This window comes from Budorcas taxicolor, chromosome 10 (assembly GCF_023091745.1).
Source record: "Budorcas taxicolor isolate Tak-1 chromosome 10, Takin1.1, whole genome shotgun sequence".
NCBI lineage: Eukaryota > Metazoa > Chordata > Mammalia > Artiodactyla > Bovidae > Budorcas > Budorcas taxicolor.
In genome coordinates this window covers 84,308,633-84,378,060 of record NC_068919.1, presented here as the reverse complement: position 1 = coordinate 84,378,060, position 69,428 = coordinate 84,308,633, and the positions used below count along the sequence as shown (strand labels likewise).

At 48.8% G+C, this 69,428-nt stretch overlaps 3 protein-coding genes across 3 annotated transcripts in view; 2 read left to right on the top strand and 1 right to left on the bottom strand.

The window, feature by feature from the left end:
- The window catches only part of PGF (placental growth factor), a 13,033-nt gene extending 6,714 nt beyond the window's left edge, over positions 1-6,319 (top strand). The window contains exons 4-7 of the mRNA XM_052646936.1: positions 575-651; positions 2,572-2,601; positions 2,706-2,768; positions 5,600-6,319. Of these exons, the coding sequence (XP_052502896.1) occupies positions 575-651; positions 2,572-2,601; positions 2,706-2,768; positions 5,600-5,627 (198 nt within the window). The 3' untranslated portion in view covers positions 5,628-6,319. The remainder of the gene's footprint in view (positions 1-574; positions 652-2,571; positions 2,602-2,705; positions 2,769-5,599) is intronic.
- Positions 6,320-32,250: 25,931 nt separating this feature from the next.
- Positions 32,251-47,342, top strand: RPS6KL1 (ribosomal protein S6 kinase like 1). The gene is made up of 11 exons (XM_052646730.1): positions 32,251-32,308; positions 33,704-33,988; positions 35,306-35,430; positions 36,368-36,460; positions 42,050-42,097; positions 42,485-42,617; positions 43,545-44,153; positions 44,586-44,675; positions 44,843-44,925; positions 46,324-46,419; positions 46,673-47,342. The coding sequence occupies exons 2-11, from the start codon at positions 33,724-33,726 to the stop codon at positions 46,781-46,783; spliced, it is 1,653 nt and encodes a 550-aa protein (XP_052502690.1). The 5' UTR covers positions 32,251-32,308; positions 33,704-33,723; the 3' UTR covers positions 46,784-47,342.
- A 1,959-nt stretch (positions 47,343-49,301) lies between these two features.
- Positions 49,302-67,913, bottom strand: DLST (dihydrolipoamide S-succinyltransferase). The gene is made up of 15 exons (XM_052646671.1): positions 67,809-67,913; positions 67,173-67,206; positions 64,378-64,426; positions 61,851-61,906; positions 61,643-61,717; positions 61,347-61,402; positions 60,742-60,853; positions 59,093-59,248; positions 58,650-58,726; positions 57,693-57,790; positions 54,308-54,438; positions 52,828-52,901; positions 52,438-52,521; positions 51,878-52,045; positions 49,302-50,888 (listed from the first exon to the last, which is right to left on the bottom strand). Exons 1-15 carry the CDS (start codon positions 67,869-67,871, stop codon positions 50,754-50,756), a joined length of 1,368 nt encoding a protein of 455 aa, XP_052502631.1. The 5' UTR covers positions 67,872-67,913; the 3' UTR covers positions 49,302-50,753.
- Between the last annotated feature and the right edge of the window lie 1,515 nt (positions 67,914-69,428).

Sequence of the window (69,428 nt, the reverse complement as noted above, 5' to 3'; positions counted from 1 at the left end):
CCTGTGCTTTGCTGATGGCCCTGGGAAGAGGGGGGATAGGAGCCTCCTCGGGTCCACAGGCAGGTAGGAGGGCTGTTGCCCCACGCTCCAATCAGAATGAGGGTGTATAGTACAGAAGGAAGGAAGGAAGCACTAGTCGCTCAGTTGTGTCTGACTCTTTGCAATCCCATGGACTATATCACGGGATCCTCTGTCCATGGGATTTACCAGGCATGAATACTGGAGTGGGTTGCCAAGCCCTCATCCAAGGGATCTTGCCTACCCAGGAAATGAACCCAGGTCTCCCACATTGCAGGCAGATTCTTTACCATCTGAGCTACCAGGGAAGCCCAAGAATACTGGAGTGGGTAGTTTATCCCTTCTCCAGGGGATCATCCCTACCCAGGGATTGAACCCAGCTCTCCTGCATTGCAGGCAGATTCTTTACCATCTGAGCCACCAGGGAAGCCCATGTAGGACAGAGGCTGGTGGGAAACAGGGAGTCCGGTCCTCCCCTAAGGGGTGGCTGATCGGAGTATTGGAAACCCGCAGGCCACCCCTGCAGCCCAGTCACCCAACCTTTGTCTCCTCACAGCTCATGAAGTACCACTCTCTGGACCAGCCCTTCTTTGTGGAGATGAGCTTCTCTCAGCACGTCCGCTGCGAGTGCAAGTGGGTCCTTGGGTGCGGCCGGGACAGCCCCCACGCACCTGGCGGCATCAGCCAGGGGTTGCCTATCCGTGCTGCAGTCTGTGCCTCCTCCCTCGCTGATGGAGGCCAGGGAAGTCGGGGACCAGTGGCAGCCCAGGGACCTGGTCCCAGGAGCTGGAGCATAGCTGCTGAGAAGCCACAGGGACAGAGGGAGCCAGGGTCCCTCCCAAACTGGCCAGGCTTGGGCACGCTGTCTCCCTCCTTGAGCTGGGATGGGGATGCCAGGGCTCTGGAAGAGGCACTTGGACCCACGGGAGGGGGCAACGGGATTGAGGAGCTCAAAGACAGACAAACCCTTGTAGGAGGGAAGAGGCAGAGGGAAGGAGGCACGGGCTTTCTTTAAAGTCGAGTCTCCGCCTGGCAGAGCCTCTCCCCAACACATCTTGCTGCTGGTGCCCAGGGCACTTTTAGCATTAGTTACCGGGAGCAGCAGGCCTGGCACTGGCGACTGGTTCCGGGGCACTCCTGATACCTCTGCACCGTGGGATGGAGCCACGGGACCAGAGGTCCTGAGCCATATCTTGGGGCAGGAAGAGGGGGAGAACCACCGTTTATGGTGCGTCTGCTCTGTGCCTCACCCAACATAAGCACCCGACCTGAGTGTATTTTCTGATTTAATCAGCAAACATCTACTGAGCACTTACTGTATGCTAGGTATGGCCTCAGATATTTGTGATACAGCGGTGAGCAAGGCAGACCAGGTCCTTTGTCTCCTAACCACCCATTTTACAGATGAGGAAACCGAGGCTTGCTAAGGTTACATGATTTGCCACAGCTAGTGGGTTGACCCCAGCCTGTTGACCCCTAAACCTGCCCTTTCTCATGCTACCTCTCATGGCCATTAAGACACTCTACAGAAGCCCCAGTACTGCCCTGGGCTTGGTCTTGCCTGGTGTCCAGGGCTCTGGCCACTGCTCTTGGACCTATACCACTGCTAGAAGCCCTCCCTCAATCTGCTTCCTCCCATCCTCCCTTGCCAGGGCTTGGCCATGTAACAGCAGTTCAGTAGCAAATCCTCCTTGGCAGTGCTAGACAGCGACCTTTCACCTTCCCCATCACCTTTGCCCTCATAACCTGTATGTTGGGGCAGACAGATGAGAAGATTAAGGGTCCAAGAGTGTCTTTGACTGATCCCAGATGGCGAAGACAGGACCAGACAGTCCCAGGAGGTGCTGGTACCCTGCCCTGGCTCCCAAGGGAGACAGCCAGCCCAGGGCAGCCTTCCCTGGCCCAAAGCTGTCCCACGCCCCCACCATGGTTCCCAGGGAAGACTGTCGCCGTCCAGAGGGCTGAGCAACAGGGCCACCTTTCTTCTCTCTTTTGGGCCAACAGCCACGGCCCTGGGAGACAGAGCCAGGACAAGTCTGGTGACTGTGGGGCTTTCGATCACCTCTTGTCATCCCACTCCCTGAGTCCCTGAGATTGCTGCAACGTCACACGTCCCCAGGGTAGAGTGGTGGCAGTTGTGCCTTGACAGGTGGCCTTGCCCCTCATTTACTGTCAGCGAGGAGACTCCCAGAGGGCACCCTGGAAGAAAAGGGCACCCTGGCAGGTGCAAGGGAAGGAAATGAACAGAGAAAGGCGGCAGAGAGCAGACTCGGTCCCCAGATTTGATTCCAAGAAGCAGAGGAGAGCAGACAGGTGTGGGGAGGACCTCCAAGAGGGCATTCGCACCTCTCGTAGTGGGGCCGCCAGGGCCTAGAGTGGGAGTGGAAGCCCCCAGGCCTCTGGGCATCTCTCCCTCACTAGCTCCATGCTACCCTCTAGTGGCTTCAGCACCAAATACAGGGCCAGCCCCAGTGATGGCCAGGGGAGTCTGGCCAGGGAGCCCCGACCCACGGCTGTCCTAATTCTCCTCTGTTCCTCTCTCTGTTTTTGCAGACCTCTGCGGGGGAAGATGAAGCCAAAAAGGTAAGCAGCCTGGCAGGGGTACCGGGCTGTTCTCAGGCCTGCCAGCGCCTGCCCTAGCATGGGGGCCCCTGCTGCTCTGTCTTGACGCTTTTGGCTTATTGCAGGAGGAGATCCAGGGTCAGGGGCCCGAGGAAGAGAGAGGAGCAGAAACACAAAGACTGTCACCTGTGAGTGCACGGGGGTGCCCAGGGATGGCAAGGAGGCTGGGCCAGAGGGGAGCCCCACCCTGCCAGCACGGTCAGTGGTCGGGGAGGGACAAAGCCATCAGTATGGGCCAGAACCTAGAGATTCCAGGCCCTAGGAAGCCTCTGATGAGCCAAGACAAGAACCAGGAAGCCGTCCTGGCTTCGTTCTAAGTCTCTGTGTGGCCTTGAGCAAGTCACATCACCTCTCTGAGCCTAGTTTTTCTGTGTGTAGAATGAGGGTCAGCAGGGTCAAACAGGCATTTGGTGAATCTACAAACATTTACCAAGGACTTACTGTGTGCCGGGTACTTTCATGGGCAGACCAATAATATTTCTGCCCTTACAGGGCTTACACTCTAGTGTTAGGAAGTCCAAAAATTTAGGGACTGAGGCTGGTGGGCTACAGTCCATAGAGTGGTAAAGAGTCAGACCCAGCTGAAGCAACTTAGCACACACACAGGCCAGCAGTCCAGTGGTTAAGACTCCACCTTCCAACGCACGGGTCCCTGGTCAGGAAACTAAGGTCCTACGTGCTGCAGGGTGTGGCCAAAAATTTTATTTTTTTTAAGTATGTTTTTTTTTTTTAAGTCCAAAAATTTAGCCAGGACTACCTCCTGGAGGCCCTAGGGAAGGTAGAGCCCCTTGCTGGCTCTCAGGCCAGTATTTCTTTCACTCTCCCAGGGAGCCTTGGGGCCTACTTGCTTTTCTTTCTTTGTCCATGTTACCTGTCCATTTGGCTTCACCTCTGGAGAAGGTGGCTGGGGTCCAGGCCTGAGTGTTGGAAGAGAAGAATTAGCAAAGGGCAACCCTGAATCTATGAGAGTAAACAGTAAAAATAAAGGAGATCACATGCGCAGTAACTCAGCACCGCGGTTCTCCTTCAAGACCAGTCTCCTCCCAGCGACAGGACTGTCTCCACAGTCCTGTCTTTTCCACAGATCTTCTCATGTCATGGGGCTGGAGCTGGCCAAGTTCTACCCTGTGAGCCTGTCCCTGCAGGAGCAGACACGTCCACCCCACTCTGTGAAGCTAGGGATTCTGGGGAGGTTGGTCCCTGCAGGCATGTAGCCCTTATTTCTCCCCTGGTTCCGAGCAGTGACTAGGGGAGGGGCTGGCAGTCCCCACAGGGCTCCCCAACCGGGCAGCTCCAGATGGAAAGTGTCCTGTCCTAGCTGCTGGGGTAGCAGCCTTCAAATGTTTCATTCAGGAATCTCTTGAAAGAACTTCCAAAGCCCACATGCCCCCTTGTTCATTTTTAAGTCAACATTAACCTTTTTCATCAACACTGTAGATAGTTGCAAAGAATGTAATATATTAATATTTTAATATAAAGTCATTATATCACTCTCCAGATGTATCCTGTGGAATAAGCCACCCAAATTTAATACCATCATTCATTTTTTTAAAATTGTTTAACAACATCAAAAAGTATATGAACACTCTCCTTTAATAGCTGCATATTTCCATTGCTTCCTTTTTCCTTGAACATGTCTTTCCATTTTACTTTTCCCACAGAATTTCAGCCTAATGTAATATTTTTTAAATAGTCAAACATCTTTTATGTACCACCTTGTCTTACTTATCTGCCACAACAATGGTATATGAGTTTGAATTATTTTAAATTTTCCTGTGAGCAGAAAACTCGAAATTAAATTTTTTCTTGGAATGAATTATCACAGTAATTGTTAGTAGTACCCATTGGTTAAAACAGCACAAATACATTATATTTTTCTAGATGCTAAGCACAAAAGGACAGTCAGTCTTACTGGGGTTGCATCTCAATGAGATGGTTGCAGCTACTTCTTTTCAATTAGTTGATGAACCCGGCAATGAACGTTATCTCCTGCCAGACTGAGACGGGATTCAGCAGTAATTCCATTCCTGTTCATTTTTTGCAGATGAAAAGATTGAAAAACCGTGTTCACATAAATAAGTAAATGGGGCTGGGTGTTACTCAATCACTTGAACTCCTTCCAAGTTATCAATATTTGCCGAAAACCTGAAAGTGATGTGCTATAAGAATTTACTTCTCTTGACATATTAGCTGACGATTTAGCTAATCTCTTCAATTTTGTTGAAAGCAGATGTGGAAACCACCCAACTTGCAAAAGACTTGGTTACCCAATAGCTCACCATATTTCTTTTCTCAACCACCTACACCAATATCTATCAAATTATTCTTTTATTCAGTGTCCGCCTGAATCCTTTTTACCTTGGGACAAAGTACTGTAACAGGAACTTCCTTCCTTTCTGAGGGAGAAGGGCCTTTGGCAACGAGATGATGGGAAGCAGACCTCTGTCGCAGACAATTTTCAGGCAGAGTGCAGGTAGAGGCTGGGAGCAGATTCCTTTAAAACCACCAATACTCACATAGGACTTGGACAATCTTCACGTGCATCCAGGGGTTCTGGTATCCTTGTTTGAAGATTGCTGCCCCAAAGTAACCAAAGGCATTGGTGCATGGAGCCAGACTGTGTTCAAAGCCGGCTTTGTCACTAACTTGCTGTGTGACCTTGGGCAAGTTTCTTAACCTCTCTGAGCCTCTGTTTCCTCATCTGCCGAAGGATGATAGTAATTGCACCCTTTCTCGTGGAATATCATTAAGGGTAAATGAGAGAGTGCTTGGCGCAGGGCTGAGCACCTGGGTAAGTGCTTGGTGAAGACCATTTCCTAGCTGCTTCTCAGCCTCGTGCAAGCAGAGATCCAGGAGCACTGCAGGCTCTCCGTGCTCCCTGTCCAAACTTCCCCTCCAGAAAGTCCTCCCATCCTCCACCCTGGGCTGATACCCTCTTTCTGTGTTTGGTCTCTGGCAGGTGCGGTGATACTGTTTCCCAGAGGTAACCAGTTCCTCGGAGGAGAGAGACCCCCTACACCCAGCTCGTGTATTTATTACCGTCACATTCTCAGTTACCTCCCTGCTGGCACCTGCCCTCTATTTATTAGCCAATTGTATCCCTGCTGAATGACTCACTCCCTCCACGGGACAGGACCCTCAGGAATTCAGTGCCTTAAACAGAACGTGAGAGAAAGAAGACAGACCCGTGTGGCTTCAGCTTGAGAAGGAGCAAGACTTGCGGCTTTGTGATGATGGGCAGGCCTGGGCCCAGAGGCCCCGGGGGTCTCCAGGAGGCTGGAGAAGGAAGGACTGGAGACCCACCACTTGCCCTCCTGGAACCTTGGGCTCCGTGCAGACCAGCAACCCTTGCTGGAGCAGCTCCTGGTGGAAGTGGGGGGTGGAGGCCACTGCTCTGGCCATGCTGGCCCTGCTGAGAGGGTGGGCAGGCAGCCACTCTGCACCCTGGAGGTCGGATGTTCAGCTCTGGAGAGCAGTGCTTGCCTGGGGGGCCTCTGCCACTCCTCGTCCCCTCAGTCTCGCCTCACCTCTTAACTGCTGCTTGTGCTGGAACATTGTTCTTTGTGGCCAAGGCATCATCATCCCACCCCTCTCAAGGACAAAGGCAAAAAGCGGGCCCCAAGCTGGACATGGAGCGAGCTGCCCTCGCATGGCTGTCTGACCGCCAAGCCAGATTCTCTTGAATAAAGTATTCTAGTCTGCAACTGCTTTCCAGGGAGGCATTCCTGCTAGAGCAGCGGGTGACAGCAGGAAGTGGAAGGGGGACAGAGGAAAGAGGACCATGGGCTCCAAGGCTGCCTGGGGGTGTGGGGTGGGTGGGGGTCCATCCTGCAGTCCCTGGGGTGTCTTCTCCAGAAGCTTTAGGCAAAACCCTGAGGCCCACTCTTCCCATAATGAGGGGTTCCCCAGAATGGAGACTTGGCCCTAAACTTGGGGGTCCAGGCCTCAGCCACCCCTGAACACCCTCAAGTTCAAGAGCACAGTCCTCTTCCCCTGGTACCTGTCAGCTTCCCCAGGGCCACCCTACCCCTAGCCCAATGCCTGGCTCTCAGGTGCCACAGTTCCTGGCTCCAGGGACCTAAACCACCCCACCTCCAGCCCTCTCCGGCTGCTGAATGCAGGGACTGGCAGATGCTGTCTGATTTCTTCCGCCCTGGGCCTCCCATCTTCCTCTGTCTCCTCCTGAATGCCTTGGCAGGAAAGGAGGAAAAAATGCTTTTTTTTCCCCCCCAATCCAAACCACTTATTATCTGACTCCCTTCAGCCTCTGACCCCCAAGGTGTGTCTGTTTTCCGGCTATGTTTAGGGACAGGGTGCTCCCTGTTCTCTCTGGTTGCAGACTGCTCAGATAAAGCCACAGGGCCTGGGCCGGAGCCCTCCTCAGGCTTTGGAGGGAAGCCAGGGACGGTCTGGGTGGGGTAGCGCTGCTGAGGCAGCTGCCCTTGGTGGTCTGTCCACCACTGAGGCCTGGGCCGCCTTGGAGGACATCCCGGTCAGAGTGTGCTTCTGGCCGGCGATCACAGACTGGGTGCGGGCCAGCCCCGCAGGACATGCTTCATGGGAGAAAGGTATTTTCTCTTCTGCCTCTTCCCTCATGGGCTACACCCATTCCGAGGGATAGATAGCTAAGAAGAGCACCCTCCCCTTTAGTCAGTCTCTGATGGGCCCCCAGGGACACTACCCCAGCCCTCGTAGCATGTCCCAGGCTCTCGGCTTCACAAGTCACCCACGTGGAGGTCTGCCTCCCCACCCAGACCAGCTACCCCTGGAGAGAATTAGACCAGAGGAGCAGCCAGAGGCCAGAAGCAAAACTCTGCATCTGTGGCCAGAACCTCACAGCTGGAGCCAGTGGGAAGGGAACTGACGGGTGCATCTGACCACCCTGGCCATCCTTTCAGGTCATTCAGGACGGAGCAGGCCCTTTTCTTCTGCTCTTTATCTCTTTGTGGAGCCCCACCTGTGTACCTAGGCACCAGAGACCCAGTGGGGAATAAAACATCCAGGACCTGCTCTTGTGGATCACGTATTTGAGTGGAGGGATGGACCGTAATCATGGATTTGGGATGTGGGGTGGACTTTATTGCTTTTCACATTGGAGACTGGACCCAGCACTTAGGAGAAAGGGGTCTTAAGCACCGCCACACTTTTTAAAACAAAGAAGCAGCAATTTGGCGCTGGACACGTCTGTCTACAGGATTTATGATTAATAGGAGGTGGCTGAAGTAGTCCTGCTAGGCTCAAATATCACCCAGCACGCCCTTCTACAGCCTCCATAAGCAGAGGGGTGGGGGAGGGTATGGGGTGGTGAGGGGAGGAGAGAAAGGGAGGGGCAGTCGTTGGATACCTGGGTTGCTGGTGTCTACCCTCCTCTCCCTGGAGCGGGATTTGCCATTCAGATTAGCCCGTGTGCTATCTGGCTGGAGGTTGGAGGGCTGGAGAACTGAATAGAGGCAAGGGACAGGGAGAGGGGACACTTCAGGACATCCAGCAGTTATTTCCCACGGGTTGGGGGATGTCGGAAAGGTGAATGGCCGTGAGCTGCCTTGCCCATGGTCTCCCAAGAGGGACACCTGCAGGTGAAGAGGCCCCAGAGGCTATCGGCTGTGGGCATAGAGTTGGGGCGATCACTGAGTGGGGTGTCAGGTGCAGACCTTGAAAAGGAGCATAATAGGGAACAGAATAGCGGGGCAACCTTGCGGTGCACCCACAGGACAGCTGGCATCTCGATGCCTACCATACCAGGTACGTTCACAGCTAGAGAAGAAATGGCCCCTGCTAAGAGGAACTTGTCCCCTGATTTCTCCTTCCTGACCCTGTGAAAAAGAGAAAAGGACTTTGGCCAGGAAAGTGGTGAGGGGTCTAAGAGCAGACCATGCCTCTTCCTGCTCGCTCGAGTTCAATCCAGGCCCTGCCCAGGAGCGAAAGGAGTTAGCCTTCAATTAGATGGACCAGCTTAAATGAGGCCAGGCCTTTAATAAATTAAACTGACAGGAACATTAGAAGATCTGCCCAAGATGCTATTAAGAGACAGGAAAAGGAGAAACAACATAGTTCATCTAGAAGCAACGATGAGAGAAAGAAACTGGTTTGTTTGTATTCCTGCGGCTTGCTCAATAAGCAATTGATACATGTAAACAGAGAAATTAATGAGAAAATGGTATTATTGCCAGCGTATGGGTCTGGCACATTAGAGATGGCCCTTCGTTTGAATCTGAGTAGACCTGGGTCTGCTTTGATTAATAGAGTATGGCAGAAAGGACCCTATAATGGTTCCAAGGCCTTTAAAGAGGACTGGCAGCTTCTGCCTTGGTCTCTTGGAACCCTGAGCTGCCATGTGAGAAGTCCAGCTATGGTGAGGTCACCATGTTGGAAGGAAGCCCAAGCCGTGCGTAGGGAGGAGGCGGGGGGGAGGGGATCAATCAGCCTCCAATTGTTCCAACTCCCGGGCATTACAGTCATCTCAAATGAAGCCTCAGACCCCCTAGAGAACAGACAGATTGGGACTTCCCTGGTGGTTCAGTGGTTGCGAGTCCGCCTTCCAGTGCAGGGGATGTGGCTTTGATCCCTGCTTGAGGAACTGCTGCAGGGCAACTTAGTCTGTGAGCTGCAACTACTGAGCTGGCACGCTCCAGAGTCCCTGCTCCACAAGAGAAGCCTGTGCACTGCAGCAAAGACCCAGCACATCCAAACAAATACATAATGAAATTGTTTCTCACTAAACAAAAATTCAAAAGAGAGAGGAGAGAGAAGCTGTACCCACTGTACCTTAATTGATTTCCTCATTGTTGAATTATGAAATAAAATAATAACAGAGTATTTGGAGGCAGTTGTCATGCAGCAATGGAGGCTTCATGGAAATACAGAGAGGTGATGAGACAATGTTTGGGGAAAGTTTTCTAGACCAGGAGGTCACAGAAGGCCTCTCTGTGGAGGTGATCTTTATGGTGAAGTTATGGTCATGTGATGATTACTCCAAAGCAGGACAAGAGTTCTTTAAACATAAAACACAGCTGAAGCTAAAGCCTGGAAGGAATCCCAGTGTGTCTGGAGCCTGAAGGGCAAGGGAGGAAGGGCCGTGACATATGATGTTAAAGGTAGGCAGATCATGAAGGGCTTTGCAGGGTAAGGAGTTTGAATTTTGTTATAATGTGGATGGAAACCATTGGAGGGGTTCAAGCAAGGAAACAAAGTGATAATCTGCATGTTTTTTAAAAGCTCACTCTGCCTTCCGTGTGGAGAATGGACCCCAGGGGCACGAGACCAGGTACAAATACCACTGAGAAGGCCAGAAGAGAGTTCGATCTTAATTATGCATGTGAGCTGGTTACCCTGATCATTCATTCATTCCTGAACATTTTTTGAGTCTACTAAGACCAGGCATTTTGTAATGGATACATGTGTGAAGGGGCAAAATATATTAGCACATGAAAGTCTTTCCAGTTCAGTTCAGTCGCTCAGTCATGTCTGACTCTTTGTGACCCCATGGGCTGCAGAATACCAGGCCTCCCTTTCCATCACCAACTCCTGGAGTTTACTTAAACTCATGTCCATTGAGTCCGTGATGCCATCCAACCATCTCATCCTCTGTCGTTCCCTTCTCCTCCCGCCTTCAATCTTTCCCAGCATCAGAGTCTTTTCAAACGAGTCCGCTCAGGTGGCCAAAGTATTGGAGTTTCAGCTTCACCATCAGTCCTTCCAATGAATATTCAGGACTGATTTCCTTGCAGTCCAAGGAACTCTCAAGAGTCCTCTCCAACACCACAGTTCAAAAGCATTAATTCTTCAGTGCTCAGCTTTCTTTATAGTCCAACTCTCACATCCATACATGACTACTGGAAAAACCATAGCTTCGACTAGATGGACCTTTGCTGGCCAAGTAATGTCTCTGCTTTTTCACAAGCTGTCTAGGATGGACAGGGAGGCCTCGCGTGCTACAGTCCATGCAGTTGCAAAGAGTCAGACATGACTCAGCAACTGAATTGACTGACTAACTGACTAGGTTGGTCACAGTTTTTCTTCCAAGGAGCAAGTGTCTTTTAATTTCATGGCTGCAGTGACCATCTGCAGTGATTTTGGAGCCCAAGAAGATAAAGTCTCTCACTGTTTCCACTGTTCCCCATCTATTAGCCATGAAGTGATGCGACCAGATGCCATGATCTTAGTTTTCTGAATGATGACTTTTAAGCCAACTTTTTCACTCTCCTCTTTCACTTTCATCAAGAGGCTCTTTAGTCCCTCTTCGCTTTCTGCCATAAGAGTGGTGTCATCTGCATATCTGAGGTTCTTGATATTTCTCCCAGCAATCTTGATTCCAGCATGTGCTTCATCCAGTCCAGCACTTCTCATGTTGTACTCTGCATAGAAGTTAAATAAGCAGGGTGACAATATACAGCCTTGAAGTACTCCTTTCCCAATTTGGAACCAGTCTGTTGTTCCATGTCCAGTTCTAATTGTTGCTTCTTGACCTGCATACAGATTTCTCAGGTGGCAGGTCAGGTGGTCTGGTATTTCAGTCTCTTGAAGAAATTTCCACAGTTTGTTGTGATCCACACAGTCAAAGGCTTTGGCATAGTCAATAAAGCAGAAGTAGATGTTTTTCTGGTATTCTCTTGCTTTTTTGATGATCCAACAGATGTTGACAATTTGATCTCTGGTTCCTCTGGCTTTTCTAAATCCAGCTTAAATATCTGGAAGTTCACAGTTCACGTATTGTTGAAGCCTGACTTGGAGAATTTTAAGCAGTACTTTGCTAGTGTGCGAGATGAGTGCAATTGTGCAGTAGTTTGAGCATTCTTTGGCATTGCCTTTCTTTGGGATTGGAATGAAAACTGACATTTTCCAGTTCTGTGGCCACTGCTGACTTTTCCAAATTTGCTGGTATATTGAGGGCAGCACTTTCACAGCATTATCTTTTAGGATTTGAAACAGCTCAACTGGAATTCCATCACCTCCACTAGCTTTGTTCATAGTGATGCTTCCTAAAGCCCACTTGACTTCGCAATCCAGGATGTCCGGCTCTAGGTGAGTGATCACACCATCGTGATTATCTGGGTCGTGAAGATCTTTTTTGTATAATTCTTCTGTGTATTCTTGTCACCTCTTCTTAATATCTTCTGCTTCTGTTAGGTCCACACCATTTCTGTCCTTTATCGAGCCCATCTTTGCATGAAAATTTCCCTTGGTATCTCTAATTTTCTTGAAGAAATCACTAGTCTTTCCCATTCTTTTGTTTTCCTCTATTTCTTTGCATTGATCACTGAGGAAGACTTTCTTATCTCTCCTTGCTATTCTTTGGAACTTGCATTCAAATGGGTATATCTTTCCTTTTCTCCTTTGCTTTTCACTTCTCTTCTTTTCACAGCTATTTTAAGGCCTCCTCAGACAGCCATTTTTCCCTTTTTGCATTTCTTTTTCTTGGGGATGGTCTTGATCCCTGTCTCCTGTACAATGTCACAAACCTCTGTCCATAGTTACTTCAGACACTCTGTCTGTCAGATCTAGTCTCTTGAATCTATTTCTCACTTCCATTGTATAGCCACAAGGGATTTGATTTAGGTCATACCTGAATGGTCTAGTGGTTTTCCCTACTTTCTTCAATTTAAGTCTGAATTTGGCAATAAGGAGTTCGTGATCTGAGCCACAGTCAGCTCCCAGTCTTGTTTTTGCTGACTGTATAGAGCTTCTCTACCTTTGGCTGCAAAGAATATAATCCATCTGATTTCAGTGTTGGCCATCTGGTGACGTCCATGTGTAGAGTCTTCTCTTGTATTATTGGAAGAGGGTGTTTGCCATGACCTGTGCATTCTCCTGGTAAAACTCTGTTAGCCTTTGTCCTGCTTCATTCCGCATTCCAAGGCCAAATTTGCCCATTACTCCAGGTATTTCTTGACTTCCTACTTTGGCATCCCAGTGCCCTATAATGAAAAGGACATCTTTTTTGGGTGTTAGTTCTAGAAGGTCTTGTAGGTCTTCATAGCACTGTTCAACTTCAGCTTCTTCAGCATTATTGGTCAGGGCATAGACTTGGATTACTGTGATATTGAATGGTTTGCCTTGGAAATGAAGAGAGATCATTCTGCTCTTTTTGAGATTGCATCCAAGTACTGCATTTTGGACTCTTTTGTTGACTCTTTTGGAGAAATGGCTGCTCCATTTCTTCTAAGGGATTCTTGCCCACAGTAGTAGATATAATGATCACCTGAGTTAAATTCACCATTCCAGTCCATTTTAGTTCCTGATTCCTAAAATGTTGATGTTCACTCTTGCCATCTCCTGTTTGACCACTTCCAGTTTGCCTTGATTCGTGGACCTAACATTCCAGGTTCCCATACAATATTGCTCTTTACAGCATCAGACTTTACTTCCATCACCAGTCACATCCACAACTGGTGTTTTTGCTTTGGCTCCGTCTCTTCATTCTTTTGGGAGTTAGTTCTCCACTGATCTCCAGTAGCATATTGGGCACCTACTGACCTGGGGAGTTCATCTTTCAGTGTCCTATCTTTTTGCCTTTTCATACCATTCATGGGGTTCTCAAGGCAAGAATACTGAAGTGGTTTGCCATTCCCTTCTCCAGTGGAGCACGTTTTGTCAGAATTCTCCACCATGACCCATCTGTCTTGGGTGGCCCTATGTGGCATGGCTCATAGTTTCATTGAGTTAGACAAGGCCGTGGTCCATGTGATCAGATTGGTTAGTTTTCTGTGACTGTGGTTTTCAGTCTGTCTGCCCTCTGATGGAGAAGGATAAGAGGCTTATGGAAGCCTCCTGATGGGAGAGACTGACTGAGGGGGAAACTGGGTCTTGTTCTGATGGGCGGGGCCATGCTCAGTAAATTTTTAATCTAATTTTTTGTTGAAGGGCTGGGCTGTGTTCCCTTCCTGTTATTTGAGGGAGGCCAAACTATGGTGGAGGGAATGAAGATAAAGGTGACCTCCTTCAGAAGGTCCCATGCATGCACTGCCGCATTCAGTGCCCTCAACCCTGCAGCAGGCCACCGTCAGCCCACGCCTCCGCCAGAGACTCCTGAACACTCACAGGCAAGTCTGGATCAGTCTCTTGTGGGGTCACAGCTCCTTTCCCCCAGGTCCTGGTGTGCACAAGGTTCTGCTTGTGTCCTCGCAGAGTCTGTTTCCAAGTCCTGTGTAAGTTCTGGCGGCTGTATGGTGGGGTTAATGGTGACCTCCTCCAAGAGGGCTTATGTCATACCCAGGTCTACTGCACCCAGAGCCCCTGCCCCCGCAGCAGTCCACTGCTGACCTGTACCTCCTCAGGAGACATCCAGACACAGTTCTGTCTCAGTCTCTGTAGGGTCTCTGGGTCCTGGTGCGCACAAGGTATGTTTGAGCCCTCTGAGCATCTGTGGCAGGTATGGGGTTTGATTCTAAATGTGATTTCACCCCTCCTACCGTCTTGCTGGGGCTTCTCCTTTGCCCTTGGACATGGGGTATCTCCTCAAAGTCGCTCCAGCACCACACAGCTGTCGCTCCAGCACCTACTATCTTGCTGGGGCTTCTCTGCCCTTGAATGTGGGATGTCTCCTTAAATTGTACTTTGATAGGGGGAAAGGGAAATAACCAACTTCAGAAACGTCTCTTCATTTCTGTCTCACCCAAGGTGAAGAAATTGGGAGAGACAGCTCTGCTCCACGGTGTCATTCAGGGGTCGAGGCTCACTCCTGTCATGCAGTGGCCATCTTCCAGAGCCTCAGATTTTATATCTTCTTTCATGAAGTGTTTATTCAAAATTTTTCTTCTTCTTCATTGTTTTTTTCCTCTTCCCACTGACAAGAAGACATAATCTCTTGTTATATAGGGCTATAAAATCAACATAATGAAGCCAGAAAGGATGGATACTGTATCATTTCCCAAGATGAGTTCACTGGGGCTTCCCCTTTGCCCTTGGATGTGGGGTATCTCCTCAAAGTCTTTCCAGTTTCCCACTTACTGAAGAAAACCCCATTCTGGAAGAAAGAAGGATAAAGAGAGAGGTCTTAGTTAGAAAGGCTAAGCTGTCTACCTGAGAACCAAGAGAGAGAAGGCACGATGGGGGAGGGAAATAAAAGACATCAGGGTCAGAGCTAGAGAAGGAACTTGGTGTTCTGTTTGGAGCTTCTGATAATAAGTATGGGGTGTGAAGGAAGTGACTTGGGAAGTGTTGCTACACTACTTTGCTAATGTTGAAGGCCCTAATTTTTTGTTTTGCTTTGGTTTCTTAGCTCTGTGGCTTGTGGCATCACAGTTCCCCCACCAGGAATTGGAACTGAGCCCCTGGCAGTGGAAGCACAGAGTCCTAACCACTGTCCTGCCAGGGAATTCCCAAAGGTACTAGTGTTCTTTTCTTTAAATTTTATTTATTTTCTTAGTTATGTTTGGCTGCGCTGGGTCTTCATTGCTTCTTCTAGTTGCAGTGAGCAGGGGCTACTCCCTAGTTGCAATGGGCAGGTCACTCGTTGCAGTGGTTTCTGTCGTTGCAGAACAAGGCTGTAGGCATATGAGCTTCAACAGCTGTGGCGCACAGGCTTAGTTGCCCCAGCACATGTGGAATCTTCCCGGACTGGGGATCTAACATATGTCCCCTGCATTGGCAGGCAGATTCTTAAACACTGGACCACCAGGGATGTCCAGCCCTAATGTTCTTAGGGTGAAGCAGAGCCCAGTGAAAAACCTGGATTGTACAGAGATATATAGAGAGAGAGCTGGACAGAGATATATATAGGGATATATATAAGGCTTCTTATATATATATAGATATCTATATAGATACATAGGGCTATATATTTATATATATATGGATATATATATAGGGCCAGGGCTTCTATATTTTTCTGTATATATAGATATGTATGGGGCTAGAGCTTCCCAGGTGGCACTAGTGGTAACGAACTCCCCTGCCAATGCAGGAGACATAAAAGACGCAGGTTCGATCCCTGGATAGGGAAGATCACTTGGAGGAAGGCGTGACAACCCACTCCAGTATTCTTGCCTGGAAAATCCATGGACAGAGGAGCCTGGCAGGCTACAGTGCATTGATTTACAAAGAGTTGGACACAAATGAAGCGACTTAGCACATGCATACACACACATACAGAGATAGCTAAGACATTTTCCCTGACCCTAAAAAGAGAGTCAAAGGAATCAGATACGCACAGATGACCACAATAGAAGGGGGAAAGTCCATGTAGAGTCAGCAAATGCAGATGGAGTGCTGTTAAAGAAGTCTGAACCAATTTACACATGAGGAAAATCAGGGTCAGCTTCACCAAGGCAGTGACATAGAGGAATAGGCCAGATTGAGTGTGGAGAGATGGCTGGGGAACCCATTAACAGGTTGGAGAAAACCCATTAACAAAGACCCAGGGTAGAAAAGCCAGGGGTTTTCAAGTGGTTCAGTGTAGCTGATATGATGCCTAAGGTACCAGCAGATGGAAAAGGCAGGAAGGGGAAGGTGGGCTGGACCCCAGATACCATCTTAGGGAATTAGGACTTTGCAAAGCAGTGGGAGGCACTGAAATGCTTTAAGCCTGAGTGTGGCATGATCTTGGCATTCAAGGTTGAAGAAAACTTAGAAATAATCCATTTCTGTCTCCTTATCTTGCAAATGAAGAAGCTGAGACCCAAGGATCAAACTGGATGTCCTGCATTGCAAGCATATTCTTTACCCTCTGAGCCACCAGGGAAGCCCAAAAGCTGAGGACCAGTTGTGTCCAAAGCTATGGAAGTTAAGTGAGCCAGAATTTCATGACTGACCAGTGATTGGAATGGATTTGAATACAGATCCGAATACAGAACCTGTGCTCTCTACCCCTCACCATATTATCTCGTCTCAGGATAGAGAACAGAGGAGAGGAGGCCGGGAAGCAAATGGTGTCTGCTCCAAATCTGAGAAGCAGGCCAGACATCTATGAGGTGGGTCCACAGAACAGGCCCCTCCGCACACTCTGGTGGGAAACCAAGGCTCCAGACAGGGTGGTGACAGGACAGGGCCGTGGTGTGGAAAGAAGGTTCTGTCAGCACCGGAGCCCAGCAGCTGTTTTTTCCTAAAGAAAGCTGAACCTTCCCTTTCCTGAAGGGAGCCTGGCTCCCGGCCCCTCACCGCCCACCCAACATTGGCTGTGACTGAGGCAGATGAGAGCCTGGTCCCTGCTAGCTGTCTGTGGGCCCCACCTCACAGGCAATGGGGCTCCAGGCAAACAAGATGGCATGTTTCTAGTTTCTGAGGTAACTTTGTTACCATAGAAACCACCAGACAGGGAGGAGGGTGAGGGCTTCCCCACAGAGCCGGGTGCCCCCGCCCCCACCGCCTCCATTTCTCTCACTTGAGAGTGTCACCTGGATGACAGGCAGAAGGTCCAGCCCCCTGTTCTCACTGGGCTCAGAATAGGAGAGACAGCCCCCCACCCCAACCCCACTCCCGACCCCTATCTCGAAGTCTCCCCCTTCTTCTCTCCCCTCTAAGGCCCCTGTCCCACCCACCCAGCCGTCAGCCGGGAACCCGTGAGTCACCATGTGGGCCACTCGGTAACGCGAGCCTCTGCACTCACACAGCCGGGCCAGCAGCACTGGTTGTTTATAGACATGTGATCGTCCGACGCCCCCAGCGGGGCCTGAGGTTTAGACTGTAACAGTGATATCCTCCCCTCCTTGAGCTCTTGATCCCTCTCAAATCTGTCTCTGCCACAGCCCTCTTTCTGAAGTCTGTGAAGTCTTCTCGTTTGCCAGACAAGCTGGAAGGAAGTACTGAGAGGGTGAGAAATCTGCCCAGGGAATTCCAGCCCCAGAGTCTCTGGAGGGTTAGGGGGGCCCGACAGCTGGCCACGGCTGCCACGCAGGGTGAGGCAGAGGCCAAGGCCTCGCAGGCTCTGATCTGCTTGTGGACTGGGCGGTTGGCCCTGCGGGGTCCTGGAGGGCATCACTCAGGAGGGAGGAGGGCCCAGTCAGAACCTGAGGGTGGGGGGTGCCCAGGGGCTACTCCCCACCGCCCCCACCATCAACATGAAATACACCCTGTCACCAGACTGGGGGAGGTAAGGAGCAGGTAAGACTCTTCCCTCTCGACCACAGCCTGAGTCCAAATCCAGGAAACTCTGGATGTCTTTGGGATCCTTCTTTAGAAACCAGTCCTGGCTAATCGGGATTAGCTCCAGTACAGAGGCCCCACCTGGGCTATTTCACTGAGACCATTCATCTTCATGTATGTGTAGACTGTCCTGCTGTCTCAGTCCTTCTCCCCTAAGGAAATAACATTTCCCATCCTCTTAGGAAGAGATGAATTGCTGGGAATCCCTGGCAGTCCAGTGATTAAGGCTCAGTGCTCTCACTGCCAGGGGCCTGAGTTTGATTCCTGAGCAGGGAACTAAGGTCTCACAAGCCACAGCAGCACGGCCACATACACACACAAAGATAAATTGTTAGGTGACTGTTAACACCGATGGCATTACCGACTCGATGGACCTGAGTTTGAGCAAGCTCTGGGAGTTGGTGATGGACAGGGAGGCCTGGCATGCTGCAGTCCATGGGGTCACAAATAGTTGGACACAGCTGAGCGACTGAACTGAACTCTTAACACTAGGTATAAACCTCACTTCTATGAGCACTTGCTTCAGTAACCTGGAATCTCGTGCTCAACCAGTAATAGCCCACTCTTCTGAGAACAACCAGGTATCAGCAGCCTCACTCCATTGACCATGCTTCTAGAGGGTCAACCATTTCTAAACTCTCTGAAAGCTGACCCAGTGCTGCACTCCTCACTTCCCCAAAGTCTGTGTGAGATGACCCCTCTGCTTTGCTCAGAGACTGCCTTTCAGGAACAGCTCTCCGTTGCTGTCCACAGCAAGCAGTGGACTCAAAGACTTTTGTTTCATGTAGTGAGTGATCACAGTTTCCTTTAAAACTCCCCCCCACCTCCAAATCTTTCTTATAACCTATCACATATTCCTCCAAAGTCTAGAGAATGAACAATACCTTTTTTTTTTTTCAGCTTTGGTATAAAGTTGGCCTAAGCTGGGGCCAGAAGGACCTTCCTTCTAACCCCTCTGCCCTCCCCACAACATCCTAGCTCCTTTCTGAACCGACATGAAGCATCCATAAGACAAATAGATCTCTCGTTTGATAAAGTGGATCACTTCCCATGGCATAATTTTTGCCATGGTGCATTATGTCAAAAGACCCCCTCCTCTTACCCCACCAGGCATGAAGACGGGGAGAAAGGTAGAGATGGAGGAGACTTCCTGATACCAAAATGAGATCATAATATACTCATTATGTTATAACTGGCTTCTTAAACTTAATATGCTATAGAACTTTATATGTTCCCCCACAACAATAGATATTCTTCTACAAAATGATTTTTTAAGCACTGAATTGCTTTAGAGGAAGATGTGACCACTCACTGTCTGAAACAAGAGTCTGAGTATACTATTGTTTGCTTTGCATCGCTTAGATACTCCATTATTCGGTTAATTGAACTGTTGTTGGATATTTAAGTTCTTTTTGTTGTAATAAACCGTGCTATGGTGAACATTCTTGTGGATGTGTCTTTGGGTGTAAATCTTTCTCATCATAAAGATAACGACAGCCAGCCAAAGTTAACCTCAGCCTTCAATGGCTTGTTCACCCTCCAGGTGCCTCTCTATCCCAGCCTCATCCTTCAGATCCACATGTTTTGAGAGCTGTCGAGGTCAACCCACTCCAGTATTCTTGTCTGGACAGTCCCATGGATGGAGGAGCCTGGTTGGTCCATAGGGTTGCAAGACTCAGACGTCAATTAGTGACTGCAACACCACTACGTCTTCAGTCTCTTTCTTGGCGTGTCTACCCACTCCCGGGACACAGCTCTGCAAAAATGACTCCAGGGATTTCGGTGATGCCATCAGCGTCCAGTTTTCACCCTACCCAACAGTACACAGTATTCTGAGAATTAAATTCTCAGGCCTTTCCTCAACCTACCAGCCTCCATGAGGTCGGACGCCTGCCCACCTCTCCAGCCTCACTTCAAGCCATGTTCCCTCTTTCTCTAGACTCCAACACACTTGTCTTAGCTCCGGGGGTGTGTGGTGACCCCCTCAGGGCTCTTGCTCATGCTGTTTCCTCTGCCGGGAAATCTACGCCCCCTCCGCCCCGCCCCCTGCCCACACCCGGCTCCTCACCCTTGCTGACTAACACATCCACATCATCCACTGCTCAGCTCAAAGAAAGTTTCCCAAACCCCACTCCGCATCAAACCGGGTACAGCCCACCATTAGAGGCTTGTGGAGCACCACCTACTAGCATTAACCACTATATTCTGCTTTTAGAAATATTTGATTATTTATTTGGCTGCATTGGGTCTTTGTTGCAGCAGGCGGGCTTCTCTCTAGCTGCGGTGCACAGGCTCAGTTGCCCTGTGGCATGTGGGATGTTAGTTCCCTGATCAGAAATTAAACCTACATCCCTGTACACTGGAAAGCACCAAGGAAGTCCTGTGAATCACCATGTTCCAAAAAGTAATTCTTTAATTTCATGTATTGGGTTGGTAAGATAAAATTTTTGGCCCACCCAATATAATAGTTAATATCATTTTAAATACCTATATTTAAAATTAATTTATTATCACAAATAATATACCAGTTTACTTTACCCTTGAAAAACATAGAACATTACAGGTATTGTAGAGCTTTATTTGCCCACTGACCATCTCCTCTCCCAAGTCTCGGTCCCTGCCTCCCCCACTCCCTGGGTAACACCACTGTTAGAAACTTAATATGATCAGCATAGGGGTCCAGAGCTTGGTTCTGGAGCCAAACTGCTTAGATTTGATTCCCAGTGCTCCTCCTTCCTAAGTGGGTAAGATTAAGCAAGTTACTTAACCTCAGTTCTATCGTCTGTAAGGTAAGGATTAATAATAGTAACTAATAGTGTAGGATTAGGATTCACATAAGGTGTTCCTTGGTAAATAATTGGGATAGTGCCAAGCTCGTAGTAAGTGCTGGATAGATGTTAGCTATTACTGTCGGTGATAGTTAGTTTTATGCGTCAACTTGACTGGGTCATGGAGTACCCAGGTATTTGGTTAAGCACTATGTCTGGATCTGTCTGTGAGAGGGTTTCCAGATGAGATTAGCATTTGAATTGGTAGCCTAAGTAGAGCAGATGGCCTTCCCCAACGTGGGTGTGTGTGCGCATGCTCTGTTGCTCAGTTGTATCCAACTCTTTGCAACCCTATGGACTGTAGGCCGCCAGCCTCCTCTGTCCAGGGGATTCTCCAGGCAAGAATACTGGAGTGGGTTGCCATTTCCTCTTCCAGGGGATCTTCCTGACCCAGGGATTGAATGCATGTCTTCCGTCTCCTGCGTCTCCAGCATTGGCAGGTGGGTTTTTTACCCCTGAGCAGCTGAGAAGCCCCCAGAGTGGATGAGCATCATTCAATCCACTGAGGGCCTGAACAGAACAATAAAATGGATGAGGGGAGAATTTACTCTCTCTGCCTGACTGAGCTGGGACACTGATCTGAGACTTAGACCATCATTGCGCCTGGTTCTCGGGTCTTAAGACCCAGGCTGGACCTGTGCCAGGTTTCTCTAGGTCTCCAGCATGCAGACAGAGCAGCAGATCTTGGGATAATTGCCTCCCTGATTGCACAAGTCAATGTCTTACAGTAAGAGTAACTATCTATCTACCGTCTATCCATCCTATTGGTTCTGTTTCTCTGGAGAATCCTAACAGTCTGCAAAATGTGGATAGCATTTAGTATTGTCTTGGTGTGTACTTTAAAAATGTAAATATAAATGGCATCAAATTGTAGGTAGCTTTTAGGAACTGACTGTTTTTACTCAACAAAACATTTTTGAGATCTTGCATGTTTGTACATATAGATTTAGTCCTAGTTCATTCTTTTAAAATGCCGAATAACTAATAACAAATCAATATATAAATATACTTCATTTTATTAATTCTAGTCTACACTGATATTCAACAATACATGTTTGGAATTTTTTCCCAATTTTTTTTTAATATTGCAGGCAATGCTGCAATGAATATCCACATATATCCTTATGAATCTGGGCTAGTTTTTTTTTTCCCTTCAATATCTAGAAGTAGAATTGATAGGTTATAGATAATTTAGGTTAAGTGTATTTCCACTTAAATAGTTCTGATAAATCACCCTCCAAAATGCATTAATTCATATAACCCTCTCCACCAAGAATATTTAAAGATATTTTCTACCTGAAGATCTTGCTGATATTCTTTAATTCTTATAAAATTGTGAGGTTGTTCTTTTTTGTAATTTAGAATTTTATACATGAATTTGTTTTTGTATATATTGTGAGGAAGAGATCGATTTTTTTCCTTAAGTCAATTGTCCTGACACCTCTCATGAAGAGTTGTCCTTACCCCACTGGTTCAAAATGCCTTCCTTATCCTAAGTCAAATCCCCCTCAGACGCATGAAGTGCTTTTATCAATTTGTTTTTTTTTTTGGACTCTAGTCTTTTCTTACAGAATTGGTTGACCAAAAAAAATTTTTTCTATTCGCAGCCTCTTGTAGCACATAGTTGTCTTTAATTTCATTCAAAACAATTTTGTTGGATTGTATTGTAACAGCTGTTATATTAGCATGTGTTTTTAAAAATAACTTATCAAAATTGGTGAATTTTTGTGTAGCCATTTTAATAATGAAAATGGAAAAAGAAGGAACATTTCAGCATATGCTTTATTATCACAAGAAAGGTAAAAATGCAATTAAAATGCAAAGTAGAAAAGAAAAGTTTGTACAGCATATGAAGAAGGTACTGTGACTGATCAGAGTCAAAAACGGTTTGCAAAGTTTTGTGCTGAATATGTCTCACTGAATGACGCTCAGCTGTCAGGTAGACCAGTTGAAGTCGATGGCAATCAAACCTAGACATTCATTGAGAATGATCAATGTTATACCACGCAAGATAACAAACACACTCAAAAAATCCAAAGCAAGCCTTGAAAACCATCTGCACCAGCTTGGTATGTTAATTGCATGGAAGTTTGGGTTCCACATAAGTTAAGTGAAAAAAACCTTCTTGACCATATTTCCAGAAGCAATTCTCCATTTAAACATAACAAAAACTTCCATTTTAAAAACAAACTGTGACTGGAGATGAAAAGTGGATACTGTAGAATGATTTAGAATAGAAGAGTCAAGTGAAATGAACCACTACCAACCACATCAAAGGCTGGTCTTCATCCAAAGGTGATGTTATGTTTACGGTGGGATTGGAAGGGAGTCCTCTATTATGAGCTCCTTCCAGAAAACCAAACAATTCATACCAATAAGTATTTCTCCCAGTTAGACCAACTGAAAGCAGCATTTGAACAAAAAGCATCCAGAATTAGTTAACAGAAAACATAATCTTCCATCAGGGTAACACAGGACCCTGTTTCTTTGATGACCAGGCAAAAACTGTCACATCTTGGCTGGGGAGTTCTGATTCATCTACCGTATTCACCAGACATTGCACCTTCAGATTTCCATTATTTCAGTCTTTACAAAATTCTCTTAAATGGAAAAAATGTCAGTTCTCTGGAAAACGAAAAGTCACCTGGAATGGTTCTTTCCTCAAAAAGTATCGGTTTTGAGAAATTGGAAATGTGACGTTGCCTGGAAAATGGCAAGAAGTAGTGGAACAAAACAGTGAATATGTTATTCAGTAACATTCTTGGTGAAAGTGAGAAAGGTGTCTTTTTGTTTTTAAGCTTAAAAACCAAAGGAACTTTTTAGCCAACACAGTTTTTATGTGCTCTAATGCCAACTGCTCTTTTCAAATTTATTTGTTTATTCTTGGCCACACGGGTCTTTGTTGCTGAACCCTTTCTCGGTTTGCGATGAGCAGGGGTGGAGGGCTACTCTTTGTTGCAGCACAGGCTTTTCATTGCTGTAGCTTCTCTTGTGCAGCACAGGCTCTATCTAGGACTGGTGGTCTTCAGTAGTTGTTGCACACGGTCTTGGTAGCCAGCTGTTTTTAAAACTGCAGCTTTATCGTAAGTCTTTAGATCTGGTAAAGAGGATCCCATCATTTGTCTTTTTTTTTAGGAGGCTAATGTAACATTTATATATACTGCATAAAACCATCATGAGATATTAGGTATCTATGTCTGTGTGTTTACTACTGTTTTTTCTGCATTAGAATAAGAGCTCCAGGAAGCCTTTTTTTGTTTTGTTTTGTTTTATTTACCACTATATCCTCAGTACTTAGAACAAGGTTAGGCCCGAAGTAGGCCCTCCGTAAGTTTTTGTTAAGGAAATGAAGAAACATGGATTTTAGAAGCATCCTATCAAGTTCTACAAAGAGTCTTTTTAGTATCTTGTTTGAGATTGCATTCAAGTTTTCCATTACTTTGAGGAGAATTGACATTTTTATGATGATAGTTATCCCATTATTGAACAAAACAGCTGTCCAGCATTAGTCACTCAGTCGTGTCTGATTTTTTGCGACTCCATGGACTGTAGCCCACCAGGCTCCTCCGTCTATGGGATTTTTCCAGGCAAGAATACTGGAGTAGGTTTCCATTTCCTTCTCCAGGGAATCTTCCCAACACAACACATCTCTTCGCTTTTTGGTGACTTTCAATTTTATTGTTTTCTCCAGGAAAATCAAGTGTGTTCTCAAGCATTATCATTCAGTCAAGTCTGACTCTTTGCGACCTCATGGACTACAGTGGGTCAAGATGCTCTGTCTATGGGATTCTCCAGGCAAGAATAGTAGAGTGGGTTGCCATTTCCTCCTTCAGGGGAACTTCCAGACTCAGGGGTTGAACCTGGGTCTCCCTCATTGCAGAAGGTCTTCAGTTCAGTTCAGTTCAGTTCAGTTCAGTTCAGTTGCTCAGTCGTGTCCGACTCTTTGCGACCCCATGAATCACAGCACGCCAGGCTTCCCTGTCCATCACCAACTCCCGGAGTTCACTCAGACTCACGCCCATCGAGTCTGTGATGCCATCCAGCCATCTCATCCTCTGTCGTCCCCTTCTCCTCCTGCCCCCAATCCCTCCCAGCATCAGAGTCTTTTGCAACGAGTCAACTCTTCACATGAGGTGGCCAAAGTACTGGAGCTTCAGCTTTAGCATCATTCCTTCCAAAGAAATCCCAGGGCTGATCTCCTTCAGAATGGACTGGTTGGATCTCCTTGCAGTCCAAGGGACTCTCAAGAGTCTTCTCCAACACCACAGTTCAAAAGCATCAATTCTTCAGTGCTCAGATTTCTTCACAGTCTGACTCTCACATCCATACATGACCACAGGAAAGACCATAGCCTTGACTAGACGGACCTTAGTCGGCAAAGTAATGTCTCTGCTTTTGAATATGCTATCTAGGTTGGTCATAACTTTTCTTCCAAGAAGTAAGCGTCTTTTAATTTCATGGTTGCAATCACCATCTGCAGTGATTTTGGAGCCCCCCAAAATAAAGTCTGACACTGTTTCCACTATTTCCCCATCTATTTCCCATGAAGTGATGGGACCGGATGCCATGATCTTCGTTTTCTGAATGTTGAGCTTCAAGCCGACTTTTTCGCTCTCCTCTTTCACTTTCAACAAGAGGCTTTTTAGCTCCTCTTCACTTTCTGCCATAAGGGTGGTGTCATCTGCATATCTGAGGTTATTGATATTTCTCCCGGCAATCTTGATTCCAGCTTGTGTTTCTTCCAGTCCAGCGTTTCTCATGATGTTCTCTGCATAGAAGTTAAATAAGCAGGGTGACAGTATACAGCCTTGACATACTCCTTTTCCTATTTGGAACCAGTCTGTTGTTCCATGTGCAGTTCTAACTGTTGCCTCCTGACCTGCATACAGATTTCTCAAGAGGCGGGTCAGGTGGTCTGGTATTCCCATCTCTTTCAGAATTTTCCACAGTTTATTGTGATCCACACAGTCAAAGGCTTTGGCGTAGTCAATAACGCAGAAGTAGATGTTTTTCTGGAACTCTCTTGCTTTTTCCATGATCCAGCAGATGTTGGCAATTTGATCTCTGGTTCCTCTGCCTTTTCTAAAACCAGCTTGAACATCAGGAAGTTCACGGTTCACATATTGCTGAAGCCTGGCTTGGAGAATTTTGAGCATTACTTTACTAGCATGTGAGATGAGTGCAATTGTGCGTTAGTTTGAGCATTCTTTGGCATTGCCTTTCTTTGAAATTGGAATTTACAAATAGCTGTGAAAAGAGGAGAGGCGAAAAGCAAAGGAGAAAAGGGAAGATATAAGCATCTGAATGCAGAGTTCCAGAGAATAGCAAGAAGAGATAAGAAAGCCTTCTTCAGCGATCAGTGCAAAGAAATAGAGGAAAACAACAGAATGGGAAAGACTAGAGATCTCTTCAAGAAAATTAGAGATACCAGGGGAACAGTTCATGCAAAGATGGGCTCGATAAAGGACAGAAATGGTATGGACCTAACAGAAGCAGAAGATATTAAGAAGAGGTGGCAAGAATACATGGGAGAACTGTACAAAAAAGATCTTCACGACCCAGATAATCATGATGGTGTGATCACTCATCTAGAGCCAGACATCCTGGAATGTGAAGTCAAGTGGGCCTTAGAAAGCATCACTACGAACAAAGCTAGTGGAGGTGATGGAATTCCAGTTGAGCTGTTTCAAATCCTGAAAGATGATGCTGTGAAAGTGCTGCACTCAATATGCCAGCAAATTTGGAAAACTCAGCAGTGGCCACAGAACTAGAAAAGGTCAGTTTTCATTCTACACATGGACATCACCAGATGGTCAACACCAAAATCAGATTGATTATATTCTTTGCAGCCAAAGATGGAGAAGCTCTATACAGTCAACAAAAACAAGACCAGGAGCTGACCGTGGCTCAGATCATGAACTCCTTATTACCAAATTCAGACTCAAACTGAAGAAAGTAGGGAAAACCGCTAGACCATTCAGGTATGACCTAAATCAAATCCCTTATGATTATACAGTGGAAGTGAGAAATAGATTTAAGGGCCTAGATCTGATAGATAGAGTGCCTGATGAAGTATGGAATGAAGTTCGTGACATTGTACAGGAGACAGGGATCAAGACCATCCCCATGGAAAAGAAATGCAAAAACAAAGCAGAAGGTCTTATATAATTCTAATTAGTTTCTTCCTAAGTATGTCACAGTTTTTGTTACTCTGATGAATGAAATTTTAAAGTTACTATTACACTTTCAAATTACTATTTTTTTAAACTTCTTTTAAGTTTTTTTATTTATTTCTTTGTTTATTTTTGGATGCACTGGGTCTTCATTGCTATGCATGGGCTTTCTTTAGTTGTGGCAAGAAGGGGCTACTCTTCATTGCAATGAGGGTGTTTCTCATTGCAGTGGCTTCTCTTACTGCAGAGCAGGGACTCTAGGCAGGACGGCTCAGTAGTTGTGGTGCAGGATCTTAGTTGCTCCTCGGCATGTGGGATCCTCCCAGACCAGGGATTGAACTCACATGCATTGGCAGTCAGATTCTTAAAACACTAGACCACCAGGGAAGTCCCATCAAATTGCTATTGTTGATATATAGAAAAGGTCTCTTGATTTTAAACACTGATCTGGTGAACACATCAATTGCTGCTCTGGGTTTTCAAGGTGAGTAATCACATTATCACAAATAATGGCAAAAGGGCTTCTTCCTTTCCAGTCTTAAACCTCTTCTTTGTCTTTACTTTCTTATTGTGTTAGTTGTAATTTCCAGTATACTATTGACGAGTAGAGGTATTCGTTCATTCCTGACTGCATTGGGGGTATCATTCAAAAAAGGTCAAGGCTTGCTGCAATAACAAACAGCTCCAAAATCTAGTGGCTCAACACAATCAAACTTTATTTCTCACTTGTACCTCATATTCAACACAAGTCGTGGGTAAGGGAGGCGTTCCTTACTGTTCTTTCTCAAAGCCTCAAGCTGATGGAGGCTCTTTTCCTCCATGGATGTGCGCTTCCACGATTGCTATGACAGAAGGAATTGCACACTGGCTTTGGAAGCCTCTGCCCTGATGTAACTCATATTCTGTCCACTAGCATTTCAAGGAAAGTCCCATGGCCAAGTCTAACTTCCAAAGGAGTAGGAAGGTGTGATCCTGCCATGTGTCAGAAAGACAGCTGAGCCACGGGAATGTGCCTCATGCTCCATCATCACATACAGTGTTTGCTCTACGTTTCTGGTAGATAGCCCTTTATCAAGTTTAGAAGTAAGTTCATGAGTTTGTTTAGAATTCATTAAGCAAAGAATGTATCCTTATCATGAATGAGTGTTAAATTTTATCAACTGTTTTTATGCCATCTGTTTTATGTATAAATATTGTTTTTCTGCCTTAATTTGTTAAGGCATTTATACATGATGATTCTCTGCCTAAAACATTCTCCTCCACAGTCCTCTTCAAACACTTTCCTTGTTAATTCTTTCTCATTCTTTAGAGCTCATTCATTCATCCAATCAATACTGACTGAGCAATGCTATGTGCCAGATGTTATTCTAGGCGCTTAGGACAGCAGTGAACAAAGCAGATGAAAGCCTTGCCCCTGTGGATCTAACTTACCCTGAGAGGCAGGAAGAAATAAGCATATGAAACAAATAAGTAAATCAGATGCAGACCAATAGTCTTTTTTTACTTTTACTTATCTGTTTACTTATGGCCGTGCTGGATCTTCGTTGCTGCGCACAGGCTTTCTCCAGTTGTGGCAAGCTGCAGCTACTCCTTGTTGTGGTGCACGGGCTTCTCACCGCGGTGGCTTCTCTTGTTGCAGAGTACAGGCTCTAGGGCACATGGGCTTCAGTAGTTGCAGCATATGGGCTTAGTAATTGTAGCTCTTGGGCTCTAGAGCTCAGGCTCAGTAATTATGACGCAAGGGCTTAGTTCCTCTGTGGCATGTGGGATCTTCCAGGACCAAGAATTGAACCCATGTCCCCTGCATTGGCAGGCGGATTCTTAACAACTAGAGCACCAGGGAAGTCCCTGTCAATAGTTTTGGACACAGCAGAAGAGAAGAAGAGCAGGGCAAGGGAGAAATGGAGGTATAGGGAGGGTACACTCAGAGTAAGTCTCTCAAAGAGGTGACATCAGGGAAATGACTCAAAACAGGGGCAGAGTTTACTAGGCAGGTATCCAAAGGCAGACTGTTCCAGGCAGAGGGCAGCTGCGAGCTAAAGGCCCTAGGGTGGGAGTCGCCCTGTGGGTTCTAAAATCAGTGAGGAAGCTCGGGAGCTGAAACTGAGTGAATGACCCTGGCAAGCAATGAAGCTGGAAAAATAGTAAAGGAGGCTGACCATGAGGGCCTTGGAGGAGGTCATAGCAAAAACTTGAGTTTTTCTTGGGCTGATGAGTTTTGAGCTCTGGAAGAGTTTGGAGCAGAAGAGGTACAGAGTCTACTGTGCTTCAGAAGGATCCCCCAATGCAGTGTTGAAAACTGCCTGTAGGCTGGTAAGGGCAGAAACAAAAAGATAGGAGGAATCCCCTATGGTAAACCAGGTATGAGATGAAGATGTCATAGCAGTGGAGATGCTGAGCAGTGGTCAGATTCTGGGTATATTTTGAAGGAAAATACCGTGATGATATTCTAATGGATTAGAGTAAAGCATGAGAAAAGAAGCCAACATGGCTTCAAAACTTTGGCCTGAGCGATGGGAAGGATGGGGCTGGAAGACTGGAAGAGGCTTTAGGAGGATAAGGTTTCAGGTGGGGGAAGATCAGAATTCAGTTGTTTTTCTTTTTCATTATAATGATTTTTTATTGATTATAATTCACATATCATAAAATTCACCTCTTTAAAATGTGGCTTTGATGCTTCTCAGTATATTCAGGAGTTGTGTATTCACCACACTATCTAATTCCAGAAAATTCGTTGACTCCCTCAAAAGACCTATACCCACTATCCACTCTCCATTCCCCTCTCCTTGACATCTACTTTCTGTCTTTATGAATTTCCCTATTTCTGGAAATTATATGTAGATAGAATCATACAACATGTGGCCTTTTGTGTCTGGCTTCTTTCACTCAGCATTCGGTTTTCAAGGTTCCGGACTTCTTGAATTTGAGGTGTTTTATTAAACTTCTAAATATTTAAGTCTAGTAAAGAGGTTCGGAGAAGGCGATGGTACCTCACTCCAGTACTCTTGCCTGGAAAATCCCATGGACGGAGGAGCCTGGTAGGCTGCAGTCCATGAGGTCGCTATGAGTCGGACAGGACTGAGCAACTTCACTTTCACTTTTAGGTTTCATGCATTGGAGAAGGAAATGGCAACCCACTCCAGTGTTCTTGCCTGGAGAATCCCAGGGACGGGAGAGCCTGGTGGGCTGCTGTCTACGGGGTCGCACAGTCAGACACAACTGAAGCGGCTTAGCAGCAGGAGCGGCAGCAGTAGAGAGATAAGGGCTAAGGGATAAAGAAGATATACGATATCTGTAAATAGATGCACAGAATCATTAACATATAGAATAACACTATTTCAAATCATGAGATGAAGTGCAATCTCTCATCAAGAAAGTAAGCACAGAGAGAACAAAGACGTCAAGCATCTGGGACACCTGAGCCCTGGGACCCTTAAACATCTGGAAGAGAAGACGCCATCACAGGAGACTGAGAAGGGTCTGCAACAACGACTGGGGATCGGGAAAGCCTAGGGAGAAACCGCATGGAGAGAAGGCTGTGATCCCCTGGGTCTCAGAGGCTCCTAAGAGGTCAAGTAAGATGAGGACCAAGAAATGACCATTGGGTTTAGCAACCAGGAGGTCATGGTAACATGACAAAGAGCTATTTCAGACCAATGCTGGGGAAGAAAGCCTCATCAGAGACAGTTCAAGAAAGACCGGGAGAAGAGAAACTAAGGACAGCAAGTAGTTTCTCCAGTGGGAAGCTTCTCTTCTCCAATTTCTCTTCTCCCCTGGGGTGACAGAGAGGGGAGAAGTGAGGCTAAGACTGGTTTTTGTATGGTTTTCAAGATGCAAGAATCAGCATGATGTTTGTTTCAGATGAGAAAGGAGGATGCAATAGAAGCCAAAAATTAATGGTGGAGGAAAGAGAGGGGAGAATTGCTGGAGGAGGTTCCTTGAGTAGGTGATGGCACAAGATCGACCCCAAGGGGAAGGCTGGCCTTTGATGCGGCAGACAGGTCGTCTACGGAAAGAGATGGGGAGACGGTATGTGGATGCAGACTTGGCCAGCAGGCAGAGTAGGGGTCTGTGTTCCTATGTTTTTGAGGGATGGAAGAAGCATGCTCTTTGGCTGACAGTAAGGATGGGAGGAAGGCACTGGGAATCAGAAGGGAATGGAATGACATCTAGCAGGGAGCAAGTATACTAGGGAAGGATAGTATAAGTCCAGGCAGCACTAGGGTGCAGACGAAGTCTGTGTGTCCAGTTCAGAAATCACCCCCTCCCAAAGGTCTTCTGACCCCAAAACTAGGTTACTCCCCTTCCTGTGAGTCTCACGGCCCCTATGGTGCTTCTCTCTTACAACTCTGATCACACCGGGAATGAAATGTCGACAGTATTCTCTAGTTCTTTAATCCCTGTATCCCCTCACTTAGACTGTAAACCCCAGGAAGACATCAGCAGACAGTGTCTACTCAGTCGCTGTATCTTGCCATCTAGCTCCTCCTGCACAGTATTCTCTAAATACATAATATTTAAATAGTTGAATCAGTTCAGTTCAGTCGCTCAGTTGTGTCCAACTCCTTGCAGCCCCATGGACTGCAGCATGCCAGGCATCCCTGTCCATTACCAACTCCCGGAGTTTACTCAAACTCATGTCCACTGAGTCTGTGATGCCACCTAACGATCTCATCCTCTGTCCTCCCCTTCTCCTCCCACCTTCCATCTTTCCCAGCATCAGGGTCTTTTCCAATGAGTCAGATCTTCAAATCAGGTGGCCAAAGTGTTGGAGTTTCAGCTTCAGCATCAGTCCTTCCAATGAATATTCAGGACTGATTTCCTTTAGGATGGACTGGTTGGATCTCCTTGCAGTCCAAGGGACTCTCAAGAGTCTTCTCCAACACCACAGTTCAAAAGTTGTTCGGCGCTCAGCTTTCTTTATAGTCCAAACTTCACATACATACATGACTACTGGAAAAACCATAGCCTTGACTAGATGGACCTTTGTTGGCAAAGTAGTGTCTCTGCTTTTTAATATGCTATCTAGGTTGGTCATAACTTTTCTTCCAAGGAGTAAGCGTCTTTTAATTTCATGGCTGCAGTCACCATCTTCAACCATATTCAAATAGTTGAATAAATGCATGAAATAACGAATGAGAAAAGTCCCCAAAGTGGCGCGTGTGCTTTTAGTCGGCCTAAACTTCCGAAGCAACTCCTTCCACATCCCTGAGAGAGTCTGGACCTCCACTCTCCGCAGCTCCACCCACCCGTCCCCAACTCCGTCTCCATCCTCATCCCCATCCCCATCCCCATCGCACCCTCTGCCCATCCCCATCCCTTCGATGCCCTCTCGCATAGTTCCGCTTTCCCGGCGCTGCTGCTTTAAGAGTCCGCAGAAGCCGAGCCGGGCGCTGATTGGTGGTTTATTCTAACGATAGCGGATGAGCTCATCTGCAACCAATGACCAGGCTGCACCGGCCAGACCCCCGCATCTAGGAGGAAGGCGGAAAGCAGCCGCCCGCGGAGCTATGTCCCCCCGCGGGGGCGAAGGGTAGGTGGCCGCAGGGCTGAGTCGGGCCGCTCGGACCGAGCTCCTGGCTCGGGCAGGTACGGTGTTAGCCTGGCTCCTCCTCCATCCCCTCTTCCCCAGGAGAGAATGCCCTCACCTCTCATTCCCCCAGTCCCCTTCCTTGGCGACCCTCACGGGGCGGTGCACCTTGCGTGCAGGGGACTCGCGGGCTGGATGCACGTCTTTCTGGGTCCAGACGCAGCTTTGCAGCTCTGCCTAGGAGGACCCGGCCCGGCGGGTGGACCCTGAAGCTAGACCCTGACTCAGAGCAGCACACACTGCCGACCTGGGTGCCTCTGATCACAGGCCTCGAGCAGCATGCCCTGGTGACTGGGCCGAATGGGAAGGGCGCGGCTTCCCTTCCTCCCCTCCTCCACCTCCTGGCCGCATCCTGGCCAGGGCTCAGCTGCCCGCTGGCTTGGCGATGTGGGTTTTCCTCTCTGCCTCACTCCCCATCCTGTTCTCTCTTCCCTCTCTCCACAGAAGTAGAAATGACCTGGGGTTTGGGCCCCGCCCTTTCCCAATGAGGCCTGAGAGAGCAAAGGTGCAGAGGCTTCAGTGAAGGATAGAGGCAGCTTTCTGGCCTCTGAGCTCTTTCCTCTCCTTCTGCCACTGCTCTAACCCTGGCGGCCACTTGTATCACTTGCTGCTCAGGGTGGAGCTGCCGTCAGGTCCCTGGAGGCCACGTGGCCTTCCTGGACTTCTCAGAGCAGAGCCAGGGGGACAGAGCCATCCCCTCCCTAGGGCTGGCTGGGCTCTGACCTCATTCATCTAATTCCATCCAGAGTGGTACTGAATCTGCCAGTCAGTCATTTCATTTGCCTGCAGTCTTTAAGGCCAAGCCTTGTGCCCAGCTCTCCACCTGGCTCCTTGGGGGTCCTCACTCCCTGACCACACTGATCTTGGGACCAAGGGAAATGAAATAAAGCAGGGGCAATCCCTCCTGTTTGGGGAGGTACCATGGAGCCGAACCCTGAAGGATAAGTGAGATTCCCATGGGAGGAGGAGGGAGGGGCAGACAGGGCGCAGTATAAGGAATGGCCTTTGGGCCCCGGGCTTTTGCTTCAGCCTCAAAGTATGGTGACCTGCATATGTTTAATGTGCACAGAGGCCCTTTGAAGGCAGCTTTGTATCACAAATATTTTCAGCTATCTCTGATGCTTAGCACATAGTAGGTGCTCCAGAACTTGTTGAACTGAATTTGAGTGGAAAGAATTGTAAAAACAACTCAGAGCCCAAAGCATGTTTTTATTCTGTTATGACCACCACTTAGGAAAGATCTGGCTTAGTAAGGGGTATTACCCCCATTAGCTCTGATCCCTCCAGCCCTTGGAGGTGAGTATCAGTCTCCACAATACTCAGTGGAAGAAACCAGGGTACAGATGGGACATTGTCTCCAACTGGGTTCTTCCTAATGCCTCTGCTCATTCCAGGTCCCTGACCCAAGGCAGCCATGAGCCTGGTGGCCTATGAGTGCCCTCCTGGCCCTGGCCTGGAGCCTGAGCCCTGCTCTCGAGTACGGTCCCAGGCTCGCGTGTACCTGGAGCAGATTCGCAACCGGGTGGCTCCGGGGGCACCTGACATGACTAAGCATGACTACCTGGTGGATGCAGCCACTCAGATCCGGCTGGCCCTGGAGCGCGACGTCAGTGAGGACTACGAGGCCGCCTTCAACCACTACCAGAACGGCGTGGACGTTCTCCTCCGAGGCATGCACGGTGAGGCTGGGGCTGGGCAGGGGCCAAGGAAGGGCCCATCCCATCATCTGTCCATCTGTGCTGGGTGAGCAGGGCTCTGTGCTGGCCCTGCAGGACCTATGAGAAGGACAGTAGTATTGATAATAATAGCCTTCACTTATAAAGCAGTTCCTTTACACTAGGCACTGGTCTAAGGGCTTTACCTGTATCAATTCATTTCTGATTCACAGTAATACAAACCACTGTGTATGTTCTGACATGTACTTCCAAATATACAAGAATGATTTTTATTCCTATTTTCCAGATGAGGAAATTGAGGCACAGGGAAGTTAAATAGCTTGCTTAAGACTCCACAGCTATCAAATGACAAAGCTGAGATTTGAACAGTTTGGGCTCCAGAGGCTGTGAGCTTGGCTCACTAAGCTCTCCTACCCCTGGAGCTGGGCTGGGGTCCTGCCCTCTGGGTACTTGCATTCTGATGGCAGAAGATTGATGAGTTGATGATGGACAATTATAGTCCCAGGTAGCAAGAACAATGGGGAGGAAGTAAAGGGAGGGAAGAAGGAGACTGAGGCCAGGCAAACCTGGCACAGGGCATTTTCTAAAAGTCAAAACCCTAATCTGAGCCCTGAAGAATGGTAGGTATGCTGTCCAGCTGAAGAGCCTGGAGTGGGAGAGAGAGGGGACAGGCAGAGAACACAGGCAAAGGCCTGAAGGTAAGAGGGGAGGCCTGTTCAGGGCAAAAGGAGGCATTTCCAAGTTGTGGGAGAGGCTGGCCCTGAGGCCAGTTGGAGACACCTGAGGGCCTTGATGGCCAGCCTGGGGGTAAGAGTCAGGCCCCAATTCACGCTTCTAGTTGCTGCACTGATGATGCCTCTCAACAGCTGGCTTCATGCCTGTACCATGAACACCTTTACCCTCCAGGCCCAATGCCTGTTCTGGCCTCTTTCATACTGGGCATCAAAGATAGCAGAAGGTGTGCTCTCTGGGGGCTTCTCTTTCTTCCTGAAAAACAGACAGGGAAACTCTGTTCCATCCCTTCCCAGGCTGTGACAGTGGCCAGGAGGTGGTGCATGCCAATTGTAAGGTGCTATAGTCCGAGGGGGCCCCCCCCCACCCCCGGCCCGGCTTCCAGGCTCTCCCGCCACCATCCTTCGTCCTCCTCCCCTGCTGGTCTCCTACCCAGAAGAGGACCCAAGAACAGATGCGGGGTCAGAATCCACTGACCAGCCTCAGAAATAGCTGCCCTCCTGTGGGGGGCAGAGTGTGGGCAATGGGAGCCAAACCCCCGCCTCCTCCCAGGGCTGGCAGGGTCCTCTTGACCCCTTCTCCCCACAGTCGACCCCAACAAGGAGAGGTGTGAGGCTGTCAAACTGAAGATAACCAAGTACCTGCGGCGGGCGGAGGAGATCTTTAATTGCCACCTGCAGAGGACGCTGGGCAGCGGAGCCAGCCCTGATGAGGTGAGGAGCCCCCAGAAGACTGAGGGATCCGGGGGAAGAGAGCTAAGGCCCCTACCCCCCAGGCCAGGGAGCTGTCACCTTGCCATCCCCGGCTGGGCAGACGGTGGAGAGCACAGGCAGGCTGGCGCGTGTCCCGGGGCTGCCGCCCTGCCCTCCTCCTCCTGGCTTCCTCCCTCTCTCTCCCACACTCTCCGTAGCTCATTCACATTCTAACACTTGGTGAATCATCTCCAGTCCAGTCTCGCACCCTCACAGGGGAGACACACACACAGGCAGCTCCTCACCCTCCCACACAGCCCATACACACACTCACCTGTGTACACACTCAGGCTCCCAGAGTGCTTTTCGGCTGGGCTGCAGTGAGTGTTTGGAGCAGACATGAATACCCACCCACATGCGTATACACAGACATGAATACCCATGTGCATATACACACACGTGAATACGTGCATATACAAATGTACACAAATCCTCTCCCCACATCCTGACCCAGCAGGCCCCTCAGAGAGGGTTGAGAATGCATGCCCACTTTTCAACCCCTAGGTGTGCACATACACACTCCTTCTAGTCTGATGCACCTTGTAAGATGCTTCCCACAGTGCAGGTACCTGGGCCTGCCTTGGTCTTTGAAGCCTGTTGCCCAGGTTATTTCCCCACCCCTGAGAGCATCTGCCTCCTGTGGGTGCCACTTTTGAGAGGGGGTTTCAGAGGACTCCTTGAGCCTGGGAGGAAGCCCGGGTAGGCGCTGAGCTGAGAGGGTGGCCTGGCCACCCTGGACCAAGGCTGGGTCTGTCTCTGTGAGGTGGGGGTCTGCCCGTACCCTGGTCCTTGCCCTCTGTGGCCACTGGTCTCCTGGCAAGCCGAGCCCTGCTCGCCGCAGCTGGGTGAGTTGGCCGTGACCCTGAGGCTGCTGCGGGGCTCTCTCCCGCCACCGCAGGGTTTCAGCAGCCTGAGGCTCCGGCCCATCCGCACGCTGAGCTCTGCCCTGGAGCAGCTGAGGGGCTGCAAGGTCGTCGGGGTCATCGAGAAGGTGAGCGAGCAACGCCCAAGGTGTGGGAGGACACAGTGTGTGTGACCGGGAGTGGCCAGTGCTGGAAAGGGGGCAGGCGGTCCAAGCGGAGACGGGCAGCCGGGTCCAGGGGTGCCCCACCCCTCCTCCAGCCCAGCACACACCAGCCCCGGCAAGGAAAAAGTGAGGAAGCCACAGAGGCAGACAGCGCCTCTCCACAGACCCTCCAGCTCAGACACAGAACTGCTCCCTCGGCAGTTCAGGACAGCAGCCGCAGGGGCACCCAGCCAGCCTGAGCTGCCTTGTGCGCCCCCACTTCCCGCTTCCTCCAGGGGCTGCAGCCAAGAATCTCCCCTGCCAAGCCCAGCCCAGAGGTTCCTGGGGCAGGAATGTGCTCATCGCTAGAAACCTGCCTTGTCCAGGTCCTTGGCAGCTCTGCCCTCTGTCTCCTGGCTTCTCCCGCAGTGCCCCAATCTGGGATCGGCTCCCTTAATTCAGGGCAGACAGGAGTCGACAGTGCAAACTGGACCTGGACACTCAGCAGAAGGACAGACAGGTTGGGTCAAATGAGATTTGAGCCAATATTTGATTGCTCTCTGCCCGGACCCAGAGATAGCTGGAGTATTTGCTTAAGTGTTTTTATTTTTTTTTTTCAAACTGAACCATTCATCAGAATCACCTGGAGGAGTTTCCTAACCACACAGATGCCTGGGCCCCATCCCAAACCCACCAAATGAGAATTTCTAGGGTTGAACCCAGGCATCTGTCATTTAAGACACTCACGGGGGATTTGGGCGGGTGTGGGAGCCAGCAGAGAAAAGAGGACTGGTGTATGCTCCTTCACACACTGCTGAGGATGAAGTGCTGTCTGGACGGGCATCACGTGGCCCCAGGCAAGCTCTCTGCCCTCTCTGGGCATCGGTTTCCTCATCTGGAAGTGGGGAAGGGATCTTCCCACCCACCCAGGGGGATGTGGGAACTAAAGTGAAATAACTTTTGGGAAAGGCCTGGCACACGCTAAAGCGTCTGATACAAGTTCGATGGCTGAAGGCTGATGACAAGAGTGGGTCAGCAGGAAGCAGGCTTCCCATCCCTGGCCTCGCTCCAGCGGCTGCTCCCTATTCCCTGGAGCAGGCGCCTGGTCTGTCAGCCAAGGCCCAGCCAGCTTCCATCTGCCCAGCCCTTCCCGCCCACCGTGTTCATCCATGTGGCTCGGCCACCCCCGTGGGCAGGCCAAGGAGGCGACAGCCACCACTGTTCACCCGTGGGGGATCCCACTGAACCGATGGTGTTATGGAGAGAGGGGTTCTGGGTCAAATAAGCTTTAGAAACAGTGCGTTAAAGTTACATTACTTCATTGCTCTAATTCTAGGAAGTTTCAGGCTTTGAGGATGCAAATGTACACAGTGAATCTCCAAGAGGGAGGTCTATGACAGAATTCCCCGAATTTGAATTTGTTTAACCCCAGACACACATGTGCAAAGCATTTTTGGAATCCTGTATTCCGAGGCCTGTGCATATGGGAAAAACAGATTCAGGCCAAGCCCAACCGTTCTGTCTTACAAGTGCCCTCTTTTTTCCTTTATTACCCTTTCTTGGGCACTCAACTTAGCCACTCCGCATCCCTCCTAAAATCCTGTGGCCTTTTCCTGTGTCATTCGCAAGCCAGGAAAATCAGTCTCCCAAATTAGGAGAGATGTTAGGGCCACTGGGCCCAGGTCCCTGCAGCCACGCCCGGATGGATGTCACTGCCTTTCATTCCATAGCTGTGCCCAGACAGCCCAGGGCGGGTGCTTGGCAGAGCAGTGCCAGTCTGCAGCAGCCCCCAGCCTCAGGGCAGCAAAGGGCCCCATTTAGGAAGCCTTGAGAGCCCCCAGAGAGGTCCCACTGTGAGGGTTCATGGGGCTGAAGAGGGTTTCCTTGGGGCCAGAAGAGATACCTGCAAGGGTAGGGGGCGGCAGAGAACAGTGAGGTGGGTGGGTCAGGGACTAGGTGGGCAGCTGGCCAGGATGCCTAGGGTCTACTCTCAGGGAGCATTGGGGGGCTTAGGAGACAACACTGGCTATTTGCTGAGCTTCATCCAGGAACTAGGCCCTGAGTCAGGGATGGGGAAGAAAGAGAAGGACAGCCAAGTCCCTTCTGTGTTTTTGGCTCAAACATGAGGGTGTTTAAAATTATTACTATTTATCAGCATTTGAAAATTGGCAGGTTTCATAGAGAAAGCCCAAGTTTCCTACTTTTCCTGAGAAATGAGAGGATCTGGAAATGCAGGCTCACATTCCTGCTTGTCAACCCCAGGCAGATGAAGGGCTGCCTGCTTTAATGAGGCACTTGGCCTGCCCTTTCCTGTCCTGCCCACTGGCACACATTAACAGCCCCTGGGGACCTTTGTGCTTGAGAACCTATTTGAAACTTCTGGATTTGTTTGCTCCAGGAGGGAGTCCTCCTGGCCTTGACACTCTGGACATTTTAAAATAAAGGGTTAATGTGTTTTACCAAAGTTTTAATTGTCCACACATCCGGAGAGCTCAGTGGGTTTTATTTTTTTAAAAAGAGACTTCCTTTTTTAAAAAGATGGGAGCTGGCACTCAGAACTGCCTTACACCTTCCTGATAGCCTTCTCTCCTGGCATCTGTTAAGCCCTCTGTAGTTAGCACAGCTGCTGCATTAAACCCGCTCAGTCTCCCTGCGGGGGAAGAAGGGTTATACTGTACAGCCAGATATAGTAGTCACCAGCCACATGGAATGGAATGGAATCGTCGCTTCAGTCGTGTCCGACTGTTTGCGACTCCACGGACTGTAGCCCGCCAGGCTCCTCTGTCCATGGGATTCTCCAGGCAAGAGTACTGGAGTGGGTTGCCATGCCCTCCTCCAGGGGATTTTCCCAACCCAGGGATCGAACCCAAGTCTCTTACATCTCCTGGACTGGCAGGCGGGTTCTTTGCCACTAGTGCCACCTGGGAAGCCCATAATACTATTTAAAAAAATATTTTTTTATAACACCGCGTGACATGCAGAACTTCCCCGAGTGGGGATTGAATTCACACCTTCCACAGTGCAAGCGCAGAGCTGTAACCACTGGACCACCAGGGAAGTCCAGTTTTAATAAAAATTAAATATTCTAGCAGTGGCACCCACTGTATTTCAAAGGCTTGATAGCTACATGTGGTTCATGGCTTCTATACTGAACAAATAGACAATATTTCTGTTACAGCAGAAGGTTCTCCTGGGCAGTGCTGCATTTTAACCATTGTTCCATAGAGAATGTAACTGAGGCTCATAGAGGTCAAGTGACAAACCAGTGCTCTGTCTCCCGTAGCACAGAACAAAAGAGGAAGGGGGTTTTTGTTTTGTTTGCTTGGTTTAATGGTGGCAGGGGGGATACCCCCTTTGCTACTCTTTTGAAATAGGATGTAAAAGAAAAGAGTTTTAAACAGTAAATGGGAATTTCCTGGTTGTCCAGTGGGTAGCACTCTGCAGTTCCACTGCAGGGAGGCACAGTTGATGCCTGGTTGGAGAACTAAGATCCCGCAAGCCTGGCCAGAAACAACAGCGACAGCACGTATCGCCCACCATCCCACCTCATTCCAAGATAACCAGCATTGACGGTGTGGCCTAATTATTTCTTGATTCTTGTGTGTGTGTGTGTGTTTGTGTGTGTGTGTGTGTGTTTTCTTTTCTTTTTTAACGCACTGTTTCAGTGTACTGATCAAGTTTTGTTTCTGGCCTCTCTGACATTCCCTGCCTGCTGGGTTTTTTTTTTTTTTTCTTTTGAATATGTAAACGAGAAGCCTTGCCCAGGACAAGGTGGTGGGGAATCCCACTTGGCAAGAGGCAGTAGGGAATTATCCGGGGTGTCAGCACTTGTGGGAAACCGTGTTATCCTAAATGACCCCAAAGTTCTCTCTTTCAAACTCATTGGGCAGAGCAACAAGGACCAGGCTGGACTCCATCTCCGGATGTTGGAGGAGAGACCTCTAGTGGTCATAAGGCGTACCTCACTCCTGATGCCCCAGCCGTCGGAAGCCACCACCTTCATCTCACTGATGGCAGGGAAACTGAGGCCCAGAGGGGAAGGCATGTGCCAGGTCACCTAGCTATGCCCGTTTTCAGTTATGTCTTCAAGGCTCCCGGGTCAGCCCATCTGAATTCTCATCCCGGCTCTGTGGGACCGCAGGCAACATTACCTCTCTGAACCTCGATTTCTTCATCAGTGAAATGAGTCACGTAATACTTGGGGCTGCCCAGGTGGCACAGTGGTAAAGAATTCGCTTGACAATGCAGGAGACGCAAAAGATGTGGGTTTGGTCCCTGGGTCGGGAAGATCTCCTGAAGGAGGAAATGGCAACCCACTCCAGTCTTCTTGCCTGGAGAATCGTGTGGACAGAGGATCCTGGCGGGTCTCAGAGAGTCAGACACGATTAAGCACAGCACAGCAGCACAGGGCCTCACCAGCAGGGCTGTAAGAATGAAACTAAGGAAGCTAGATAAGGCCCTTAGCACAGGGCAATACTATACAGTATACAATATAGTACTATACTATACTATAGTAATACTATACAGAGTGGTACTATACAGTAATACTGCACACGAGTTTCCCTGTGCTGATACTAATAGCCATCAGCAAAGACTATAGAGAGCACGTTATACAGCAGGCTCGAGCTGCTGCCGTACTTGAGTTGTCTGACTTAACAACACCCTCTTCATGACCTTCTGAAGCAGGTACTGCTATGACCCAGGGTGCGGGTCTTGCCCTCACGTGCCCCCCTGTCTGGGCTGAATCTTCTACGTTTCTGCCCTGACAGGTCCTCTCCTATGGCTGGGGTTCACCCCTGCCCATAATGGAGATGAGTCTAGGGCCCAGCTCCAAGCAAGGCTCTGACCCAGCAGTTGGCAGACCACTGCCTCCAAACAAAACCGACAGGAGAAGGAAGAGGTTGCTCGCCAAAGACAGAGTCCAGAGGAAAGGACCATTTAAAAAAGCAAAAGACCATCGCATCACTGGGAGTGGGGGGCAGGGGGTGCGACCTGAAGGAGCACGCCAAGCCCGTGTGGTTTGGGGCACCATTGGGGCCACATTCTCAGAGCCTTGGCTTCTTCACCTGTGAAATAAGAGTTGAGAGAAGGTGACTGGCCCTGAGGTCCCTTCCAGCCATGACACCCTCAGATCCTGTGGAATGGACCATTCACCTCATGTGTGGAAAGCCCTGACTACTTCCCTGTGCGGCGCAGGGCTCTGGGAATACAGAGCTAGACAGCATGGTCCCTGCGCTCTTGGAGCTCACAGCCCAGTGGAGCGACAGGAAATCACACACAGTGTGCTGGGGGTGAGCCGGGAGAGCGCTGCAGACAGATTAGGAGTCCTGGCCTGATCTGAGGTTGGGAAGGCTCCCTGGAGGAGGTGGTACCTGATAAGACCTGCAGGTCTAACGAGGGTGGATGAATCCGACAGGTTCAATGTCATGTTGGTGGAGGAGGGGATATACTCTGTACCACCAAAGCCTGACGTCCCTGCCTAGCCTGGGTGGAGGAGCGTGGGGCCTGGGGTTGGGGGTGTAGAGCCCCGGGAACTAGCCTGTGCCTTGACTAGTGCCTCCTGGACCTCTGCAGGTACAGCTGGTCCAGGACCTAGCGACTGGAGGGACCTTCGTGGTGAAGGCAGGTGCCACCCCACCCCCTGCCATTCCTCCTTCCCCTTGGGACCTTCTTGGAGCTCTTGGAAACCCCTGCCCTCTGGGGAACCTCTACCCAGAACCCGTATGGGAAGCCCACGTTCCCTCCAGATCCCACAGCTGCTAGTTCTGCACCCCGGGCATGTGCCCGACTTCCCAGAAACACACACACATATACTGCCCTACCCTTGGCCCAGACAGGGAGGGGAGGGTCTGCTTTCCATGGTGGAAAGAGGGTTGAGGGTCAGGACAGGAACTAGGGGGAGGCAGCTGCTCCTCAGGGGGGCTCCCACACTTCATCTGGTTGTTCCTGAAGAGCAGAGTGGCCTCTGGCCGGTCCCCAGCTGATCTGCCTGGCCTGCCCCCTCCTCAGGGCCTGTCCAGGTGCCACGTGGCGAGCCGGGAGCGGCTGACCATCATCCCACACGGCGTCCCCTACATGACCCAGCTGCTGCGGTACTTTGTGACTGATGACTCCATCTTCCTGCACCTGGAGCACGTGAAAGGTGAGCAGACCCCAGGGGCCCCATCGGCTCCTCAGGCCTTCAGGAGATTGTCCTGTCTCATCCCCTTAAAATTTGGAGCTCGTTACCCAGCCACAGGCCCAGCCTTCCTGGAGGGTGAAGGCAGGACTAGCCTGCTGCGGGCTTCTCAGTGATGCCAGGGGGCAGGAGACGTCCAAGGAGGACATTCACATCTTGGATGAATGAGGGCACGTATGCAGGTGTCCCCTTTGTCACCATCTCCCCCAGTCTTGGCTCTTTTCACTTTTCTAGTCCATGCCCACCCCCCCGAGTGGCCATATGGGATGATGGTGCCAAAGCTGTAAGTACAGGAACTGGGCCACAGCAGATATTTATTGATCAGCTAGGATTTCTGTTTGTTTGTTTTCAATGAGGTACATCTCTCTGGATCGTGACATATAGTCATCACAGATCCATGCCTAGCCTTCTTTTATTTTACTTAATTAAATTCATGGCACTATTCTCCCTTTGTGCTGTGCTCAGTCGCTCAGTCGTGTCCGACTCTTTGTGACCCCATGAACTGCAGCCCTCCAGGCTCCTCTGTCCATGAGATTCTCCAGGCAAGAATACTGGAGTGGGTTGCCATGCCCTTCTCCAGGATTCTCCCTTTGAAAAATATATAATACATCAGACACTGGAGAACCCGCCACCTAGACCAAGGACATTAGAGAATAATTTACATCTTCTTAGGGGTTAAGCACCTATTTTGTGAGGCTGGGGCCCCGTCACGGGTGGGTGGAGAGGAGGAGAGAGGGCATCCTGGGCTTCGGGAGGGGAGGGAGCCAAGTGAGGATCTGAAGGCAGAGGGTCTGTGCCCAAGACAGAGGGGGAGCAGGCGTGGGACAAAGACGCGTCCACACTCATTTCCTCTCCCGTCCCCACGCTTGCGGCTCCCTCTGCTTGGCCCAGGAGGTACGCTCTGGTCCCACCTGCTCTCCCAGCCGTGCCCCCAGCAGTCTGGGACCGGATCTGGCTCCAGCCTGGAGAGGATGAAGGCTCCACTAAACTCCCATCTCAGCCTCGGAACCAGCTCAGTGCCCCCGGGGCACACCCGCCCGTGGGACGGAATCCCTCTGGAGCCTCCGTGGACTTCTCAGAGCCTCACCCCAGCCAGGAGGGTGGTAGCCGTTAAACCCCAGAGAGAGGCTGGGGGTGAAGCCTCAGCCAGAATGAGCACTGCCCGCGTCTGGGACCTTCCAAAGGCCCCAGGTGGCCGCCTGCACTCCCACACCGGGCGAGGACTTGGCCGGAGCTCGGAGCCCGCGCCCCCATGGGGGCTCCCTTGGGTTCGGGCCGGGGCCGGCCGGGTGCTGGGGGGCTGCAGCCGAGGCAGAGGCCCGAGCCGCCTCTCGGCCTCTGGAGGGGCCAGCCTGGTGTCCGGCGGGGGCGCCTGGAGTCTGAAGGAGGAGCAGGTGAGGCAGTGGGCGGCCGAGACGCTGCTGGCCCTGGAGGCGCTGCACCAGCAAGGGGTGCTGTGCCGGGACCTCAATCCCCGCAATCTGCTCCTGGACCAGGCCGGTAGGAGCCCCAGGTGGGGTGTGGGGGCTGGGGGCAGAGGAGTGGGCCCTAACCCCACCCCACCCCTCAGGAGGGAGGCCCCCACAGCCTTGAGATTTCCCCAGAGCCAAGAGGAGGCAGACGGTATCTGACTGTTCCCCCTGGACCACCCCTACCCCCTGCCTTTTCGGGAAGGCCTCGGCCAAGCCCGGCTGGCCGGCTGTGGTTAAGCTTGGAAAGCAGACCCTTTCCCCACCCTGAGCTCTGGGGCAGCCGCTCCTGTGATGACCAGGTTGTTCCAGGGGCCTTGGGGGGCCGAGCCCCTAGGGAACCTCTGCCCAGCACGGCCCACTGGCTCCTGGGGTCCCCTGCCCCACGCCAAAGGCTCCAAGATGACTAACTGCGGTTTTTGTCCCCCTCTGGCTCCTCCCTGCACACACACGGCATGACAAGGCCACATCCGGCTCACGTATTTTGGCCAGTGGTCAGAGGTGGAGCCCCAGTGCTGCAGGGAGGCTTCGCACAACCTCTACAGCGCCCCAGGCAAGAAGGGAAGGGCGAGGCAGCCCCTGAGTGTCTGTGTGTGGGTGGGCCGGGGGACTGAGGATGAGAGAGGCAACAGGCCCATCCTGGAGGTGCGGGTGGTGGGGAAGGGGTTGAAGGAAGACCTGCCCTCTCAGCAAGACTGAGGACTGTTCTGGCTCCCACAGAGGTCGGTGGGATTTCGGAGCTGACCGAAGCCTGCGACTGGTGGAGCTTTGGGTCTCTCCTGTATGAACTGCTGACTGGGACGGTGAGCTCTGTGTGGGCAGGGTGTGGAGCCTGGCTGGTGTCACTGAGCATAGAATGGGCTGGGGTTAGTCCAACCGGTCAGTGTTGGGGGCTGAGCCTACCTGATTGCTCAATACCTGGCCATTGGGCCCAATGTCTTGTCGGCACAGGCCCCCTCTCCCCCAGCCCAGAGGCCGTGAGAGAAGGAGGAAGCAATTCCCACCCAGGCCTTGGCCACACCTTGCACCCCGACCCTCGTCAGGCAAGTGGCGATAGCTAGGGAGACTGTCAACTTAGATGAGGGAGAGTCGAGCTGCGGTGCTCAGGGAAGGTTCCTGGAAGAGGGCGCCTGGGCCTGGCTCTGGAGGGCAGCTGAGTGTGACACAGCTTTGTTCCTCAGATCATCCCTCACAGGCCTCCTCTCCCCACTGCTCACACCACGCTCCACCCCCCCCCCCCACCCTTCAGAGCTGTGACCCCCAGACTTTGGCTGGAAGACCAGAGAGAGGGTATCCATCATCCCAGGCCGGCAGCTGCCCTGTCCAGCCTGGGTCGAACCAGAGCTTGAAGTTCCCCTCGCAAACACCTTGCTCAGGGTGGTGGGCTCAGCTCTCTGTCCTCCCTCATGAGCTCAGTGCTGCACCTGGGGCTGGTTAAGTCAGGCAGCAGGGAGAGGCCAAGCTCCATTTGAGCAGGAAGTGCCCTGAGTGGATGTGGTGTAACTGGAAGTTCAGAGCTGACCGGTCACTCCTGGCTCCCTCCTGCTTTGGTCCCGAGGCCAGGGCCTCTGAGAGCCCTGGCTGCAAACAGCCGCCCAGAGTGGTTCTCTCCTATTAGCCAGGGCCCTCCCACCTGTCCAGCTCAGGGCTCCTGGCCCTCCTCCTGGTGGCTTCTTGCCTGTCTTCCTGACCTCCAGACACACCCCTCTGCTCCCCCGCAGCTGCACCCTTCTGGAACGCAGATAGGTCCTGCCTTCTTCTCCCACCACAGCCCTGCCTTGACCCTGGCAGGAGCATGCCGTGGCAAAGGAGCCGCCCGTGGAGATTTGCTTTCTGTAAGGAGACAAGTTTCAGTGCTATTCCTGATAGAGTGCCTGCCCCGATGGCAACCCAAGACCGGTGCTTCTAGCAAGCTTGGAGCCATAGGGGCCTGGGTTCAAACCCTGAACTCAGCACAAATCCGTCAACCTGCTTCTTGCCCTTAAAATGGGGGTGCCAATTGCTTACTTTGAAGGTTGTTGCAGAAACTAGGGATCACAGGTGTCAGGCACCTTCCTCAGCCCGGCAGGCAGCAGATCCAAAGCAGAAGGCGATGGAGTCATGGCCATGCCCGTGAGGTATAACACAGGGGGAAGAAATACAATCTCGGCCGCCAGTGGAGTGTACAGACTCCTGGGGGCCGCCTCCCCGTGTCTTCCCAGGCGCTGTCCCAGAGCCACCCCTCAGGAATCCAGCCCCACACCCAGCTGCAGCTGCCCGAGTGGCTCAGTGGCCCGGCGGCCTCCCTGCTGACTGAGGTGAGGTGCAGGTGGCCTCCTGGTGGCGCCTTCTTGGCCTGAGGGTGGACAGAAGGGAAGGCAGAGCCCTGTGTGTGAACAAGTCACCCCATGTACTAGGTGTCCGGCATGGGTGCAGGAGGGTCATAGGGCCAACAAATTTCTATACCTCGGTGGCCAAACACCAATGTCGACCCCCTGCCCCCCCACCAGGGTAACAGGGCTCCCGGGGCCTGGCCGGCCTGCCCAGGGCTGACTGGGCTTTTCTCCGCAGCTGCTGCAGTTCGACCCGGCCCGGCGCCTGGGCGCTGGAGGAGGCGGTGTCCATGAACTCAAGGCCCACCCCTTTTTCAGTTCCATCCAGTGGAGCAAACTGGGGGGGTAGGAGGGCGTGGCGTCAGCGACGGAGCGGCTGGACTGGTCTGGATCTCCTCTCCTCTCTTTGCCTGCCACTTCCCAGCAGTGGCCCTCGGGCAAAGAATGCAAGGCAGCTTGCCTTTCCTGGTCAAGACTCCACCGTTGGGCCTCAGAAGTCTCATCACCACTGACCAGGAAGGGTCTTGTGGACTCCCCCAGCCACCTCTTGGAGAAATGCTTTCTAGTCGGTGCTGAGGGGCAGACATCTCAGCCTGTTAGACAGCTTGAACGTCTCCACCTGTCCACCCTCCACCCATCAGTCAACAGTCACCTGCTGTGTCTACACCCTGTACCTTGAACTGGGACCTGCCCTGTTAAAAGGTGCCTTCCTTGGCATTAGCTCTGAGCTACTGACCACCTGCTGAGCCGAGAAATCTTGACTCATGATTTGCCATGTGCCCCACTCAGGGTGTCTCTGGAGACTCATCTCAGGTTACTAGTCCCCTGGCTTCCTGGCTCCAAACCAGGGCTGTCCTAGCTCGTCATCTTAGCCACGCAACTAGTGTGCCCCTTCTACCAAAGGCTACTTCCCCAGGGGGTGGGGGAGGCAGGGAAGCAGGGAAGAAGTCTGTAGCGGATATGGGGTGGAGTGGGGAGGGGCGGGGGGGACAGGACAACCCACCCCCTCCTGACCATGCTGCTTATCTTGTAATTACAGACCTTTGAGAGCAAAAGGAAAGGAGGGGAGGAAAATAAGGATGAGGAGGGAGGGGGAGAAAGAGGGGAAGGCACAGCTCTGCCACTTAAAGAAGCTTTATAAACAGAATAAAGGGCTCCCTTCCCCAGCTAGCCCACCCACGTGGAGAGAAAGCAAACCCTGGCCTGTGGGTCTGAGCTGGGGGACCACAAAACTGACTCCAGCCTGAAGCCACTTGAAGGAAAGTTGTCTCCCCTCGGGTTCCCTTCTTGGACATTTGTCCTGTTTACCATTTTGCATTTCAGTGTTGAGGGTCCACTCAATCCACTGCCCACTGTGACTTCCTTTCCTTTTGAAATGAAACCACGCAACACCCAGAATGATTGCCCAAGCTCCTAGCCAGAAGCAAGAAGTTTCTGGTCTCTGAAGAGCTAGGATAAGTAGTTACCCCCGAAGATAATTCCCTCCCCAGATTTGGGGGCCCTCTTCTTCCTCTTAGGACTCACCCTGTCACTGGGGTGTGGCATCCAAGACAGAAACTTCCATCGACCTCTGCCCTCAACTCCTTCTCGCCTGAGTCTCCATCACCACCAGGGGGACACCACCCTCCAGTCCTGGCTGTGAAGGGCTGGGGACTGGTGTTGTGGGGAGGTCCTTGGGATGAGTCTGAGGCAAAGGACACAGGGAGGTGCTGGCTCTCCCTGGGGCTTGCCCACCCCTTCCACCCCCACTCCAATAAAGCCTCCTCTTACCTCTGGTGTCCTTGCCTCATTAACGCAATGAGAGGGGCCCTGCAAGAATGGGATAAAGGAGGGTTCTCCCAGAGGAGCTCCATGATAACCAAGAGTGTGTTTGGAACCTGCTAGGAAGGAGGAAGCAGGGCTAGTAGTGAACAGCATGCCAGCCTATACCCCACAGAGCAGCTGTGAACCCACAGAAAAGTCCCAGCATGTAGGGGACACTGGAAAAGTCTTCAGAAGGCCGTGGTGCTTGCGGGTGGGGGTCCAATCCTCAGAGTCCCCTTGAACACATGGTGGCTCCTGAGAAGGTTGGAGCTCAGGGAGGTAAACGAGAGGGCCTGGCCAGAGCCTGGTGGAGCCCGTTCCAAGTCTGTTCCTTCCGCTACACTCCGTCAAGACCACCTCTAAGCACTGAACGAAGTGCCTCTGGAACTTCTAGGCCTCCTTTGTGCAATAAGCACTGCACATCTGGCACTCTGCTAGGCCTTGGGTTTAGAACTGTGGTCCCAGCAGGGCTTACAGTCTGTCTCCATTTGATAAAAATGGGGCTAAATACATCTCCTTTGTAGGTTTACTAAAGATATGAAAGCTTGTAGCTCCATGCCCCAGATCTGATCATTCTAAAATTCTTTCATTGAACCCAAGTTTCTTCTCCCTACTCGCTCTAGTTCTGCCCTCTAGGAGCCACTCTGTTCCTGTGACCAACCTTCATACAAAGATGGTACCACTGTGAGCAAGGTCAGCAGGCGGGGACTGCGTGGGTAACAGCCAGGCTGTTTCAGCCTGGACACTACCAGGCACTGTCACACGTACACCACACAGATCAGCTCTCTGCCCCACCCGCTAACCCTCACAGACCACTGCCCCAAGAGGTGATCTACTCTCATTTGTTCTGACCAACCTTGAGCGACCGGGTACCCACGTGGCCATCAACTGAAAATGTGAAATTATGAGTCGCTCCACCTCTCCCCAGTCCATCCCAGAAATAACAAGAGGCCCCACCAAAATGTAAATGTCGGCATTTGAAGGGGCCTCAAGCAGGGGGGAACAAGCTTTTCTTCATCAGTACAACCTCAGTAACCAAAAGAAGTACAGAAGCAGAAACACTGTTTGCGAACATTTGCCCTTTAATTTGCATTTAAAATCAGTTTCTTTAAATATTTTAGTTACGTTCTGAATAGTGAAGACGTAGTAGCTGCTGCAGGCACTCAGTACTGGCTCCCACCCCTCCCCCCACCCAACCCCCAGGCCTTGCTTCTGCTCAAGATACAAATGGGCATTCCACACTAAATGGCTCCCGGTTGTCAAGGGTCAGCAGCCTCAGGCCTGGATGCAGTTGGATACAATGTGATGAAGCCCAGTAACTTTCCTGACAAGATGTGTGCATTTAACCATGCTCCCAAGAATTCCAATGTGGTGCCCAGACCCAAGGCAGTACCTCCGAGGTGACACTGGCCTTTTCCCCACTGTGTACGAGCATCTTGGGCTGGTTTCCACCACAAGCCATCCTGCACCAGACCTGTGTTCTATGGAGGAAGAGCTGAGGCTCCACTCCTGAAGGGCACTGACACAGGAAGGAACAGAACCGCCTCTGCAGCCCACAGGTTTATACCAACGGGATTTAAAAGCTCAAGACAATCCGAGCCAGTCCACAGGAAGTCACCTCCACGCCAATCTCTACCAGGAGCCATGCGAGCCCGCGGCTGGGACACGCTCGGTCTCCCTGCCAAGAGGTGCTGGCATCTACGTGAGGACAGGATGGGAGAAACTGTTCCTAGCAGCCAGGAAAGGTCGGCACCACCTCAGCTGTGTGTGCTTGGGCCAAAATGGGTCTTCCTGGTGCAGTTATGACGGAGAGTGTGAGGGCAGGCCTGGGCTCTGCTCCAGTCTTGTTCGTAACACATGACCTCAGAATCCGCCCTCTCCCACCTCAACGCTGCCTACTCCCCGGCTCTGCCCCTCCAGATCCCCCAGCATGTGCTTCCTGGAAGAGGTAGAAAAGGCAGCTTTTAGACAATGACAGCTGAGAATGCAAGTGCCACTTGAGCGAAGCAGCACCCCGTGGCCTGTGGTCAGTACCTCCACACGGTTGGAATCGAATGAGGACGTGCACAGCCAGGACAGAGGCTGCTCCGAGCCCGGGAGGCAGACCACCCTCCTAGGCGTCTCTGGAGAACAGACGTTCAAAAGATAGAAACTTAATCACATGGTCCCCGGCAGGTTCCCTACAGTGTACTGGACAGGAAGAAAGTGAAATCACCTCTGTGGAGGGCTAATGGGAGGAAAGGCAGGAATAATAACGAGCATCCATTAAGGCTCTCTCTCTCCCTCAAGCTTAAGGAAATCAGATATTTGCGCATAGGAGAGGGTGCAGAGAGGGAGAGAGCCTAGTAGGAACACCGAGAGAGGCCTGTGACTGCTGGTTACATAGTGCCCTGGTTTCCTTGCTTGAGGCCAACAGCATGTGCCTGTCACCAGGCTAACCTGGGGCCTGTGAGGGGACAGGGTAAGACTGGTTTTCAGTTCCTGCATGGTTGACGTGTAGGGCACAAGGCTTCCTCCTAAAGGTCCAGTAGGAGGACTCTGGGATCCTCTACCGCTGCCTTGATTTTGCGGAGGAAAGTCACAGCCTCTCTGCCGTCGATCAGCCGGTGATCATACGTCAGGGCCACATACATCATGGGCCGCACCTCCACCTACAGAGAAGAGAAGTCAACAGGTTTGTCTGCAGTGGGGCAGAGAAAGCCCTGATGAAGCGGGGAGATGACTAAGCACAGCCCACAGGTAAGTCCCCAGGTCCAGAGACTTTCCTACTTTGCTTTGTTGCTTCTAGATACAATGTGTTCAAAGACCAAGCCAGACCCTGAGTGCAAAACTCATATACTCAAAAACAAAAAGCTTAACCCAAGAAAAAAGGAGTCTCCTTACAACTGTCTTTAAATAAAAACCATCCTCTGCCCCCTCACCTGTCTGCCATCTACAAGGAAAAGTTCCTCTTCAATTTTGGCTACCTGCAGTTTTTTCCTTAAAGACATGATAATATTTTTTTTTAACTTGGGGTCCACAAATTCTTTGAAACTCTACGCAAGGTTGGGTATATGAGCATTTTCAGCAGGTATCTATAATTTTTGGATTAAAGGAGTTAGGGACTTCAAAAGGTTCTAAACACGGGGGTCCCAGAAAACATTTTCCTATCAACATAGCTCACGAGGCTAGCTCAAGACCCTCTGACCTCATTCCCTGACTCCCAGAAAAGCTCTAACCCTCGTTACGACAAGCAGGCAGGCTGGCAGTGGCTCTGCATTGCAGTCCTCCACTTCCCGAGGCAAGGACCACGCCTTCGATGGCACCCCCACGCTCCCTAGAGAAGGAAGCCTGCTGACTAGTCCCAGATGAAGGAGCAAGCTTTCTCAGCTCCATGGTGCTCAAACCTTAACGTGCCTCAGAACCATCTGTACTTTCTGCTTCACTAGGTCTGGGAAGGGGCCAAGAGTTTGCATTTCCAACAAGTTCCCAGGTGCTGCTGTTCCACACACAATTTGAGAACCAATGCCTTAGCTATTAATTAAAAATGAAGAGATTCAACTTACGCCTGAAATTACAGCGAATCTTTAAGGAACATTTAGTTAAGACTTCCCTCACCTCATCATGTAGCTGCTGGGACATTAATGGGGATGGTTCCTACCTTGCCTCCCACGACCACTGGCCTATCAACGATGGCATGCATGCCCAGGATAGCAGACTGAGGGGGGTTGATGATGGGCGTTCCAAAGAGCGAGCCGAAAACACCTCCATTGCTGATGGTAAAAGTACCACCATCCATATCTTCAATGGCAAGTTCATTCTTCCGGGCCTAAAAACAGATTTCATGATTGAAAGGTAATGTCAACTCAGCTTCCTCCACCTAAAGGAAGTCCCGAAGGCTCACATCTGAGATTAATGGTCCAAGTTCTAGCTTTAACTGAGATGCCTGTGACTAGTTGCAGGCCGGAGGAAAGGACTCCGGGATCTTTCCTTTTCCGAGCAGGTGTAACTGGATGAGATGAGATCTTCACTCACAAGAGCACCATAAGCTCCACCAGAGCTGTACTTCGACTCTCGCTCGTGACTGCCGTTCTCAGGGGCCACATCCTCCTTTCACAACAAAGGGAAGCTCCAGCTCCCTGAGCACCGCTCACTGGCCCAGCCTTCCCAGGGTCTCTTCCCTGACCTGCCCTGCAGCTCACACACACCCTTCCATTTTACCTTCTCTCCCAGTTCACTGATGGTTCGCTCAATATCGGCATAATTCATTGTTTCCACATTCCTGATGACGGGAACCACCAGACCCTGATGAGAGTAAAAAGCTCTTTTCAGGTGTAAATTAATAGTACCCATTATAGTTACAACTCTCTTGATTCAAGCCAAAGGTCTCCCCGCCCCAGAGTATCTTAATTACTCAACATGATTAATGTAGTCTAAAATATTTAGACTTGCAAAAGATAAAAGAATGTGGTATGGTCAAAAACAGGTTTATTCTTCAAACAACTCCCTTCTAGAAAAACGAAAGTACAGAAAAAAGTCTCTCAAGAGGTTTGCTTCTTCAAATGGGTAAGAGTCAAAGACCAGAGCTCTCCACTTCTTGCTCCAACATACCCGAGGGGTGGCCACTGCAACGCTGATGTCAATATAATCCCTATACACCACCTCTTTGGTTGCATCATCAATCACTATGAGAGAGAAAACACACATTACATACAACTCCCCAGGCCGAGGCTAGTGAGGAAACATTTGCATTAATAGAGTAAAAGTCCGAGATGCTTCGTATGGTGTGGACTGACAAAAACCACCGCGTTACAAGTGGCAACCGGTACCCCTTATTCCCACGCCAATTAATCCTAACTTCTCCCAAGTGTCCTGACTAAGCTTGAGCACAGGAGCATCCGTCAACTCGGCAGCCCTGACAAGGATCGGTACATGGGCTAACACAGGGTAAGTATGTGCCCAAGTTCTCGTTCACCAGCTCTACTCCAGCCCTCCCTCAGCTAATGGCTGAGGTTTAAAAGTACCCCCCAGAAAGGGCAAGTTAGTAAAGGAAGTGGAAGTGGGGGGATGTCACCCATTCTGCTGCTCACTTGCGACAGGGAGCGAGGGAAGCCTCTTTCCAGAAGACTCAGTAGGAAGCGGTGTGGTCTGTCTTTAATATGCTAGCCTGAGAGAGCAAACCAATAGCTAAGAATTTAGGTCTGGTGCTCATGAGAAAACACAGGCTCAAGAATCTTTTCCATAGGAATTCTATGTTGTTTTGTAGATAAGACACCATGGAAAAGCATATAAAGTGAGAAAGAGGACAAGGGAATTCTGAGAAATGCCTACATGTATGGGCAAGCAGAAGAGATGGAGAGAGTCATCAGGAAGCATAAGAACAGAAGAAGTTCAGAGGTTTCACATTTGGATGAAACCAAGCCCTTCCCCTACCTGAGGGCACACCACCTGGCGGAAGGGATTAGGACTTCTATTTCTAGTCCTTTCGGGACCCTACACTGCTAAGGGTTGCAAAAGTACCCAATGTGCTATAATCTTCCAAGGACACAGAATTGTCTCAGTGGAGAAGAGAACTGCTTGTTAAGTCAACATTTCAATGATGTAGGTGAGAAAAAAGAAAGGAAAACGAGCATCAAGCCCACAAAAGAGGGGCCAAGCCCAAGGCCTTCCAATCCAGTCCACTGATCAGAAATCAAAGGTCACCCTGGAGCTATGCCAAGTACAGAAGTCAGGTCCCAAGTTACAGGGTTTGTGGGAGAGTGGGCACCAGCCACAGCAAGAGTTTCCACACTGACATGAGAAACTTGGAGAGATGGACTGGCTCAGAACTGCCTGTCGCCAGAGCCGCTGCCAAGCTCTGCACTGGGACGGGAACCTGTTCTGCCCGGCTGGTGGGGAGGAAGCACTCATGATGCCCATTTAGGAAGGTCAGTCCAGAAATCCCTAGGAAAGGTACTCAAGTTCTCACACATCTGAAATAAGAAGCCTCAGTCAGAGGACCATCGTTTTTGTGTCTTGAGCAGGGGGAGAATTTCTGTATTTACACATATACCTCCAGGACCTCTGTTGATTCTGGCCATCACAAACTCACCTGCATTTACCACAGGCTGCTCCTGCAAGGCAAAGGCTGAGGCCTTCACAAATGCCGACATGAAGCCTAGTTTGAGGTTATGTTTCTTCAGAAAAGCATCTTTGTGCCGAGCCCGCATCTCCTGGATGTTACTGCAAGAACACATTACAAAACAAACTGACCACAAAAGCCTCAATTCTGACTTTCACACTGGTTTCTAACGCCAGGCATACAACTGGGTAAAGTTTTCCCTTACTCTGGACCATGTAAGTTCAAGTTTTGAAATACTCCACTAGAGGTTAACACAATTACTTCATTCCTTTAAAAGCCTGGATCCAAGGGAATCAGATCCACTCTGTGTAAGGACGATTTCATGCTCCAGAAGTCAGAGATTTTGTGACAGACAAAATGAATGAGTTCATAGCACATCAACAGTTTCACCCTGGATGAAAAAGTGCCTTCTAGCTACACTGAATTCATGAACTATCTACTCTGAAAATAGTTTTGGTTTTTTTTTTTCTTAAAAGCATAAAGTCCACAAAACAAGCACCATTCTTTTTATTAAACAGGCTTCCCTGGTGGTTCAGATGGTAAAGAATCTGCCTGTAATTCAGGATACCCAAGTTCAATCCTTTGGTTGAGAAGACCCCCTGGATAAGGGCATGGCAACCCACTTCAGTATTCTTGCCTGGAGAAGTCCATGGACAAAGGAGACTGGCGAGCTACAGTCCTTGGGGTCACTAAAGAGTTGGACATGACTGAGTGACTTTTTCATTCAATATTTCTTGTTTATTTTCAAAATACCACCAAACCTAATTATGACTTTCTTGCGACATTCCTAACAAATGAAAAAAAAAAAAAAGCCAAACCACACACGTGCACAGGTTTCATGTGAGCAAAAACAGTCCTGACTACCTATGGATGGATACAATCCAGTGCTGTGTTAGGCTCATGAGGAAGTCAGTGTATTCATGCATCCCCCCAGAGTGAGCAGTTCCATCTGCTTGGTTCCTTCAAATGGGCACTCACACCCACCACACACGGTGGTCAATGCAAGACACCAAGACATAAAGATAATACACAGTTCTTGCCCTTAAAATTAATATAATGAACATAGTTTCCTTGGTTACTTAGAAAAGTGACCATGTGTGGACCTAAGCTTTTTAAAGTATAAGCAACAAGGCTACTGGGAAACCTTTGCAGTGAGACCAATCTTTGTTCTTTTGGGGCTGGTTTTTCACAAACATACAACACGTGTACTAGAGTTAGCGGGAAATGGCTTTCCCATCATTTTGCTGCAGAAATCTCCATATTTATGGGAAGACAGTTGTGTGATGGAAATTGAATTTAACTTTATCTCAGGCCCAAATGCTCAGTTTTCTCTTTCTCCCTATAATGGCTTAATCTGACATTAGCACGAAAGATAAGATGGTATAACTTTAACTCCCCTCTTTAGACTTTAAAACGGAAGTTTTCCTAGGGGGACTGATTGGGTTTAAAATGTTTGTTTTCCTGAGTCTAACTAAATTTAGTGCTAGGATTACCACCCTAAAGACATTACTGGTTCCCAAGACACAAGAGCTGCAGAAGAGGGAAAGAGAAGCGATAAACATCTCTGCTCTCAAAACTGCCCAAATGCTATTGTCTGGTCATTAAGTAGTTTCTATTTCAGAGTTCTGTCCTTGGAGGCAGAGGCTGGGACAACAGGGGAGAGGAGGCAGTCTCAGAAAGGCCCCTTATGGGTTAGCTGATCAGCACAAGACCCAAAGGGCACTCAATCTAAACCAGATTACCGACTGCAGAGGGACCCCAGGCCATCATTAAGTGAGGCCTCGATTAGCTGCTGAAAGGAGATCCAACTACTGTACTTACTTTCCAATCAAAGCTGTTGGGCCAACTGCATCTTTCAAGGCCACAAATATTTACATGTTTTGTCTTAAGGAATTGGGTAGAATTTCAAAATCCAATTCAATTTGTGTACAATTTGGCCCTAATGCACTGAAACATAAGCTGCAGCCTTTGTGATTCATTAGTCAAGGTCCTTCCCTACATCCTATGGATACAAGAGAAATCTTTGGCTTGGATGACGTCTAGTCTTTTGGGGAAGCTTCACAATAGAATGGATGACGGCCAGTGAAACGGACCACAGAATCCTACTCTGTGAACAATGCTACAGCATGCTGTGACTAAATCTTCTCCCTCTCTACATTTTTCAGACCCCTTCCAAAGAAAACTGTTTATCCTAGTGAAATGCAGATTAGCAGACTAAGCACTTGGGATAAAAAGCAAAGAGATGACTTGATGACTTTACTTCCTGTATTAGATATGAACTCTTACCCTGGCCCTTAAAACATTCTGTAATATGGATGCAACTTTCTTTACCATTCTTTCCTACACATCTTCCTCACAGTGATTGTTTCTCAGATGTGTCCTGTACTTTTCTATCTGTGCCAGGTCCATACTGTTAACGTCATCGGGAATGACGTTCCTCCATTATGTCGAAATGTGAATCGTTAAGGCCCCTTAAAGATCTTTTTCTCCAGGAAGCCTTTCCTGACTCCTACCTCCACCTCAAAAACAAATGATCTCATTCTCTCCTCCACCTCACACTTTTTGTATTTTTCTGATACCTGTTTTTCTAGATTTTACTTTGCATTTATCCAACAAGATGGTAGCTCCAGGCTAAGGGTTCTTTATCACTCATCTTTGCATCCCACCAAAATATAGTGTAATATCTTGTGCACAGTAAGCACTCAAAAACTGTCTGTTGACTTTAACTACATTCTCTTCCCAACATCTGTAAACAAAGTCTTGAAGAAGAAAAGTGAGTCAACAATTAGCTCAGTATAGAAATGAGCTTACTGAATCAGACCGTTTGGTTAATATTCTGAAGATTTTTTCTTTAAAAGCAAAACTTGCTTCCCATTTCATTGTCAAAGTTGAGAAAGGTGAAAGATATAAAAAGCCTATGCCTTTCTACCCACTCAATCCTGAGTCGCTTAGGAACACACATAAGGAGCAGTCAGAGTGAGAAGGACACAGGGAATGGCCCCTTGACTCTGGGCGTGCTGTCCAACGATCCTCCATCCTGAAGGGGAGCCTTGTTGGCCTGGCTCCCCTCTCTCTACTTGTTAATAGTGGTCATTAGAGCTTAAGACTATTACCAGCCTCGTTTATCAGAAATCACAGGATTCAGGTATACATCTACAAGGCTAAGTTTTTTAAGTCACAGAGGAGACAGGCATAGTATTAGGAAAGTCAATCAGAGAATGAAACCAGTGGGTCACTCTGTATAAGTCAAGAAACAGTGCAAAGAAGTACTTCTTTCCTGTTACGTTAGTTTTGGGCAAGTTCAAGTGTTTTGCAAGAAAAAGAGCACAGGGAGGAGGAGGACTAGAGCTCTCACCTCATGTCAATCTCATTGAAAGTGGTGAGCATCGCGCAGGTGTTCTGAGCCTCCTTCAGACGCTGAGCGATGCGCTGCCGCATTCTGTTCATTTTCTCCTGAAAGAGGGAGTGGGACAAGTATCGCCAACCTGGTGTCTTTGGACCTAGCCCTCCCACTTAGTCTGCAGGAGCACTGGGCTTGCTGGGAGGGGATAATTAAGGACTGTATCCAGGCTTCCTCTTTCCTGTGGTGGCTTGCTCCTCTGAGCAAAAACAAGGAAATACAGACAAAAACTACTCACTCAGATGTGCCCTGAAGTCTGATGAAGAATAGAGGCCCAGGAAATGGTTTGGTTTATAAACCAAAACCAATTTATGGAAAGGAAGAGTGTGATGTAGGGCTAGCCAGCCCAAGAGTCGTCATAGACAAGGCAATTTCTGGTGATAAAGACTTGCATGATAATAGCTACTTGTAGGATGGAAACTCAGAAGCAACACATTTCTCAGACTATCGTATTTTTAGGAGGTATTCTCAGGCAGAGGAACCGACACTCTTGACCATACTTCCTTGAGGTTTTATGTCTGCCCCTGACTGCCACTGGGTAGCCCTCAGCTAAGCATCGGGGAAGAACAGGAATAGAGCTCACTAAACCACCTCTCTGAAGTGTAGGAGGGAGGAGACGCGTTACTAGGCTACCATCCCCCGCATGCACCTTTCTCACCCACAGCACTTCAGTGGGAGCACGAAAGAGTGGGAAAAACCAATGGACAAGTGTTCAGAAGGCCTCCAGTTCTAGTCTCGTCATCTGAATGAACAGTCATATGAATGAACAAGCCACTTCCTAAACTGAATTTCCTTGCCAGGCCGAGGGAATCAGCTGCCGGTCACTCAAAGGCAGGCAGAGCAGACCCATATTTTATTCATCTCAACGCTGCTCCTCGGCTTCTTTCTTGGAAGTGGTCCTTAGAGGCTTACCCGATGTTCTGAACGCAGACCTATACCAGTTCCTGCCTCAGCTCTTGGGGGGGCAGCGGTGGGTTTTACAGCAGACACTGTAAATGAAGAGAGGGTACGCTGCATCAGAAAATGAGAAACATTTACTTGAGTATATGCCCGTGCTTTCACACTGCACTTGTCACCTAAGCTTCAGGTATGCTAAGATATATTAGTCATTCCTACTTCACAAATGAACAATCTGGTCAGAGAAGTTAAATAACTAGTCTAAGGTCACACAGCTATACACAGAAAGCTGAGATGCAAACTCAGGTCTTCTGATACAAAGTCTAGAGTTTCTTCTACAATGCAGCCAATGAAACCTGTCCAGAGCCATAATTAGTCTTAGACTTTGCCCTCTGAGGGAACGTGGCAATAGATGAGATGGTCTCCTGTAGAAAGACACGTGGGAGGCAGAGGCTTACCTGGTTTGCTAGTGAGCGGCTGTGAGGGCGAGGGCACAGGTGGCATCTGGGTGGGTATAGGTGCTGCAGGGGGAGGAGGAACAGCAGACACTGCGGGTTCTGCTTTTGGGGCTGCGGCAGCAGGGGCTGCAGCTGGCTTGGCCTTAGCGGGAGCAGCTGGAAAACAAGAAAAATAGATGCCACTGGCACTATGTGGAATGGAAAGCAACCAAACTGCAGATACTAAGTAGAATTTAGCAGCAAAAGCTCTCTCTCTCATCAATTAGCAAATGCTTCCTGAGTACCTGCTATACATGTAAGGCTATGAGATACACAGAGTGATTTAAGGCACTGTTTCCCCAGGACTCCTAGACATCCTACATTAGATAACTGGCTGAATTCAGCTGCCTTCCTGATTGCATAAATATCTATTAGTCATCATATTCAGCCAATACTTTCAAAGCACCTAAGTCAATGGTAATAGACTTCAAAGCAAAAGAAACCCAGCAATTTAAGATGCTGAAACACACACATAAAAGCAACAACTTTCCAGTTACAGTAATACTGACTGTCTCCTATGTCTCCTATTTTAACATCACATGTGGAAGAACTCTCTTAACTATTAAAAAATAAACGCTTAAATAATCAAGGACACATTTAGACTTAAGAGTTCAAAGCATTTTATCTAGAATAACTCTCAGAAACCAATGAGGTGGTCAAGCAATGAAATTCACAACTTTAAATATTTTTTTACTTTACCCATTTGGATATCACCATCTGGGTTTATATTTAAATCAGAAGAACAATCCTCTTAAGGAATGGTCAGAAGATGAAATTCTCCAACCAGAAGAATCAATCTTATTCCCTAGTCTTCTACTGTATTTTCTTTCCATTCTGGGCTTCTAATCTTACCCTGATCGAACATAATGAGGCCATCTACCATCTTTCTGCTTAACTATCTTAACCATGAAATAGACTTTAGTAGTTACAGCATTTAACTAAGAATCAAAAGTCTTCTTTCCTAATCTCTAATATACTGACTATAAGATCCAATATAAATTCATTTCCTTATTTCTCATTTCCTCCCAAGAAAAATTCAACCCTCCCTAAAAAATGCTGTGACAGAATAGATGTGAAAAAACTACTCCAAAATTCTCCATAATAGACGTGATCAAACACTGCTGCTTCTCACTTTAGAATAGTGGCTCCCAGCCCTGGCTATGTATCAGAATCACTTGGAGAGTGTCAAAGACACTAACAAAAACTATGATAGATAACCAGGATCTGAAAACCCCATATTTAATATATCAGAATCCCTTGGCCTCAGAATCTGGGCATTTGTATTATTTTTAAAGCCCCCATGTGACTCTGCTGCCAGGGTGGGGGAAGGGGATGGGAAAAAAAACACTATCTCTAGAATCTTCTTCCTTCCTATTTAAGAAAAGGTCCAGCACCAAAAAGAACACTATTGTGAGGTTTATTTTCTTAATACCCTTTTCTTCTAAAACTTGACATTTAAAGCTCACACTATATATCTCCTCTTACTGCCTCACTAAAGGCAGAGGGAGTACAAAATGATATTTGATGTATCAAGGAATTAGTATATTATGCTCAGCCCCAATTCCGAAGGGGAACACTGGAGACCTTGACAACCAGGAGAACTTCTTTACCGCCAGTTTTCCTGAGTGTGAAAAGAGGAGTGCCTCCTTCTACTTTTCCCCCATCAGGTACCAAAAGAGCTTCAATCACGCCATTTGCTGGTGATGGAACCTGCACAGAGGTCTTCAAAAGGAAGACAGATGGAGAAAGAGTCCAAAGTTTTACTCAGCATTAGAAAATTAATTGTATAGAATCTCAAATGAGTCACAAGAGTTGCAACACAGATATACAAGACCCTGCATAAACATCAAGGCCACACTTTCAGAATAAGAGTAATCAATGCTACTGTGAAGATGCACCTTGTCTGTCCTTTCCCAGAAACATTAAAGCAAGATTCAGTTAGTGTTGCCAAATGATACATAAAAAACAACTGGAAACAGTTCATGTATACACACATAAAAGCTATAAAACTAAAGCTACTAAAGTACATAGTACATACACCTAGAACAATCTAAAATTAAACTTTAAATGCTTTTCTTCTTTTTACTGAGCTATTCCAACAATTTTACTGAGGCAGCTAACAATTATCTTCAAACAACTAAGTCCATGTTCCTTTCATTAGGTTAAGACACCAAGCGGAAACCATGGAAAGATGGCACTAACAGGGCAAGCCTACCTTGTCAGTTTCAATCTCACAAACCACTTCATCTTCTGCAACTGTGTCTCCAACAGCTGAAAAGACAGTTAAAGGCTACCTGTTAGGGGTGAGCAGTGGGTAACAAGAAAAGTAGCCATAAAATCCCCTTTGGCAAGTGTTACAGGATCCCTTTCCTACAGGCCAGGGGAAGGTACACTGCATGTAAAGAAAAGAGTGGAGCCACAGGTTCCACTGATTATCATGAAGGTGAGGGGAGTAAAGGGGACTTTTCAAAAGTATTTAAACTTAAAAAGTGAGAAGGCAGTAAATCTTACCTTTCTCCCACCTGACATCCCCCTCTGTGACAGATTCTGCAAACGCTGGGGTTTTGACTGTAATCACATCATCCTCTAGGAAAAAAGGGGAGGGGGGAAATCACACAGTCCATATTTTTCCTTTTTTTTCTGCCATTAAATTCAGTCAATTGCTATTCTTCTCATTAAAATTCCATTCCCAAGAACGCAGGGAGCTGAAGGTACTTACTGCATACAGCTGTAGTTCTAAAGAAGCGAACGCTGAAGATATTACTGCTGTTAATGCTACAAAACAAACATAAAAGTAAACTCCTTTAACAGGTGAATCATTCACATTTTAGTCTAGATAAGGCATGACGAATCACCTTTATTTTTAATAAATTTTTATTGGAGTATAGTTGATATACAATGTTGTGTTAGTTTTTGCTGTACAGCAAAGTGAGTCAGTTATACAAATATCCACTCTTTTTTAGATTCTTTCACCTTCCCTTTAAACCAGTGACTCTTGACTAGGAGCGCCCATCACTGTTACCTGGGGAACTTTTTCAAAGCATACCTGTCTAGGCCCCATTCCCAGAGATCCTGACTCAGCAGGTCTAGAGTAAAGCCTGGATTACTTGGGTGCCTCAAGCAGTGAGGCCCTTGGGTGAGTGAAATGCCAGCTCTTCCAGAACAGACTTACGTTTGCACCTTTGAAGAAAAAGACAGCATCTTGGTCCTTTGCACAATCACAAAAGGACTCAGCTTCCTGATTAGGTTTTTTCTTAACTAAATCCAAGTAAGATAAAACTGTGTGCTCTCAGGGTACTTGCCACTTTGCCATGTAAAACAGAATTTCTGTCTATGTGATTAAAGATTTAGATAAGACAGCAAGATGAAAGTAAAACAAGGTGTTATATGCAAAATAAACAAACAAAAAACCCCACTGAAAACCTCATAATCGCCTGTTCTCCTGCCAGAAGGCAGCATATCAGTCCACTCTGGACTCGTTCAAGAGGAACCTCAAAAGAGCAAGGTATTCTCTGATATGACACTAACCTGAAATAAGGTAACCTGGAGAATGATATGACCATGGAGAATCATGGTATCTGGTATATGGTATCTGTGGTTATCTGTCACATACATACATTTTGGAAGAGTGATTTGGACTGATGGGAACTTTCACCTTCTATACTTCAAGACTGTCTGAATATTCTACAATGAGCACCTTTACAATAAAAAGTGAAACAGATTTAAGTTGCCTTTGGTATTTTTAAGTTCTATGTAAAATCAAGGGAAAATGTGTTATTTAAAAAATACAGAATACAAAGTGTTCTGCATAAAAGTTTCCAACCATGTATAGGTACATGTTCATGGGCAATAACTAACGGGTAATGTGTCAATGCAGAGACTGCTCTCTGAGGACACCCAGAATCTGGTACATCGGCTATCTCTGGGAATAGGAACGCAGTAGCATGGGAGAACAGGATAAAGTCTTCTCATGGACACTCTTTTTACTTTTCAACCATGTAAATGTGTAACCTATTAAATAAAAACAAAAAACCAAACATAGTTCTACAATAAAAGATTTTTAGTAAAATGGGTACCTTATTCACAGAAAAAAGACAAGATACAATACAAAAACAGTTACTAGATTAGAGTAATACCCTAATCTGTGATCCTCATCATTCAAAGTTTAGGGGTTTTTAAAATAGTTTACTTTCAAATAGTTATTTGTTTTATTTATTGCATAGGATTTGTGGTCGCTCTAATTTTCATTTAAACTGTAGATGAGAAACACACTTTGACACTCCCTAAATAATTTTAAATTTACAAAAGTATTAGATGTTAACAGTAGTAAACTTAGAAAGAGCAAAAAGAACATTTACAATGGGACTATACCATACGATGCAAAAGGAATAATTTTATAACTTGCTTTTTCCCACTTATAGAATGAACATATAACATAGCATAGCCTAACCCATCCATTGTTGTTTGACCATTCCGAGAAACACGGGTACACTAGGCGTTCAGTACAGAGTCCTAGAGATGGGACTGCTAGATCAAAAGGTACACACAGTTCAAAGACTTATGAATGCCAAACTGCCATTGTAATGCACAGTGAAGAAGGAGCAATCTGCTGACCCTTCATTTTAAAGATTCCACCTCTAGAGAAAAATAGCTTGACAGCTGCTCAACAGGAAACTAAAGAGCGTCCTCTTGCTACCACCCTGAAAATACTTGGAATGCAAAGTAGCATTAAGCAACATTCATAAGCAGAAGTTAATCTGAAACACACATGGGTGGCCTCTCTCCAAATTTTGCATTATGCAATAGTAGCATTCCTTCCCTCTACACTAGTCAAAGTCCCAGGAGTTAAATACTAGTCTCTTGCTTTTACTGTTTCTAAAATGCATAACTATGCAACCAAAAGGATGCTCTTAACCTCCACAATAAACGTAACCTCCAGTCCTTCAGCTTCACTTGTATCCAACCAGAATATTTAGGAGCACCCTTCTAACAATTCCCATAAAAAGAGGATTCCAGCTCCACTTTCATTATAATCTGAACACCTGGTCCTGACACACTCCTGGTCCAATACTTCACATGGGGCTGAAGCTCAGGCTCATATCATAAATTAACATCAAGGTCAGGTCGAGGGACTCAATATAACCAGCTTGATTACTAGGCTTGAAAGACAGGAAAGAAAGCAGATGGTCAAACTGGTGTCTTCAATACCCCGGGTCCACATATCTGTGCTCCCCAGTGATACTTACACAGTCTTCCTGCTGTCAGGGTAACCTGGTCCCTGACATAAGGAGATCCCTGCAAGAAACAAAACAACTCTTAACCAACAACTCTTTATCTCATACAGGATACTTGCTGGGAATGGAGAAGAAGTTGTTCACCCCCTAACTCTGAGATAGAGCAGGATCAACAGCAGGCAATAATATAATCTGTATCACACAGAGTCCTGCCTCTTAAACTTTTCCACCATAGTAATCGTAATGGCAGAGAACAACAGGTATGTGCGACTGCGGGGAATGGGTTTGAGGAAGAAAGGGGAGAATTCTATAATCTTATTTATCTCAAAATTCATAAACTTTCATTATCCCTGTATGTTTTCATGATAGAATGCCTCTACTTCCCAAGTTTTCAAATACAATGGAAGCCTGAGACACATGATAGCTTATCCTGTGACTACACACAGCCTAAAGAAGCAGTGGAAAGTTTGGTCCGAGTTTGTTTCCCTGGTTACTTAAAATGCACTGGAAGTTTTGTTGCCTGAATCCCAACAGCAAAGACTAGGCTACTTCTGGCCCAAGGTCTTCAGCTTGCTCAAGCAAACTATTACACCTCCTTTCCATTTATTGCCTTCCCACTCTTGCTGAGACCTTCCATTCTGGTCACACTCAACAAGGTGAGAGCTTCTTTCTGCCCCACCAATTGTCCTTATTACAAATAATCGCACTGCTGCAACAGACAACTAATTACTCTATCTGCTTCACCTGATTATATTCTTTCATGTGTCTTGTTTTTTCAGATCAAAAACAACTCTTTCCGAACCATGGGCACAGGAAATACCAACTGGAAGACAATTCTCTCTTGTCCCAGCTTCCCACAAACATCCTCAAGGTTTCAGTCAAGTAAGTCACCTCTTTATGATCAATAGCCAACAACTATAGTACAAATCCCAAACACAGCATGTTGATGAGCTTGCAGCCAGCAAGCAGCCCATACTGATTTTTGGAACTTTAAGTTCACTTTAGAGTTTATCCTACAGCAAGTTTCATTTGTACAGTGCTTTAGAATTTATAAAAAGCTTTCACATAATGACCTCATTTTGATTTTCATCTCACACTCCCTGAAGTGGAATGACCATTGCCATTCTTCTCATTTCATATATAAGCAGGGCTTTTGGAGGTTAAGTGGCTAGCCCAAGGAGAAGCCCTGAACCAGAACACAAAAGGCAAGAACAAGGCGCTTCCCATTGTCCTGCCAGTCTATAAAATGGAGAAAATGTTTACTGACATTTTTCAAAATTCCAAGGTAAAGAGTTTATTAATGAGAGTCCCCTATGAGCTAACACTGTGCTGGGTTCTTATGATCTCATGACTCTAAGGATGAAGTCCAAAACCTTTACACGTTCCTGTCCAGCCCTTCCAGACAAGCTTCTTTTCCATTTCTATGACTGGTCATGCCTCTTTCTGTCTGAAAACTTTGCCTAAGCCATTCCCTTTGCCTAAAATATCTTTCTCTTGGCCATCTCCTATATATTCTCCAAGACTTGGCATAAATGTCACTTCTCTGGGGAAGCCTTTACTGATGGCGCCACCTCACTCTCCACCCTCCCAAGCCTGGCTATATCATCCTACCCAGTACTTCTCTTTCACAGTAATCACAATGTAATTATGTACTTATGTAATTAAGGGTACTTATGTACCCTCCTGGAGGGTAGAGACCACCTCTATCCCTGCCACCTAGCACAGTGTCTGGCATGTAGTGACAATTCAACAAATAATCTATTCATTGTGAGTAAATGATAATATGATGGGTGAGGAGTTCAGGCTGAGGAGCAGACTCAGCTTGACCAATAGTTGGCACAGTGACCTTGGTCACTTTACCTCTCTTGGCCTTGAGTCATACATTCGTAAAATAGAGAAAATATTTATTTTACTGTTTCTTGATGAGTAACTGAAAAAATGCACAGAAAGCACTCAGAACAATACTTGGCACATAGAATGCCCATAAGAAAATCAACTCATTCAATGAGTATTTATGCCAGGCATATAAAAAAATTATTGGGATAAAAACCTGAATTCTTTCCACTCGTCTTTCTGCCATCTTCTATCTCATGCCACTCTCTCCCTCAACCAAAATGCTCTGGCCAAATCACCTCTTTTGCTAGTTCCAAAATATTGACAAGCGCTTTCCTTCCTCAAGGACTTTATACATGTCATTCCCTTTCCTTCTCCTGCTCTTCATCTGGATGGCTCCTGTCCTGTCACATCCTCTGGGTCACAGCTTGTGTCCAGCTTCACTTGTTTCCTTTTCAGCATTCAGGATAGGACATTTGTTGAGCAATTTACATATTGTCTTTCCCTAGCTAGGTTGTAAGCTCCCGGAGAGTGAGAAACTCACCACCCTCCCTTCACTGCTATATCCCCTGTGAGTGCCTAGCAGCACAGGTGCCTGACACTGAGTAGATACTGAGTAACTATGTGCTAAATGAACAAACGGCAGCTGTTACTAAATAGCATTTGGGGTGGCTTCCAGTGGCTAGGACTCTGCACTTCCAACCAATGCGGGGCAGGGGTTGAGGGGGGCGGCGATCCCCGTTCCATCCCTGGTCGGGGAACTAGATTCCCAAGTGCCTCAACTAAGACCCGGTGCAGCCAAATAAATCAATAATTTTAGAAAATAAAATAATCTTTTGTTTCGCTCCTCTCTCTCTCTCTCTCTCTCTCTGAACACGAGGCGGAGAAACACAGGCACCCAATTTCCTCACACGCGGCTCTGCCCAGGAGGAGGCGAGAGCATTTTTAGGGGACGGCAAAAGGGCAGAACTTACCAGGCAGGGAACGTCTCACTAGAGGGCAGTTCCCCTGTTGAGAAAGAAGACGTCGGTCACCCGAGACGAAAAGTGAGGGAAGAAACAGCTTTTTCAAGTACAGACCTAAAGCTGCCCCCGGGACTGGTGACAGGTGAACCTCGGGCCTCCTCCCAAAGGCAAAGGCAACAGCAACAACGCGGGCGGGACGCCGGGCCTGCCAGACTATCTCAACCTTCCCCCACGGGAGCGATAACCCACCGGCTTTTTAACAGATTAGAAAAGAGGCCCTGGGATCCAGACGGGGGCTTCCGCGGCGCCTCCCGCCCCCCGTCCCCGAGTTCTAATAGAGTCTGGTGTCCCGGCGGGCGCGGCTCTGGGCGGCTCCTCCGCCCGCGCGGACGCAGGGTGGGGTCCGGCAGGGGCCGCGGCGCCGGCGGCCGCGGGAAAGGCTCCCGGCCGCTAGGCTCCACAAGACGGCCCCGGAGGCGACAGCGGCTCCGGGCCGCCCAGCCCCGCGGCGGCGGCCTCCGCGTCCCGGTGCCCTTGGTGCCCGGCCTGGCCGGCGCGCCACGCCCCTTGTCGTCCCCACTCCACCCCGTCTGCCCGCCGGCGACTTTCTCACCCGCCGGGGGTCCCGGCCCGGTGGGACCGTACCTTCTGGAAGGCGGAGAGGGAGCGGCTGAACGCCCGGGACGCGCAGCGGGACCGGGACAGCATCACGGCGGCGGAGCCGAGGGCGGGCGGACACCGGATATCGGCCCCGGCAGCAACCGGAAGTGGAGCGGGCCGCGGCACCCGCTGCGCGGGGAGGGGGGCGAATGGGTGTCCGGACCGAACCACTGGCGGGAGGAACGGGGGTGGGCCTGCTGCGGCTCAGGCCGGACCTCCCGAAGGCTCCTGAGACCGTCTGGCGACAGATCGCTCCCGCCCGGTTTCCCACCCTCCCCGTATCTCTCCGCGGAGCGTTCGGATAAACTCGGCGCCCATCTCTCTTAGGACACCCTCCCACCCAGGGCACCGCGCTATTCCTCCCCCGCATTCCCGGGGGGCAAAAAGCCGAAGGCGGCGTGGGCTTCTTCGGACTCGGACCTTGGCTGACGTGCCTGTGCGATCTTACACTTTGTGTGGCCTTGGTCAGGTGACATTGCTTCCCTAAGCCTCAGGTTCCTCAAAGATAGAGCGGAAAAAAAAAAAAAACAAAAAACAAAACTTCGCTCGCTCCCTAACCCCGGAACAAAGAAACGGAGCACTGAGGAACCTCTAAAGGGCTCCCGTTGCCCTTTAACTGACCTGAAGATGTTCAGCAAGCCTTCTTCTGCATCCTTGTCTCCTCATCATCCCTGCTCAAACTCTCTCCAGCCGAGCTGGTTGTTCCCCATACCTCTTGCGCGTTTTGGAGGCTGTTCGTCATTCTACCCCTAGAATATAAACTCCATGAGATTAGGAACGTGAACGTGTTCCTAATCTTGTTCACTTCTTATATCTCCGGCCATTTATTAAAACTACAGTTTTTGTTGAAATATTATTAACTTGTAGCACTGTATACGGAGAAGGCAATGGCAGCCCACTCCAGTACTCTTGCCTGGAAAATCCCATGGACGGAGGAGCCTGGTGGGCTGCAGTCCATGGGGTCGCGAAGAGTTGGACACAACTGAGCGACATCACTTCCACTTTTCATTGTCATGCATTGGAGAAGGAAATGGCAACCAACTACAGTGTTCTTGCCTGGAGAATCCTACGGATGGCAGAGCCTGGTGGGCTGCCGTCTATGGGGTCGCACAGAGTCGGACCCGACTGAAGCGACGCGGCAGGAGCACTGTATAGATTTAAGATAGCGTAATTTGATTTATGCATCTCTTGAAGTGATTATCACAAAAAGTTTAGGGAGCATCATCACCTCAGCGTTCAAAAAACTAAGATCTTGGCAATCCATTCCCATCACGTTATGGCAAATAGATGAGGAAAAAATGGAAACCGTGACAGACTTAATAAAGTCTCCAAAGTCACTGCAGACGGTGATTGCAGCCATGAAATTAAAAGACACTTGCTCCTTGGAAGAAAAGGGATGACAAACCTAGACAGCGTATTGAAAAGCAGAGACATGCTTTGTGGATAAAGGTCCATCTAGTTAATGCTATGATTTTTCCAGGAGTCATGTACAGTTGTGGGAGTTGGACCATAAAGAGGGCTGAGCCTCTCCAACTGCGGTGCTGGAGAAGACTGTTGAGAGTCCCTGGGAATGCAAGGAGATCAAACCAGTCAATCCTAAAGGAA

Coding starts and splice junctions, on each gene's coding strand:
- DLST (XM_052646671.1), bottom strand. CDS start 67,871: ATGCTGTCCCGGTCCCGCTGCGCGTCCCGGGCGTTCAGCCGCTCCCTC. Junction 67,207..67,808: donor CCCTCTCCGCCTTCCAGAAG/GTACGGTCCCAC, acceptor CTTTCTCAACAG/GGGAACTGCCCTCTAGTGAG. Junction 61,403..61,642: donor GGATGTCAGGTGGGAGAAAG/GTAAGATTTACT, acceptor CTGTCTTTTCAG/CTGTTGGAGACACAGTTGCA.
- RPS6KL1 (XM_052646730.1), top strand. CDS start 33,724: ATGAGCCTGGTGGCCTATGAGTGCCCTCCTGGCCCTGGCCTGGAGCCT. Junction 35,431..36,367: donor GCGGAGCCAGCCCTGATGAG/GTGAGGAGCCCC, acceptor CCGCCACCGCAG/GGTTTCAGCAGCCTGAGGCT. Junction 42,618..43,544: donor GCACCTGGAGCACGTGAAAG/GTGAGCAGACCC, acceptor TGCTTGGCCCAG/GAGGTACGCTCTGGTCCCAC.